This window comes from Patella vulgata, chromosome 9, assembly GCF_932274485.2.
Source record: "Patella vulgata chromosome 9, xgPatVulg1.2, whole genome shotgun sequence".
NCBI lineage: Eukaryota > Metazoa > Mollusca > Gastropoda > Patellidae > Patella > Patella vulgata.
Window position 1 is genome coordinate 3,257,114 of NC_065887.2, and position 60,948 is coordinate 3,318,061.

The 60,948-nt window shown below is 36.1% G+C and overlaps 3 protein-coding genes across 4 annotated transcripts; all 3 read right to left on the minus strand.

The window, feature by feature from the left end:
- Positions 1-14,905: 14,905 nt before the first annotated feature.
- LOC126831602 (ADAM 17-like protease) lies at positions 14,906-35,419 on the minus strand. The gene is made up of 22 exons (XM_050562198.2): positions 35,280-35,419; positions 34,726-34,870; positions 34,308-34,441; positions 33,547-33,635; positions 32,286-32,389; positions 31,372-31,579; positions 30,526-30,618; positions 29,981-30,064; positions 29,346-29,484; positions 28,719-28,829; positions 27,180-27,185; positions 26,464-26,585; positions 25,810-25,879; positions 24,884-25,025; positions 24,019-24,121; positions 23,167-23,228; positions 20,857-20,930; positions 20,041-20,156; positions 19,148-19,226; positions 18,377-18,465; positions 18,073-18,126; positions 14,906-17,348 (listed from the first exon to the last, which is right to left on the minus strand). The coding sequence occupies exons 1-22, from the start codon at positions 35,335-35,337 to the stop codon at positions 17,235-17,237; spliced, it is 2,196 nt and encodes a 731-aa protein (XP_050418155.1). The 5' UTR covers positions 35,338-35,419; the 3' UTR covers positions 14,906-17,234.
- Positions 35,420-43,153: 7,734 nt separating this feature from the next.
- On the minus strand, positions 43,154-50,257 carry LOC126831560 (baculoviral IAP repeat-containing protein 3). Of its 2 annotated transcripts, none has more exons than XM_056103109.1 (6): positions 49,141-50,257; positions 48,128-48,288; positions 47,638-47,668; positions 46,842-46,928; positions 45,573-46,172; positions 43,154-45,064 (listed from the first exon to the last, which is right to left on the minus strand). In XM_056103109.1, exons 1-6 carry the CDS (start codon positions 49,916-49,918, stop codon positions 44,850-44,852), a joined length of 1,872 nt encoding a protein of 623 aa, XP_055959084.1. In that variant the 5' UTR covers positions 49,919-50,257; the 3' UTR covers positions 43,154-44,849. The 2 variants fall into 2 exon arrangements, with proteins under 2 accessions (XP_055959084.1, XP_050418079.2); XM_050562122.2 differs by having other exon boundaries at positions 46,779-46,928.
- Positions 50,258-51,626: 1,369 nt separating this feature from the next.
- Positions 51,627-60,684, minus strand: LOC130010461 (baculoviral IAP repeat-containing protein 3-like). The gene is made up of 7 exons (XM_056103232.1): positions 59,444-60,684; positions 58,418-58,578; positions 57,928-57,958; positions 57,132-57,218; positions 55,776-56,426; positions 55,234-55,274; positions 51,627-51,701 (listed from the first exon to the last, which is right to left on the minus strand). The coding sequence occupies exons 1-7, from the start codon at positions 60,585-60,587 to the stop codon at positions 51,627-51,629; spliced, it is 2,190 nt and encodes a 729-aa protein (XP_055959207.1). The 5' UTR covers positions 60,588-60,684.
- Positions 60,685-60,948: the final 264 nt, after the last annotated feature.

Below are 60,948 nucleotides of genomic sequence, written 5' to 3' on the forward strand. Positions count from 1 at the left end.
CTTTCGATGGCCTCTACTACATGAAGATCTGACCAGTTGTAATGGGAGGTCATACGAGCGGTTTTTGGCCATTTGACGTCAGACATTTGCTTAACCAATCAGCGTTGATGTTTCTGCTAGGATAGCCACAGTTCCGTCCATCACAAGCCAAGAACTCGCCGTAACAGACCGTTTTATTGGCTAATCGCTCACATCATCCAGAACGCGGGTTATATAACAACTCTTCCAGATCCTAGTGTAGTAAAGACAAGTAAAACGAAATTTGGAACTATAAAAAAACGAAATGAAATAGGATCTGCGTTGAGTGGGAAAGGGATTGGGGTTGGGATGGTTTAGTGGTCTAGAGTGTTGCGCATGCGGTCAAGGTATCTATCCCTGGTGTGAGAAAATATGGCAAAGCTAGTTTCATTTTCTTAGTATCGTTTTATATATAGTCTGTAGACGCCTAAATAGCCGAGACTAATCAGCTATAATTAGATTTAGATATAAATTATTTATTAAATAGTGCGAGACTGGATATTTAATAATGGGTTTACTTTATGAATAGAATGTTGACAGATTCTTTCTAAGTTTTATAATAATATTGCTATCTGCCATATATTATGTTTAATTTTATAATTTAATAGAAGCCCATGTCTTGTTATTTAGCATACTATTAGTGAGTTTATATCCCTATTATTTAAAATCTGTTTTGCTTTCAGTTAAACATAAACTATGCAAGAGCTAAATCTGCCTATTGCAGGTCTTTCTTTAAGCCTGAAATGTTTTCTAAATCATTAATTAGACATTAATTAACTTATCCAGGCCATAATCAACTCTCGATGGCATCGGATTTCTCCGATATTAAATAGATTAGAACAATTCAGCCATATTTTGATTTAAGCTAAAAAAAAATGAAGGAGAGAGACTTAGCTTCGAACAACCAGGGCGGTGGTTGAAATTATTGCACACTTCTTGTCAAACCTTCAAAGGCTAATACCTTCGTTCGCAATAGAGTAATTTAAATGAAATCATCAGATTATTCATGTTACATTATCTATTTTCGAACTATTATAGCAAGAATGGCTAGCTCTTTATCCTACATAATGTATCTTTAATGAACAGATGGCACCTTTAATCACTTGTGGTTAATGAATAGTCCCTGGACTATTTAACAGACTAACATAGCTTTAAGCTGTTACACAGGTAAAGTATAGCCCCCAGGTTATTAAACAGATACAGAGAGAGAGAGAGAGAGAGAGAAATCGGGTTTAAAGTCCACTCGACACAAACTAGGTCATTTCGGGACTAACATATGGTTCAATTTTATTTCATTAATTCGCATGCGCGTAGGGGTCTTTAGCAGTGGGAGGAAACCGGAGGACCCGGGGAAAACGTCCTCTTCCACCCATGGTGATACCACAGAGAGAGAGAGAGAGAGAGAGAGAGAGAGAGAGAGAGAGAGAGAGAGAGAGAGATGGGGTTTAAAGTCCACTCTACACAAACTAGGTCATTTCTGGACTAACATATGGTTTAATTTTATTTCAATAATTTGCATGCGCGTAGGGGTCTTCAGCAGTGGGGGGAAACCAGAGGTTGGACATGCGACCCTACTCCTTATCACGTACAGCCGGGTAAAGAAGTTGGCTGGGAAATTTAAGCGCGGCAGAGAAAGCCCTGACAATGACCCACACCCTGGAATGCCATCAACAGCAACCATCCAAGAAAACATTACCCGTGTGCGTGACATATGATGTCTGATCGGCGATTAATCACTCGACATATTACTAGTGTTGTGGGTATCTCCCAGGAGAGGGTTGGGAACATTATCGACAACGAGTTAGGAATGACAGAAATTTCTAAAAGATTGGCGCCAAAACCCTTGACTGTGGATCAGAACTTCAACCGTGTCAGATTCCTTCCTGACGTCCCGTGACAATCTGCACCGTTTTGAAGCAGATCCCGTGTAGCCATTTCTGTTTCTAAAAATAAATAAGGAACTAGCCGGTCGTCATTTTTCCTAGTAATGATGACGTCATGTCAGCTGTGAACGACTTTTTGTTTAGGATGGCTGAAGAAAATGTCGTCTTGACCCGCATCTAGGCCTTCCAACGTCGTTGGCAAAAGTGTGAGTGTGTACACCTCGAAGGGGACTATGTAGAAAAATCGAAGATTTCAGCCAGGCCTCGTACTTTTAAGCTAGTCGACCCTCTCCTCTACTTTAAACGTCATGTAGTCGTCCGATAGATCAATGGCGACAAATGCAGGAGAAATCCCCACACTATCAAACCGCTACACTGGTTTGTGGTCAGAATAGAAAAACAGTGCCACAATAGGGGTGCCTTCCAAACCACGTGGGTTTATTCCGACCATTCCGATTTCATGTCACGGGAAAGATCCCTTATACGCTCAGTATACTAAACTAAGACAGTCTGTCTGCGATATCGGGGGGATGGATGGCCGAATGGTTAGCACGCGCGCGCTGTATCATAAAGCCTGTCATTGAGTCAACTGGTGGGGTTTCGAATCTCCAGTTGTACGTGACAAGGAGTAGGGTCGCCTGTCCAACCTCGTGGATTTTCTCCGGGTACTCCGGTTTCCTCCCACTGCTAAAGACCCCTACACGCTCGCTCTCTCTCTCTCTCGCTGCGGTATCACCATGGGTGGAAGAGGACGTTAAATCCTTCACAACAACGACGGGATAGGAAGGTAACGCGTCTAAACACGAATTTCCAATTTTAAAACAAATAAAGTTAGGGATAAACCACCCCGCATACTTGTTTTTGTAACCATGGAAAAGGGGAAATTACTAATGGCATAGGCCGGAGAAGAACAGTAGGACGTTAAACCCCATTTCATTTCTAATGGCAGCAAAGACGGCTCTGTTCACTGATTGAACCAATTAAATATGTTACATTGAGCTTGAAACCTGCGTGAAATGAAACTTAAAGTCATTATGGCGTTCGAGCTTCCCTTTGAAGCTAATCTACTCAAAAGGAACTAAAACCCTGTCTGTAGAAAAAAAACCTGTTCAATACTAGGATGGAGATTTTATTAACAAAAGGCTAGTAAGTAGCAGACGTAGAGCGATATTGATTAACTTGATAATGGCGGGATAGACAATTAAATTAAACCTAGATTTACGCTTGATTGTATAAAAACTAGAAACTAATAAAGTTGGTGGCATGTCATTCCTGGGGGCTAATAAGCGATGAATAGAAAGACTTACTTCAGTGTTTACTCATGATTAACTAACGCTGAATCTTTCTTTACGGATTGAAGTAATTGGTTGGCAAGGTAAAATACTAGATGCCTGGTTAATCCGTATTAAGGTTTTGTTAACACGGCACGGCTTTGGAAAGCAACTGATTCGAACAATAAGTCTTTATAGTGAGGGGGGGGGGGAGTGGATGGCCGAATGGTTAGCACGTGCGTGCTGTCTCATAAAGCCTGTCTTTGAGTCAACTGGCGTGGTTTTGAATCCCCGCTTGTACGTGACAAGGAGTAGGGTCGCCTGTCCAACCTCGTGGGTTTTCTCCGGGTCCTCCGGTTTCCTCCCATTGCTAAAGACCCCTACGCGCAAGCGAATTGTTGAAATAAAATTAAACCATATGTTAGTCCCGAAATGACATAGTTTGTGTCGAGTGGACGTTAAACCCCATTTCTCTCTCTCTCTCTCTCTTTATAGTGAAAACTTTCTACACCCCCTCTCCCTCTCTCTTTTCTCTCTCTCTCTCTATCATAATGAATGAATAAAATGTGGTTTAAGGTCCCATTTATCGTGTTCGCCAGCGGGTTAATGAAGACGGACAATGTGCTATTAGTGAAACATTCAACAGACAGCAAGTGAACTCAAACTATTAAGGACTCTTTTACGTGCGCGCCATCATGACCATGGGACATTTTATTTTTCTACTGGGCACTATACATTGCCAGGCCCTCCGTCCTGCACAACTGACAAGGGGAAACCACGCCGGGTTAGTGCCTCACTCTGACCCACGAATGACATTAAACATATAAAACAAGACTTGAAAACAGGCAATAAAAGTATATTTAGTGTTTGTGGCTAAAATCGTAGATTGGGATTTTAAATGTCGGCGAATTAGCTTCGTTTCTATTCTCAAATGAAATGAAATGGTCTTTAACGTCCTAGGAATTTGTGTTATCTTAACCTTAACTGATGTTGACAAAGATTGGAACAAACCGTGACAGTCGAAACAGAATAATCAGCTTTTTTTTTTCGAGTTTGCGGTGATTTCAACCGGAGTTTAAAAATACTCGGGACGTGGGCTGATCATTTGGAAAAATAAAATCTAATTAAAATGTGATAATTATTTTAAGAAAAAATGTTCGCCTGAGAGAAAAAAAGTTTTTAATATGTGAGGAAATATTGATGATGGTTATAAAAACAATTCAGTATTTCTTTATTACGTCATTGAAGAAACATGCTGACATATTCAACAGTGAGATTTTATTGCGTGACAGACCTAAATAAAATACAGATCTATATTTCATTTCGTTTTTTGTATACTTTTTTTTATACTTTCGATGTCTCCTTTTGACCCTATGACGTCAAACATTGATTAATCAATCAGCGTTGAAGATTCCAGTGTTTTATACACAGTTCCGTACACCTCACGCCAAGAACTCGCCGTAACAGACCGTTTCATTAGCTAATCCCTCACTTCAACCACAACGCGGTTATATAACAACTCCTAGTGTTGTGAAGACATAGAGAGAGAGAGAGAGAGAGAGGGGGAGAGGGAGAGAGAAAGAAATGGGGTTTAACGTCCACTCGACACAAACTAGGTCATTTCGGGACTTACATACGGTTTAATTTTATTTACATAATTCGCTTGTCTTTAGCAGTGGGAGGAAACCGGAGGACCAGGGGGAAACCCACGAGGTTGGACAGGCGACCCTACTCCTTGTCACGTACAACCGGGGATTTTGTGAAGACATAAACGAAATTTTAAACTACAAAAAACTAAAAAAGATCTGTGTTATAATCAGATTGATTACGTGAACCGGAAGCGTTTAACTCAATGAAATGGGGTTTAACGTCCTGCTGTTCTGCTCCAACTGGGATAATGAAAATGAAATGAAATGAAATGGGGTTTAACGTCCTACTGTTCTGCTCCTATACTGGGCTAATGAAGACGGGCATACGCCATACAGTGTGCTATGAGGGAAATTTTCCACGGGCAGCGGCACTATCGCCTACTCTTATATCGAATTCCAACTGCCAGGGGATCTTTTACGTGCATTCCAATATATACACGGGACCTCGGTTTTTCGTCTCATCCGAAGGACTAGACAGCTGTCCTTGTCAGGCCCTCCGTCCTGCATCACTGACAAGGGGGAACCACGCCGGAAAATCTGGATGAACTTTCTCGGCCAATGCAGGGATCGAACACCCGACCTCCAGGCTAGCGAGCAAGCGTCTTACCCACTTAGCCACGTGATCCCCTGGGATAATGAAGACAGGCATACGCCATACAGTATGCCATGAGGAGAAGCGGTGCTACGGCCTACTCGTATATATCGAATTCCAACTGCCAAGGTTTTTTTACATGCACGCCAATGTGTATTCGTATCTTTCGAACAACTAGCAGACTGTCCTTGTCAAGCCCTCAAACCTGCACCACTGACAAGGGGGAACCACGCCGGAATATCCCGATAAGCTTTCTGATCTCAAACTGAGCTGTAGACAGACCGCGTGGGTTTCACATGGTGTACAACGTCAATCTGTTTCACAGAGATTTTTTAATATCTCTGTTACAGATGACTGTTTCGACACGTGACGTCACATCACGCGGCGTCCATCGTTGGCTCAATAGCGCGTGCATTGTTTTCATAAGACGTCACGGATTCGGGCTAAATGGGGAATTTTACTTATTTTAATACCCATTTACACTAAATAGGAAATGATTTTTACCTACAAACAATTCAAACGACTTTATTTATTTTTCTAATAAATGAAAAAAAATGTTTCAGAATTTAATTTGTTAATATTTTGTAGTCATTAAGTCGCATCGATGTCATCCTTATCAGTGATTGTAGCGGCCAAGCGAATATTCACTGCGGATCAGTGTGGTACAACGTGTGTGTTAACATTTTGTCATTCGGATTACGCCGTCACTTGAAGCACTCTTTCATGTATATAGACACGGACGCATTACGTCGTCTGAACTGGTTAATCAGAAATATGGTTCCATGGGTAGACGTCCACGTGGACCGATAATGTCTACCTGGCAGGTACTTGAAGGGATTAAAATTTCTTACATTATCATGTCGAGCATACCAGAACATATACAAATTATATCAGCTTCGTTGAACCGGATGTGACCCGAATGCTGGGTCAAGGGAATTTCCCTTTATTTGATTACCCAGTCCCTGGCAAAATTAAGTGCAACGGATAGTGTAGTACTCTATTAGGGCGAGATTTGTGCAAAGATGAATATCGGAAAGCATACATCAAAGTCTTAACTACTGGCTCCTAAATGATTATAGTCCTACACACTTCCTCCCAATAGATACACATGTTGCACAAGTTTAGTGGAGGAAACCGTACATGCCATATCTATTAAAAATAATTTCTGCAAATTAATACACGTGATTCACGAATTAATTAAACTTATGGATGTAGGAAAGTTGTACAGGACGGGGGGGGGGGGGGCTGGGGAGGGACAACATATAGTCGTGAAACATTGACGTGGACATACACGAACCCTTGCCAGTTGGAATTCGATATCAAAATTAGCCGTAGTGCTGCTGTCCGGGCAACACCCCCCAATTTCATTTTATCGCTGCAAAGGACCTTTCCTACATTCTTAAATACGGGGGGGGGGGGGTGGATGGCTGAATGGTTAGCACGTGCGCGGTGTAACATAAAGTCTGTCATTGAGTCAACTGGCGTGGTTTCGATTCCCCGATTGTACGTGACAAGGAGTAGGGTCGCATTGTCCAACCTCGTGGGTTTTCTCTGGGTCCTGCGGTTTCCTCTCACTGCTAAAAACCCCTACGCGCAAGCGAATTATGGAAATAAAATTGAACCATATGTTAGTCCCGAAATGACCTAGTTTGTGTCGAGTGGACGTTAAACCCCATTTCTCTCTCTCACACATTCTTAAATACATTACTCGTCCGAGCCGTTCATACTGTTCGACACCCGTATACTATAGTCGAGTAATAAATCATGGCCCATGTCAAACTGCCGAGAAATTATTTACTGATTAGTTTTACACTATAAGGAGACAATTATCCAGATGCAACATAAATCGCTTGTCCGGAGTGACCATTAATCGCTTGTTCTTCCCTAGTTGTGGCTAAATGGCCATCAATCCATTGCCCGTTCCTAGATATAGCGGAGTGGCCATCAATCCCTTGATTGTCCCTAGATGTAGCGGAGTGGCCATCAATCACTTGCCCATTCCTACATGTAGTGGAGTGGCCGTCAATCAATTGCCCTTCCATAGATGTAGTGGAGTGGCCATCAATCCTTTTCCCGTCGCTAGATTTAGCGGAGCGGCCATCAATCGCTTTTCCTTGGCGAGATGTGGCGGAGTAAGCGCCAAACCCTTGCCCGTGACTACATGTGACGGCGTGGCCATCAATCGCTAGTCCTTCCATAGATCGATTGGCCATCAATCGATTGTCCAACTCTAGTTGAGGCGCGATTCCCAGATCTGTGACCATTTCTCTCAGAATAAGGTTGGACAATCCAAGTTGGCGGTCAAAAAGGTCAGAGATTGAGCTTGACAAACATTGTTGACGACACCCTCACACCAACACATATTTAAGCGCCTGAGTGTCACGTAGAGTGTCACGTAGAGTGGTATATTGGCCGTTATAAATTATATTAAATATCATTAATCACGAATCAGTCTATTAAAATATTATCTAAATACGTTTATTTTGTACCCTGACAAGTCTATTAAAATATTATCTAAATACGTTTATTTTGTACCCTGACAAGCTTTCATTAACCAACTGTCTTGTCGTGTCCAAGAACCATTCCCGAAGGATTATCTTAGTTTGCGTTTAATTTGGTAACCGTTTTTTGATAAAAGATAAACCATCATTAAGGCTTTCAATCCCTGGACTGTCATTTTAATCTCATCTGTATCTTTTTATATGTGAGTTATTGTCGAGCTCAGCGATATTTATCACGACATAAATTCACAAATATGATTACACACGAGACAAGAATCAACGAGGGAAGTGTTTGTACTTTTATTACCTGACGTGATGTACGCCTATAGGGAATGGTCGGTTATAATAAATGTACGTCCTACTGTTCTGCTCCGAACTGGGCTAATGAAGATTGGCATGCACCATACAGTGTGCTTTGAGGGAAATTTTGCCTGGGCAGCGACTCTACGGCCTACTTTTATTTCGAATTCCAATTTCCAATGGCTCTTTTACATACATGGCAATGTTTACAATGGACGTCGGTTTTTCATACCATCCGAACGACTATGCCCTCTGTCCTACACCACTGACAAGGGGGAATCACGCTGGAAAATCCAGATGAGCTTTCCCGACCAACACAGGGATCGAACACGGAGTCCTCAGGTTACCGAACCGACGTTCACACACTGTGCTGGGGGGTGGGTGGCTGGATGGCTGAATGGTTAGCACGCGCGCGCTGTATCAAACGGTCTGTCATTGAGTCAACTGGCGTGGTTTCGATTCCCCGGTTGTACGTGACAAGGAGTAGGGTCGCCTGTCCAACCTCGTGGGTTTTCTCCGGGTCCTCCGGTTTCCTCCCACTGCTAAAGACCACTACGCGCAAGCGAATTATTGAAATAAAATTAAACCATATGTTAGTCACGAAATGACCTAGTTTGTGTCGAGTGGACGTTAAACCCCATTTCTCTCTCTCTCTCTCACACACACACTGTGCCACCGTGGCGTATGATGCTATAACACCACAAGTTAATTGTGATTTTCAACAAAAAATAAAATTGCTTACCTTATAGTCTGTTTAACAACTCGGTCGTTATTTCCTATCCTGTACCTTATTCACTAAATGTAAACAATTGGAGCGAGTAACTTCCTCATCCTGATTCATTCCTCATCACACCAAACACTTACTTAAAGCTTTCTAAATGATCATCGATTCTTATATTTGATCAGGTTATCGGTTAATAAAGTCAGACAGAAACTCTATGGAAAATCTATAGTTGTCGACTGGATTCGCGCAGTGGATAGAACAACATCTCGTGACAGCTAGAAGACTTGGAAAGCTCGTGTAACGACAACGGTATACTAGTGTTCGATGTCCAGACGACGTTTGATAATAGTCAAAAATAGAATCGATCTTTTAAATGGTTCATTAATTACTGGAAGTTATTTAGACATTAAAAAAGAGCTGACATAAATCCAATTGTCCTCCCATTATATTAATTAAAGACAAATTAATAGCTATAAAACCCGACATCACACAACGGATGTTTGATGAAATTCTATTTAAAAGCGAGAATTGGCGGTCGATTCTATTTTAAAGTTTTGTCCATATATGGATCATGGAGGATAATCTATTTTAAAACTTTGACCAAATATGGATCATAGCAGAGAATCTATTTTAAAGCTTTAACCATATATGGATTATATGGGAGAATCTATTTTAAAACTTTGTCAGTCTATGGATCAGATAGGGAGAATATGATTTAAGGCATTGTCAGTCCCGTAGCGAGCCCAAAAATGTTGGGAGCAAGGGCTTCTGGGGCGCCGATGGGGCTTTTAGAGGCGCCGATGTGCCTACACTTAACGCTCCACGGCGAACGACACTTTGGACGTGCATCTCTTCGGAGAAGGTTCTAGGGTGCTCTCCCCCCAGAATATTTTGGAAAATAGGATTTGCACCGGAGGAGAGGAACTGTGAAAATGACGGGAAAAAAGGATTTAAGAGACCCCAAAATCAATTTAGTAGTACGTTTGTTGTTTATGAATTACAATGTCTGTGTGTTTATGGTGTATCATCTCCGTGGGTTTGTTTTATCAACTCCGTGGGTTTGTATTATGCATGTTTGTTTATGTGTGGTGCCGTCCTGATTACCTGCTTCCCCCTAGAAGACAGATTAAGATTATCTTAAGATTTACGTTCTGAAATCGTTGAAAAAGAGCCTTAAAATCGAGCAAAAAAAGCCAGTTGAACATGCGACTCGAACATTGTCAAGGCGAGCGAGGCATTATGATGGGAAAAAAGACGAATCTATTCCCTAGCCACTTCACTATTTAAGCCTTGTACTGTGTACTGTCCACACATGAAACAATGCTACATCAAGATCTACTCATGCGCGTCGGTGATGGGCATGAGTGTATACGCCGCCGATTCCACAAGATGCTATCAGTGTTGTCTGTCTATAGTCACTCTATAGGATTAAGGCACCGTCAGCTAAATAACAAGAATTCGTTTGAAATTAGACCAGACTGGTGTGTTTGAGTCGATGGTTTGAGTCATTTGGGATCCCTGCAACGGGTTGAGAACGGACATATTTGGGTCTGAGAAAAGGCACTTTCAGCAGTAAAGAAGGGCACTGTCGAAATTTAGGGAGTGGGGCACCCCCCCCCCCTGCTTGGATCCGCCTCTGCAACACCAATCTCCAATTAGATCCCTCCACCATTATAGGACACTGCATGACGTATGTCCGTCATCATTAGTCCAGTTGTTCCGGAAGAAGGACGTTAAACCCAGTTTCATCTGTTTATCTACAGATTTGAACAACGAAATCATCGGTTCTAGTTTGTATCTAAACAAACAAGAAATTGCTCTAAATGTCATCTACGGCGATGTTATTTTCAAAATTTTCCGGACTTGGGACCTTGAATCGTCTCACCGGCGTTTGCGGATCCTTTAAACGACGAACAGTATCTGGTCAGTTCTATTTATCTCGACGACCAAGGTCTGAAATACTGCCAGGCTGCATTTCCGGCAGTCTATTTTTCAAATTTTGGGGGGCTTCGTTGAGGTTCGCTAGTCTGTTCGTTTGAAACTCTCTTCTCCGGTCGTATAAACCAGTGATCAGGCAGGCGATGGGCGGTATCTGGTCAGCTCTATTTATCTCGACATTCTGGCAGTCTATTTTTAAGAATTTTCTTGTGGACGTACCCCATACCCTCCGTAAGAACTCCTTACTTTGGCGCTCGTGAGTGGGCTTCGCCGAGGTTCGTTCGTTTGACACTTTATCTCAACGATCAGTGTCTGAAATACTGCCAAACTGCACTTCCGGCAGCCTGTTTTTCAAAAATTTCTGGGGAGACCCCCCCCCCTAGTTGAAGCTCGTGCCTTTGCCCCCTTAACATTGGACTTTGCCCCTCCAACCATCGGCGGTTGGCGCCGCCACAGCGGCTGAGGTGGAGATGCGGCTCAGAATTCCCGACGGACAAATTTTCGAGATAATTTTACTTATTGAGCCACTTCAGACAAACATAAAGACAAGTCTACGTCTAAAAATAACCCTGGGTTTAACTTGAAGATGATATATCTCCGTCTTGCCTGATAACATGTTTGGATTAAGAAGGGGGGGATTAAGACAGGATTACCGGTAGATCAATAGAGAGTAAATGGGAGGCGTGGGAATGATCAGGATGATTAGATTATTGACGTAATGTCAGTCAGTTTTACGATGAATGATAATAAAAAAATGAACCAGATTAACATGGGATCAACCTCGGCTCAATACGTCATTTTCCTTGGTGACGTTTATTACTTGATCACGAGAGAGAGAGAGAGAGAGAGAGAGAGAGAGAGAGAGAGAGAGAGAGAGCGTTTGACGTCAACGCGACACACAATAGGTCATTTCTGGATTAACATATTATACAGTTCAATTTTATTTCAATCATTCACTTGCGTGTACGGGTCTTTAGTAGAGGGAAGCAAACCACGAGGTTGAACAAGCGTCCCTACTCCTTGTCATATACAAACTGGGAATTGAAACCACGTCAGGTGACCCAATGACAGAACATATGAATGACCTAACGCACACTCGTTACGCCATCCGGTCATCCACCCACCGTTTTTAGAGTGGACATTGCCCCTTCATTATAGTGTTAAAAAACATGATGACATTCAGCTTAATATAACAAAACAATTACCACCGTACTAAAACTCGAACAAGAAACCAAATATGACGTTATCGCAGCCATCTTGAAATCGTGAAGTAGCTCCAGCACAAATGACGTCATATGTGGATTGTGGGTTAGGGTAAGGTTTAGGTCTAGTTCTATGGTTAGGGCTAGCCCTAGCCCTCTTTATATCACGAGACCTTGACGAAATCTGCAGTCTTAACCAGGCCCGTAGCCATCTTGCTGGCTGCGGAGGGGCAGTGAAGTTTTTAGGGGGGGGGGGGGTGTCACAGCCGGCACAGTCTACAGTAGGTATTTTAGAGCTATGGTCGGCAAATTTTTGTTCGGGGGGGGGGGGGAGAGGAAAAACATTTTTTCAGGGGGCATTGCCCCCCCTTGCCCCCCGCTGGCTACGGAACGGGTCTTAACCCTTACCCTAAACCTAACTCCACATGACGTCATATGTGCTAGACCGTCTCCGATCTAGCGTTCTTGCGATCGATAAGGAATTGTCCAAAGAACAAACATGCGTCGTTCCATTTCGTATCCTATTTGGTGGAGCTTAGAGAGCTGTCGGCGATGGCAATAGTAAGTGAAGAGTGTCGCCCTCAGAACAAGAGGATATTACCCAGTCACGTCTGCAATCATGCAGGCGGCCTATTCACGAAAATTTAAAATAATTTTTTTAAGAATGCAGCCTTTTCATTGGCTAATAGCTAAAAATTTGTACCGGGGCCCTTATTCACGAAAACTTAAACTAAGATACAATCAAAATTTTTAGAAATACTGCAATTAGATTGGCTGACCAGTAAAATCAATTTGCATATATCCAATGAAGTTGCAGTATTTCTTAAAATTTCGGTTGTAACTTAGTTTAAGTTTTCGTGAATAAGGGCCCCGAATTTTAACCATCATCCAATCAATACATTTGGTGTTTTACGAATAATAGGCCCCAGGTCCTGATTTTAAACAAATTACGTTAAAAAGCCTCAAACTATTATCGATTCGAAATAAAATAAATGAGAACCTTGTTATTAAAACATTTCAAACATGCAATATTTATTCTACTTTAATAAGCAGAGATTGTTTATTGTTTTAAAAAAATCTAGATTAATTTTAAAACGCCACATGTTACCGGAGTTTTATTAGAGTCTAAAAACTGAAGGAGATTAAAACTGATATTAGATTCCATTCCAGGCTGTCATACTCGCCTCAAAAAAACTTAAATGATTAAAATTGATATCAGAATCCATTCCAGTATTCCATACCGTCCCTCAAAAAAATAATTTATGAAACGAGCTGCTTTATATTGTTCAGATTAAGTGAGTACAATTAAGTGAGTGAAATTAACAAAATTATTGTCAGATTTGTTTCTCAGAATGTTTTTGATGAAATATGGAGCGCAATCTGGTGCTCGATTTTATTCAATAATTTTTTTTAGTTTTCATCATTCTTGCTGAAGTTGTCAAATGGAGAGAGATCGATCGTGAGAGAGAGAGATGGGGATTAGGGTTTAAATGAAATGAAATGGGGTTTAACGTCCTATACTGGGCTAATGAAGACAGGCATACGCCATACAGTGTGCTATGAGGGAAATATTGCCCGGACAACGGCACTATCGCCTACTCTTATATCGAATTCCAACTGCCAAGGGATCTTTTACGTGCATTCTAATGTTACGCGGGGCCTCGTGTTTTCGTCTCATCCGAAGGACTAGACAGCTGTCCTTGTCAGGCCCTCCGTCCTGCATCACTGACAAGGGGGAACCACGCCGGAAAATCTGGATGAACTTTCTCGGCCAATGCAGGGATCGAACACCCGACCTCCAGGCTAGCGAGCCACGTGATCCCCCATTAGGGTTTAACGTCCACTCGAAACAGACATAGTCTTTTCGAGTCCAACACATTGGTACAAGTTTATTTCAATAATTCGCTTGCGCGTAAGGGTCTTTAACTGTGGGAGGAAACCGGTCGATCCGGAGAAAAGCCAGGAGGTAGGACATACCCCTCCTTATTTGTCACATTGGGATCGAAACAAGTTGCATTTGAATTAATAACAGATCTTATATGATCTAAAGTGCATGCGTTATATATATATGTATCGGCCACCACCCCCTATAGCTGGTCAAATAAATGAACATTGGCTAAAATTTCATACGCAAACAAATACCCATTTCTCAAAACAAATACCCATTTAATAAATCAAATACCCATTTCACAAATCAATTATCAAATCGACGATCGGTAATCGAGAAACCGAGACTATGTATTAAGTTGATCATGATACAGCGCGCACGTGCTAACCATTAGGCCATTCCCCCACCCCCACCCCATGGTATGGGTGGTAATCGCGACCCACCAAAAGCACAACAGATAGCCTACTAGTCGGGTTACAACCCCCATTTCTCGAGGAACAAGGTTTGACGACGGTTTCTGATAAAAGGGGCCCTAGTAAAGATATCTATAGTTTGCTACTTCTGAAAACTACTGGCTAACTCCCTGAAAGCCGAAAATCCAAGATGGCGGCCAAAAATGGTCTGAAATTGACTTTGATAAATATTGTTGGCGAAATGACACGAGTAATATATCATTTTATAGGTTTTGTTGGTCACAGACAATTGATTCAAATGGCCGCCAAAATCCAAAATGGCTACAAATGCCATGGCCTCGAAAAGTATTCCTGGGGATTGTGACCCGACTGTAGAGATAAGCGACAAGACAAGGTCTTCCAAAATGGTCCCAAACAGAATTAACTGGTTCCCTACATATAACCGTGACGGCTCCATTTGCCTTTCACTGCCGTCATTGCTATAATTGGTGCAAAGACAACTACACAGAATTAAATAACATTATAATTCAATTTTAACACCATTTTATTTTACTAATGCTAGGTTCCCAGCATCACGATTCGCGCTGCGATTGAAATCGTGGTTTTAATCGTGGAGTAACCGTGGTGATCCTATCAGGTCTCATCACATATTGAGATCAGTTGTAGCAATCGTGTTGATCGTATTGAAACGCGTCCGATTAACGTATCGGCACGTATACCAGATCGTGGACTCAATATAGGAATAATCCTATCGTAACACATCGCACGACAGTGGGAACCTAGCGTTAACACATACATCTATATAAAACAAAAATAAATCTAAAAGATATATCTCTATAAATATACATATAATATCACAGTCAATTTAAACTTTTATATAAATCAGTAATACAATGTTGAGCCGGGTGATATGTAAAGTCAACTATCTCCTATTCTCAATCTAATTAAAATATAGATCTATATTTCGTTTCGTTTTTTATACTTTTGATGGCCTACCAAGTGTAGTAAAGACAAATAAAATCGAAATTTTGAACTATAAAAACGAAACGAAATTGGATCTGTGTTTTAATTAGATTGTCCTATTCTGGGACTAACATGTGGTAGATGTTTTATTTCATTAATCTGCTTTCAATCAGAGCTTGAGTCTAACAAAGATTTCATTAACAACTCGAGTACAGTGGACGATTGGGCGTGGCCGACCAATGGTGACCCTGGACCTACTCTAAAGCGGGTTAATTCCCAAAAGTACTCACTCAGAAGGATTCACATTGCCCTAGGGGGTCCCAAGGAACAGTTTGAATGCCCATTTTGTGCATGTACTGCGTTTTGCATTTAATATAGATTGGGCGTGGCCAACCAATTGTGACCTTTGACCTACTCAGAAGTGGGTTAATCCCATAAATAGACTACTCATAAGCGGATTTATTGGTGATTCTAAGAAACATTTTGACACAGGTTTCGTGGATGTAGGCCTACTTGACGCCTCAAACCTCTCGCCTCAAATCTCTCGTACTCCAGATGTTAATGAAAGTTTTTCTATCACCTGGAATAAACGAATTATGCAGGTGCATGGCCTACTTCTTGTTACAGGTGGGTATAACTTTCAAGTCACTTGCATCATTGGGACATCCCCACCCTACTCTATTAAACACTGATATAAAACAAACTTTGCCCTAGACAAAAATACAAACAATGATACTTATTCTATTCAGTTCAGAAAAAACTGCTTTAAAAACACTATTCACAAAAACAGTTTTAAAATCACTATTTACAAAACTGTGTCAAAAACACTGTTCACAAAAAACTGTTTTAAAAACACTATTTATAAAACTTGCTTTAAAAACACTATTTACAAAATAAAGACAGTTATAAAAAAAACAATTACAATGATTGAGTATCAAAAATGTAGGAATAAATAATTTAACAGCAGTCTATCAATTACCCTTTGTAACTGTAACCATTATTATGGATAACATTACGTTTAAAACTGTATTTATATAAGTAACGTTTATAACGGTATTTATATAAGTAACGTTTATAACTATTTGTATAAATAACATTTATAACTATATTTATATAAGTAACATTTCATCATATTGTACCTGAAGCCTGTTTAAACTTTGTCAGACACAACATATAGATTATGCTGGTGGTATATTCCAGGGCTATCGTTACAGTCATTTATTAGGGCTACCATAAGAGTCATACTTCAGGGCTACCATAACATTCATTTTTCAGGGCTATCGATACAGTCATCTTTCAGGGCTACCATTACAGTCATATTTCAGGGTTTTCATAATAGTCATATTTCAGAGTTATTTAACAAAGCAGAAATTCTGTGTCCCCCCACCCCATTATGCCCCAAGCATGTGCTTAGTTTGTGTAATGGTTACTGCAGCCATGGGCACACCATTAAAGGTCAGATGCTAGGTCAATATTGTATCACAATTTTCCAGACTTAATCATACATTATGCAAAAGCTAAATCTGCCTATTACAAGTCTTTCTTTAAACTATTAATTAGACATTAATTAACATGACATTAATAAACATAACAAGACCATAATCAACTCTTGATGCCATCTGATGGGTACGACTTTAAACAGATCTGCAATTCAATGGCTATTTATGATTAACCATCAAAATATATAATCTGGACAATGACAATCGAGGTTACAGTGTTTTTCAAATGCAGTTTTCTCGGCTCAGTAATTTGACTGAAATTCTCTCTTGATGTTATCTATCTTTTAACTATAATAGCGAAAACTGTCATGTCCCTTTAATATAGTTTTGGCTACTAATTGACTGTTTTATATTTTGGCTGTGTTATTGTGTACAAAAATTGATTGTTTGCCATTAATATTTTTTATGTGATCGAGCTATGAAAATTTCTTTTGGTGTTCTCGGCCTTACATGTTGATCGGGAACTTTCACACGTCTTTTATCTTCATCATAAACAAACATACGATCCTTGAAAACAGAAAATATTATATATATAACAGGAGAGATGAACTCAAATGAAATGAAATGGGGCTTAAAATTTCATTGTTCTTCCCCAACTGGCTAATGAAGACGGGCATCCAGTGTGCTATGAGATAAATTTTGCCCGGACAGCGACTAGGGCCTACAGAGAGAGAGAGAAGAGAGAGAGAGAGAGAGAAATGGGGTTTAACATCCACTCGACACAAACTAGGTCATTTTGGGACTAACATATGGTTTAATCTTATTTCAATAATTCGCTTGCGCGTACGGGTCTTTAGTAGTGGGGGAAACCTGAGGACCCGGAGAAAACAAACGATGTTGGACAGACGACCCTACTCCTTGTCACGCATATTTGACTTACTCTTATATTGAATTCCGACTTCCATAGGATCTTTTACGCGCACACAGTACCTTGGGTTTTCATCCATCCAAATGATTAGAAAGCTGTCCTTGTCAGGCCATCCGTCCTGCACCAATGACACAGGGAAAAAATCTGAACTCAAATCTTTTTGACAAGGGAAACCAAGTATCTTTTTGTATTTACCCCCCCCTCCCCACACCCCAACTCTCCCTAAAACTGGAAGTAAATTGTTAAAATTCAAGCTGATGTGACCTAAATAAATCTTGTTTTTATGCGCATTATCAGTGTGTACATGCAGCCACTGCAGCATAACTACAGGAAGATGGGGTGAAATAAAAACCAATAGCATACCGTTCTAGGTTCAATATCCATTATATTGTTAAACCTTCTTTCTCGTTTTCTATCCTGAAGACATAAAATATATAATATAAAATATTCAAGGTTTTATTCAAGGGAGCTTATATCATATAAATAATGTTGTATACAAAGGAGGTTATATTCAATCTTGTATACAGGGAGGTTACATCCAATACATATCGATTTATACAGGGAGATTATATTAAATAAACAATGTTTTTAAAGGGAGAAATCCAGGATTTTAAGTCAAAACTTAATTGCTAGTGAATCAATTTCATGGACGTATTTTCAAACTTACCCAATATGATATTCCACATGAAATAGGAATCCACAGAATCAGGGTAAAAATCATCACACAACCCACAATATTATCTCTAAAAAATATCACTGAAATACAAAATAATAAAATCCTCACACAACCCACAATATTATCTCTAAAAAAATATCACTGAAATACAAAATAATAAAATCCTCACACAACCCACAATATTATCTCTAAAAAATATCACTGAAATACAAAATAATAAAATCCTCACACAACCCACAATATTATCTCTAAAAAATATCACTGAAATACAAAATAATAAAATCTTCACACAACCCACAATATTATCTCTAAAAAATATCACTGAAATACAAAATAATAAAATCCTCACACAACCCACAATATTATCTCTAAAAAATATCACTGAAATACAAAATAATAAAATCCTCACACAACCCACAATATTATCTTAAAAAATATCACTGAAATACAAAATATTACTGAAACACGATTTACAATTCATAAAGAGAGAGAGAAATGGGGTTTAACGTCCACTCGACACAAACTAGGTCATTTCGGGACCAACATATGGTTTAATTTTATTTACATAATTCGCTTGCGCGTAGGGGTCTTTAGCAGTGGGAGGAAACCGGAGGACCCGGAGAAAACCCACGAGGTTGGACAGGCGACCCTACTCCTTGTCACGTACGACCGGGGATTCGAAACCACGCCAGTCGACTCAATGACAGACTTTATGATACAGCAGTTATGTCTGAAGTGACAATGTTTATAAAATATACTTACAAATAGCATCTAAAGAGATATTGTCTATTAAATTAAATAATCTCTCTACCAAACTCTGGGCAGCTTTCTTACAACTTCCCTGTAAAATTTAACAAATTATATCTTCATATCAGTAAACATGAAAATAATGAAATTATCAGGTAATTAACGTCTTTGATGTCATTTGATGTCATATTTTGTGGAAGTTGAATCTCTAAAAGGAATATCCCCCAGTTGTACATGACAAGGAGTAGGGTCGCCTGTCCAACCTTGTGAGTTTTCTCTGGGTCCTCCTTGTATGTGACAAGGAGTAGGGTCACCTGTCCAACCTCGTGGGTTTTCTCCGGGTCCACCGATTTCCTTCCACTACTAAAGACTCCTACACGCAAACGAATTACTGCAATAAAATTGAACCATAAGTTATTCCCAAAATGACCTAGTTTGTGTTGAGTGGATGTTAAACACCATTTCTCTCTCTCTCTCTCTAAAAGGTATATCAGTTCAAAAATGGTTGAAAATTTGTGAACATTTTGCAACCATATGAGAGGATATATGATTTATACAACACCCACTATAATTTTCCTGAAATTTATGATGGGCCTTTTCTTGCACCACTGACAAGGGGACATGACTCTGTCTTCCACCACTGACAAGGGACACGACTTTGTCTTCCACCACTAATAAGGGGACATCACTCTGTCTGGCACCACAGACAAGGGGACATCACTCTGTCTGGCACCACAGACAAGGTGAAACAAGTTATAACCGAATAAATCTGTTGTTGCACTTTTCATAGTCTTCAATCATCAATCTATATTAAACATTGGGAGCGTCTATGTATATCATTTTCGTTAACTTTCAACACATTTTTTTATTCTAGATCTGGAGGAACAATTTGTGATAATTTAACTTACAGCCACACAGTAGCCTTGAGCACAGGGTCTTCCATGAGGTAGCGATGTTTGTGGTTTCAAGTGATTACATACTCCATGGGTTGAATTCCGACAACAACGTAAACAAGATGTTGACACTGTAAAAAAAAAAAAAAAAAAAAAAATACCCATCATAGTCTTAGAATGTCATTTGAGGGATTGGTAATTATAAATAGTTCAATATTGGTTTAACGATAGTTTTTATACACATAAGCACAGGAGCCAGGGGGGCTGCAAGCCACCCCTCCCTCAGATTCGGTGAACCATCCATTTTCGGGCAATGCATTTCCATTTTTCCGGCACAAACATCATTAAACTAGACCAAATAGCATAGAAATATAATTGTAAAATGGAAAATTTGTTTTAGTTAATGACCGATTCATTCTGACAATTTGGTTGACAAAGTAGCCTCAGCACCCCCCTATCTGAAATTGGCCCCCTACGCCTATGTTTTTACAACAGAGAGAGAGAGAGAGTTTAACGTCCACTCAGGCAGACTAGGTCATTTTGGGACTAACACATTGTTCAATTTTATTTAAATAATTCACTTGTGCATAGGAGTCTTTAGTAGTGGCAGGAAACCGGAGGACCGGAAGACAACCCATGAGGTTGGATAGATGACCCTACTCCTTGTCACATACAAGCAGGACCCAGAGAAAACCCACAAGGTTGGACAGGAGACCCTACCTGGATGGGGGGGGGAGGAGGCATAAACAAATCCTTACATATTGCCAGTATAAATAACCAATTAAGGGGAAGTGCTGATAATTCAGTTGAATATTCTATAAATAAATCTACCTTCTTCACAAACACAGGGTTGAAGACCTTGACCTTCACAGATTCCTAGACACGCCCCTCCTCGACATACACCACTGAAAGTAAATCAAGTGGGATTTAGTGTTTTACTTTTCTACACCAACCAGGATAAACATGCTGAATCTGGCTAATGATGACTAGCATATATATACACTGGTAAGCTGATACCGTTGACTTATGGAGCTAGGCCTTTTAGTAATGACAATTATTGTCATTAAATCATAGAAGTGGTCAGTATTCTAAACCAATGTTTAGTATGTATAGAAAGTGGTTAGAAATTATACAGTTGTTATTAATTAGCAAGTGTGTAACTAGCTGTAAAAGATGTGACTATTTATAACACCCATCATTAATTAGCAGGTGTATATCATTCAATAGTCACGGTTTTAGGGTAACACCTTAGTGACATAACACACACTTAATTAACTACTGCATGTATATAAACTGACGACTGATCTATTAATGTCGTATAGATTCATTTATAAACGTTATTTATTGCTAAGTCAACGATATCAACTTTACTGTAATACACCATGCATTGTGCTATGGGGTTTATTTTTGCCTGGACAGCGTCGTTTTCACCTACTCTTTAAAGAATTCTGACTGCCAAGGTATCTTTACGGTCTGTCTTTCTGTCATTCTAGGAGTGTACTAAGGTATTCGATAGGTAAAGGACATTGAAATAGGCAGGGTTAAAATTCGAAGAGTAAGCCCAAGCCCCAAGTTCACAAAGCATTCTCAGACTTAAGTTAAGAATTTACTCAACTTTCAATCACTGTTTATGAGAAATATCTTGGTTCCAGAAACACGAAACTTTGCACATAGTTTCTTCTTGATGTATTTGATACTTCAAAACAACAAAAGTTTTATAAAGGGCTATATTGTAATTAAAATAAGGCGAACAATTTTGAGTAAATTCTTAACTTAAGTCAGAGAATGCTTTGTGAACTCGAGCCCAGGAGAATCGAAAGATTTTTATGTCCTGTTCCCACTTGTTACACGGGACCACAGTCTTTCATCCTATTTGTACGATTAGATCTTGTTCCTTGCCAAACTCTGTCTACTACACCACTAACAAGGTCGAACCATGCTGGACAATCCTGATGAACTTTCTCGGCCATCTCTGGGATCTAACAGGGATCTCCAGGTTAGCGGGCAAATATCTTATTCACGAAGTCACCACTGCTCCCCCCCCCCACACGATAATAACAGAATATATAAGAACTGGAAGTATAAATTCTACCTCCCCCATGTTATATACACAGTCATATATTAAAGATACATTATGCAAGATTTAGATAAAGAGCTATAGCCATTCTTGCTTTAATAGTTCGAAAATAGATAATGTAAAATGAATAATTTGAAAATTTCATTCAAATTACTCTATTGCAAGCGAAGATATTAGCCTTTGAAGGTTTGACAAGATGTGTGCAATAATTTCAACCACCGTACTGGTTGTTCGAAGCTAAGTCTCGCTCCTCCATTTTTAGCTTAAATCAAAATATGACTGAACTGTTCTAATCTATTTAATATCAGAGATATCCGATGCCATCAAAAGCTGATTATGGTCTGGATAAGTTAATTAATGTCTAATTAATAATTTAGATAACATTTGAGGCCTAAAGAAAGACCTGCGATATGCAGATTTAGCTCTTGCATAATGTTTAAAAAGTAAACTAAACATTAATTTATAATAATCACTTATGTTATTTAATGACAAGACAATCTGATTAAAATACACATCTATATTTCATTTTGTTTTTTTATACTTTCCATGGCCTACACTACATGAAGATCTGACCAGTTGTAGTAGAAGGTCACGTCAGGGGTCGTACCAAGCGGTTTTTGAGCCTATGACGTCTGACATTGATTAATCAATCAGCGTTGAAGGTTCTAGTGATTTACCAACAGTATTGTGCATCGCACCACAAGAAATCGCCATAACAGACCGTTTCATTGGCTGATCCCTCACTTCAACCAGAATGCAGGTTATACAACAACTCTTCCAGATCCTAGTGTAGTAAAGACAATTTCTAGTGGTTTACCCACAGTTCCGTACATCGCACGCCAAGAACTCGCGGTAACAGACCGCTCGATCCATTAGCTGATTCCTCACTTCCAGATCATAGTGTAGTAAAGACAGGTACACCAAAATTTGGAACTATACAAAACGAAACTAAAAGGCCAGTGTTATTAAATAGCATCAAATCGTACTTTGATCAGATGAATGATTCATAGGTTTGGATTCATAGTTCATGAAATATATGATTAGTCTTGATCACTTTGTCTTACCTGTCTATACAAGATGTGTCGTCATCAGCATTTAAAGAGGCTGGACAATCTAAGCTATTTCCTGTGATAACGTTAAGGCATGAATAACTTACTGATAGTTCTAGTGTTCTTGCATGTGTAATGTGTATCTTCAACAAATAAAACAGGCATTTAAAATCATGACAGAGCGCGTATATAATTCAATACAGCCAAGACGTCCGACAATTGGTCAACATATCACATGAAAAAGTTCACAAATAATATTATATAATAATAATGAATGTCCATTTGTAATGAGCTAGATCCAGAAAGCGTCGGACTCATCCTCACATACAAACATTCTTACACCACAGATTATCCAGGTATGTCTTTAGATGAGATTTGAATTGACTTAACGACAAAATGAGTCAAAGTTCATCTAGTAGAGAATTCCTTTTTACAGATGCAGCTTTATGAAAAGATCTGGCACCAAAAGATTTCAATTGACAATTTGGTCAATTGTGTTTATTTTGATTATATATATGATTGATCGTAAGTTTCCTGGGTCTTTACGATTGAATTATACTGGATCATACACTAACCAGCTTGATAGAGTGGAATCCCACTCTATTCACAGGTTCGAATCCCACTCTATTCACCAGCTTAATAGACTGGAATCCCACTCTATTCACCAGCTCCACAGAGTCAGACAAATAGATTATGAAAAACTATGCTGTGAAAAGTGTAAGTCCCACTATCAATGTACACATTTTTGCAGTGTTTTTGCCGGTCAAAAGGTTGTAAATGTAATGGGATCATTTCCATGTAACCAACAGAAACGTGGATATGGAAAACGAGCCTAAATATTCGCCGTGGATATTATTATAAAGGATATGGACAATAGCTGATTGTTTTACACGAACTAAACGTGTCGTTTCTACAGACGGTACCAACAGGTGCTCTTTGACAGTTTAAACAACATTCATGGTTGACAGGACTGAAACAAAATAAAACAACATTCATTTAAAGAGATAGAGAGAAATGGGGTTTAATGTCTACTTGACACAAACTAGGTCATTTCGGGACTAACATATGGTTAAATCTGATTTCAATATTTCGCTTGCATGCAGGGGGAGGAAACTGGAGGACAGACAATCCTACACAGCAGGGAATCGAAACTATGCCACTTGACTCAATGACAGATCTTGTGATCTAAAGCAAACATATTAAACCATTCGGACACCCCGCCCCCAAACTCATTTAAAAATACGAGCGATGATAAATGGTATCAGGTGTTCTAGATAGAGTAAGCATACCCTGTCTTATGTACAACATCTATCAATACTATATATCTAGACTAGGTGGTATCAGGTGTTCTAGATAGAGTAAGTATACCCTGTATCATGTACAACATCTATCAATACAATATATCTTGACCAAGTGGTATCAGGTGTTCTAGATAAAGTAAGCATACCCTGTATCATGTACAATATCTATCAATACTATATATCTACACTGGGTGGTATCAGGTGTTCTAGAAAGCACAGGGTACCTCATGCATTTACCTGCATCAGACCATTCATGGCTTCTTCAATTCTTCGTATTTTCAGAAAACAATAAAAATGGGCTAAATGTAAGCAGATCACTTGCTATATGTATATTTTAATCTGGATAAACATGCATGGGGAACTGCATAGTGTACAAGGAACAGAGAACGTTTATTATATATAGCAGCCATAAAAGAAGAAATACAACTGACCTACATTCAGACGTAGCGGTAAGTTTACAAAATGAGTTACAACATTTATCCTGCCCGTATTTTCCCAGAAATCCGGCATCACATTCCTCATCAGTACCAGCATCGATTTTACCATTACCACATAACGTCACTGGAGTAGGCTCTACAATTAAACAAGTAAAAATAACAACTAAGGGAGATAATTTAGTCCGTCGTGGGAAAAAAAACAAGGCATCAGTTTGAGTGCAATTTATTAGTGAAGGCTTCAAGACATATGGGGCCTCTGGCAGAGCCTCGTTTAACATGATGACTAGGCGGCACTGCCGCCGCGCATTGGCCAAACTGTGCCGCCTACTGAGCCCAAAAGTTGAAGACTGGGCGGCAACATACATACGTTTTGAAAATCGCTGAGAAGGTTTTTCCCATGTGCCAATACTATACCATGGTGCGTAGGTTTACAAAACCGTCTTTCTGATTGTTTTCTGGGTAAATTTCTGTCTGCGGGAACGCCGCATCAGTGTTTTGATCTCGATTTTACAGGGTATTAATAAATCCATGGTTTAACAAGATGCCAAAACTAATCGTGTATCAAATCTCCGAAACTATTTTTCAAGTGCTCAGAAATCGAGTCTAAGGGAGTCAATTTTCAAAATTTTCTTGGGGGGGGGCCCCCCAGACCCCCCGCCTGGACTCTCACCTGCGGTGTTCGCGTGGGGCTTCGTCCGACATTGCCGCGCACGATCAAATCCTTAGACGAGGCTCAGGCCTCTGGTTAATGTGAATAATATTTTTGACACTGTTATAAGTCATTCTTACAAGCACCATAGTCTTAAACATTCATCATCATCTTCGGCCTTGCCCAATTATTTAGTCACAGTTTAAAATTGAAATTGATTTTCCATCTTACAGACACAATTCATCAATGTTAGAATATATATTCCACTCACCTTTAAAACAAGAATCAAGTTTTGCCGCCAAAACTTTCTGTACAGAAACTTTACTACAATCAGAAAATTTCTGAAAAAGAAAAATGACAACAAACATACACATAAAATCAAATGGGGTTTAACATCCTACTTTTCAACAGCGACTGGGCTAATGAAGATGTACAAACGTCATATAGTGTGCCCAAACAGCTGTGCTACTGTCTACTCTTATATCAAATTTCCAACTGTCAGGTGCCGTTACAGTCTACGCTTATATCAAATTCCAACTGTCAGTTGTTCTATTAAGTGCACGCCAATGTATGCACAGGACCTCAGTCATTCATCCCATCTAAACATCTAAATACTGTCTTTGTCAGTCCCTGCATCCTGCAACACAGACTCCGAGCAAACACTGGGGGACATGCTCTGCAAACACCAGTATAGAGAACCTGAAACCTCCTGGTTAGCATCTTACTCTATGATCCAAACAAACAAGGTCAAACTGAATTTTGAATCTAATAATTAACAATTATCATAAAACAACAGAACTAGATATTATATTGTCTAATATCCGTGAAAATCACATAAAACTTGTTTATCCCTTATGAGGCTAAGAAGGTTAAAGTTCTGAGCTGATTTCATTTTAATAAAGTTATGGTAGAACAACAAACTTACGAAATTATTTGAATCATATCCTGTAACTGAGAATGGGTACATGAGATATTTACCATCACCGAATATACTGGAAGGGGCACAGTTTCCTGTATCACTGTCATGTTCACTACCCCAATTATGACCTGTAAATAATTATAATAATATCAATAATAATTTATTTATTTATAAATAATGCACCCAAAATCAAGCTAAAAGACTAAAAACACTTGAAATACAGATGTGACGTCACCCTTTGATGTTGGCGTACCATTATTTCAAATAATCGTACAGGCAATTTGCCAATCGTACATCATTTATACTAGTGAAATATTGGACTCGCGTGACCTATTTCACTGTAAAAGCACATGCGCAGTGTCTGTATTTTAAGTCGTTTAATGGTCTCTAGCTCAAGACATTGCCTACAGACCTCTTGTTGTTACAATACATTACTTAATGTCTCGCTCTCAACCATTTAAAAATACATAAAATGATGGATAAAAATGAATCAATGATATTAAAAATTCAAATCATAATTACACTGAAAAATGAGTAGAATCTATCATATTAAAAAGATCTTAATAAAAAGTTCAATTTTAGTTTACAATAAATAAATATTAGTGTTTAATTCTCAGTTATTTTGTGACTAAAATATTGTTAGCTTATTACTTATAAATCCTTTATTGTCTCTCTGATGGGGCATCTCATCATGTGGGAAATATAAAACAAAAGTAACTTACCAATTTCTGTTGGTAGGAAATGAAACAAAAAGAGTAAAATAAAATTAATTTACAAATATTAAGTCTACCATAAACTGTTTCATAGGTGTGAATTGACAAGCAGGCATTTTTATTTTAAGGGAAATGCGTTCAAACAACCAACCCACAAAACTGGAGTGAATGACACTGTGGATAGAAAATGTTAAATTTAACACACATCAAAATCCAGCGGTGGACTCTGTGAATTTTGAGCTCGGGTGTCAGAGTCTCCACCACAAGCCAGTGATTAATTGCCCGATCAGATAATGAGTCAATGGAGTTTTAGTTCCGCGGTAAAAAGTTAATTTATGGTTAAAATTTGTTGATTTTGGAAATCAAGATCTATATATCTGTGGGTTATTTATTTAAAATTTAACGAAGTTCCCTAATATTTCAAATATTTCATAAACCGTTTGTAATATTTTATAGTTTATTTATAGCCACTGACTGTAATTTGAGGAATCCCTTACCAACTATAATATGAGGGCTGACTGAAAAGTTCTCAGCATGAGATCAATTGGATTGAACCAAACTTTTGCACTATTTTGTGAATCTATCCATTGAAATAACCAGAAATGGACAAAACTGGCTATAGGGCAGTCATCAAAAATATCAAGTACCTGCAACGGAGAGGACTAACCCTAACACAGATACATGCTGACAATGTCTCCACTTTTGAGTATGATGCCCCTTACTTTTCCAAAGTAAACAAGTGGGCTGTGGAATTTAAACGTGGCAAAGAGAGCCTTGACGATGACACACAAACGATCAAGAAAACATTACCTCGGCGCTAGTTCCTTTAGGAACTGTCTCTGAGCGAACATAGTTCGCTAACAGTTCCTACCACTTGCTATATAGCTACAATATGAAAATACGGTAAAATACCGCTCTTCCCCACCTCTGTTCTCAGGCTATTTTGGAACCCTTACCTTCTAGTTTTCACCGTGAATGTTTATTCTTCGCAAAAGGAATCATTTCTCGTCATATTTGACACAAATATATAATAATTCAACACTCTTTTCAAGTAGAATTTAGCGATTAAATAAACATGGGGTCTGCGCATGTTCGAGTCTCGTAATGTCTGATCAGTTCAAACGTATTTTGTGTATGTTTTTTATCGCAAAATTCTGCTTGAAAATAGTGTTGAATTATTATAAATGTGTGTCAGCTGTGGCAAGAAATGATTCCTTTAGCAAGCAAAGAAGAATCAGAGTGAAAAATAGTCGGTAAGGATTCCAAAATAGCCTTAGACCAGAGGTGGGGATGGGCGGTATTTTCATATTGCAGCTATATAGCAAGCGGTAGGAACTATCAGCGGACATCGTCCGATCCGAGACAGTTCCTAACGGAACTACCTCGGTGCATGACATGGTGATGGCTGATCATGTGAGGGTTAAGCATATTATCGCCAACAAGTTAGGAATGGTAAAAGTTTCTGCAAGATGGGTGTCAAAGCTCTTGACTGTGGATCAGAAATGTGTCAGTGTTCTGTGATCTGTACCATGTTATATCTGTACCTACCATGAGCTGTAACTAAATCAGCTTGTTGAGTTAAAACGGTATCACCACCGGTATTTTTCGTTGTAGTCCAACCAGTGTTATAACTCCTCACTATACCACCGGACGTCTGACCTACAAAAAATATAAACATACAATTAATCCATCACTCTTTTCATTTTGAGTGAGACCTTGGACTGTACTGCACAGTAGAATCTTACAGCTTTCCCTTAATACATTCAATTGATTTGATATATACATGATAGTGTTTGGCCATTGAAATGCAACTTTCTGGTGAAGTCCACATACTACTGTAGTGAAATCCCGCTGAACGAGAGAGAAATGGGTTTAACATCCACTCAACACAAAGCAGGCCACATTGGGAATATAATATGGTACGTATCTATTTCAATAATTTGCTTGTCCGTAGGGGTCTTCAGCAGCGGGAGGAACCTGGAGGATCCAGAGAAAACCTGTGAGGTTTGACCCAACCCCTTGTCACATACAAATCTGGGGTACGAACCATGTCACTTGACTCAACGACAGACATAATGATCTAAAGCACACAGTTTAGACCACTCAACCATTTAACGCCCCTTTTACTAGATAAATTTTAAGGTTTTTCCAGAAAATAAGACATGTGTAACTTACTTGGGGAGCATATACCACCGAGACCAGATGTTCTAGCAGGTGAAATATACGCCAGACCTAAAACATTGTTGGTAAAACTCTGATGTGTAAACAAGTGTCCCACACAATAATTCTGTAACGTTTCATCTCGTCCAAACGCCTACAAATAAATCAAATCATTTAATTATTCAACAGTATTCTTCATAATAAATCATTTTATTTAACAGTATTCTTTATAAAAAATAAACATACACCTATATCTGTCTGATTCCAAAAATAAAGTGTCATCACGTCCGAACGCCTAAAAATAAACTACTTTCTTCATAATAAATAAACATATATATATATATAGCTAAAATAAGCTAAGGGAGCTAAATGGGTTTAGAGAAAGAGAGAAATGGGTTACAATTTTATATCAATTAAGTGCTTGCTCATGGGTATTTTCTTGTAGTGCAAAGAAACTGGAGGACCCATAGGAAACCTCGTGGGTTTTCTCCGGGTCCTCCGGTTTCCTCACACTGCTAAAGACCCCTATGTGCAAGCGAATTGTGTAAATAAAATTTTTAAAAAAAAGAAGTTAGTCCCGAAATGACCTAGTTTGTGTTGAGTCGACGTTAAACCTCATTTCTCTCTCTCCGACACAAAATAATACTCACATCAAGAAAATCTCCAGTTGCCCAGTCGTTTTTAGCCTGATTATAATGATATGTACTAATTGTTGGAGCGTCGTGTATACGAATCTATAAACATCAAATAAATAATATAACTTATTTTAATCAACATGCAGACAATAAGCTTCATTTTAATCTCATTTATTCAAGTTATTGATAACAGATCTAGAGTACTTGTAGCTCATATAACATTAACTCATTGATAACAGATCTAGAGTACTTGTAGCTCATATAACATTAACTCATTGATAACAGATCTAGAGTACTTGTAGCTCATATAACATTAACTCATTGATAACAGATCTAGAGTACTTGTAGCTCATATAACATTAACTCATTTATAACAGATTAACTCATTGATAACAGATCTGGCATTACTGTAGTTATTATAACATTAACTCACTGATAACAGATCTGGCGATACTGTAGTTATTATAACATTAACTCATTGATAACAGACCTGGCGTTATTGTAATTATTAAAACATTAACTAACAGATTTAATTTGAGTAGAATATAATAACAACATACCAGTCCTAATTCTAGACCAAGTCCAGTAAGTTGTTGAGTTCCACCCCAGTTAGTCTGACGATAAATAGCGTCTGTTCTCTCGATCACACCAACCTGCATAATTAAACATATTCATTGATTAAAGTTTTGATATTTTTTGATATCAAAAAAGACTAGTAGAAGATTCTCTATCTATCCATATTCATTCTTTTATTAGGTAGATAGGCTGTATTTTAAATAAAACATTGTCTTACAAAAATATAAGCGGTTACAATATTTCCTGCAAAATTGAGAACAATTTCAGGAACAGATCAATGAACAGAACGAGGACATTTCAGGTGAACATTGTATTATTGTATTTGTTGATGGCAACAATAAAGACAGTCTGTTATGGTTGTTCAGTTAGTGAATATGTTTTTAGCAATCTGATTATAATACAGATCTATATTTCGTTTCGTTTTTTTTATACTTTCGATGGCCTACACTACATAAAGATCTGACAACTTGTAGCGATAGGTCCTGTCAGAAGTCATACAAGCAGCTTTTGACCCTATGACGTTAGACATTTGATTAACCAATCAGCATTGATGTTTCTAATGGATTACCCACAGTTCCGTGCAAAACACGCCTAAAGCTCACCGTAACAGACCGCTTCATTGGCTAATTTCTCACACCATTCAGAACACGTCAATGATAAGAACTCTTCCAGACCCTAGTGTAGTAAAGACAAGTAAAACGAAATTTTGAACTATAAAAAACGAAACGAAATAGGATCTGTGTTTTAATCAGATTGTGTTTTTAGTGTGAGTGTGATACAACAATGATTGTCTATATTCGATGATGATGATGTATATAAAATAAACTCACGAGATAACTGGCCGTTCTGTAAATATCACTTCTACCCATCGCTACGTAGAATTTATAATCAGCTACAGCAAACAGTGTACAGGTGTTTTTAGTCGGTGTGGCTCGTTTCTTCCGTTTCTGTGTGTCCGAGTTCGGTTTTGATTCTGTAGTTGACGTATCTGACATCTCATCGTTACTGTCAACTCGAGCTGATTGACAATAACTATGTCTGTAATTAAACAAATACACAGACTTTATTACAACAGATAGGCTGGCGTGAAGCTCTTATTTTAACTGACAGGTAAGAGAAATTACCTGTCAGTCAATTTAACCTTAAAAAACATGAAATGAAATGAAATGTGGTTTAACATCCTACTGTTCTGTTACGACTGGGCTAACGAAGACGGGCATACACCATACAGTGTGCTATGATGGAAATTTTGCCTGGGCAGCGGCACTATGACCTACTCTTATATCAAATTCCAACTGCCAAGGGATCTTTTGCATGCATGCTAATGTATACACGGACCTCAGATTTTCATTCCATTCAAATGACTAGACAGCTAGCCTTGTCAGGCCCTCTGTCCTGCACCACTGACAAGGGGAAACCATGTTGGAAAATCCTGACAAACTTTCTCGGCCAATGCAGGGATCGAACAAGCGACCTCCAGACTAGCGAGCCAACGTCTTACCCACTTAGCCACCGTGTGGCTCCCTAAAACACATGAAGTTCGATTTAATGTGTAAACACACCTAAAAATATATTTTAAAAAATTAGGATAATGGTACAAATTATCATATTGTTTAAAACAAAATAGCCCCTACATCAAACACAGAGTATAAAATCAAATACTGTCATCATAAATTTTTTTTAAAAATCAGTAAGCCAAATACATATTAAAACCAATATTGGTTTAAAATAAAATTATTCGAACCGATCTTGTCCTTTGTCTGGCCATTGCATGTCTGAACCACGATAGGCCACCATTTTACCACTTCCTATCCCATGATTCTTATCATCTATATGTCTCCATGCCGACTGAAATGAAAAGTCATCCATATATACACAGCACAACAGGTTCAACTCATCGTGTCATTCTCAATTGTATAAAATATGTTATTCTCGTTTTATGTATAAATCATGTCATTCTCAACTGTATAAATCAAGACATTCTCAACTGTATAAATCAAATTATTCTCAACTGTATACATCAAGTCATTCTCAACTGTATAAATCGTGTCATTCTCAACTGTATACATCAAGTTATTCTCAACTGTATAAATCGTGTCATTCTCAATTGTATGAATCATGTCATTCTGAATTGGGTTTCCTCCCATTGCTAGTTAGTACTGAAATGACCTAGTTTGTGTCCAGTGGATGTTAAACCTCTCTCTCTCTCTCTATCTTTCTCTCTCTCTCTCTCTCTCTCTCTCTCTCTCTCTCTCTCTCTCTTTTATCAGTTCTGTTTTGCATGTAGAGCTGTTCTCTAGCTCTTACAATCTTAGAACAATAACAAAAAGTCGATATCCTGTCAGATACAATATGATCAACTTTATTGTATAGAAACACCCACTTAATGAAGTCTACAAATACATAATTTTGTCTTGTATGCTGTTTGAAAGATGACATATTTCCAAAATCAAAGGTTTAAAAATGTCAAGAAGAAATATGCTTGAGTGTCAGAATTCCAATGTTTCATATTCCTAGAGAGAATATTAAAACAGAATAAACCTACCTCAATAATATACAACTCTCCTTCCAGTAAAACAGAATAAACCTACCTCAATAATATACAACTCTCCTTCCAGTAAAACAGAATAAACCTACCTCAATAATATACAACTCTCCTTCCAGTAAAACAGAATAAACCTACCTCAATAATATACAACTCTCCTTCCAGTAAAATGGAATAAACCTACCTCAATAATATACAACTCTCCTTCCAGTAAAACAGAATAAACCTACCTCAATAATATACAACTCTCCTTCCAGTAAAATGGAATAAACCTACCTCAATAATATACAACTCTCCTTCCAGTAAAACAGAATAAACCTACCTCAATAATATACAACTCTCCTTCCAGTAAAACAGAATAAACCTACCTCAATAATATACAACTCTCCTTCCAGTAAAATGGAATAAACGTACCTCAATAATATACAACACCCCTTCCAGTAAAACAGAATAAACATACCTCAATAATATACAACTCTCCGTCCAATAAAATAGTTCCTGTAAAACTTCCATCTTCAAAATAACCATGTACTTCAGAATCCTCTTCATCTGCCATGTAAATATAAAATGTACAGTATGGAATTATAATGTTGCCAAAAGTTTGAGGATGGACAAAGTTTCAAAATACATTTTTTTTTTTCAGTGTTTCATACTACTAAAGTCACGGTGTAAAAATACAAAGTATACTTTTCGAAATACAAATTTCATTTATGAAGCTCTTACATTCTAATATTATACATACATTCTGAAGAATGAAACAACTTTGAATTAGCTACTTTACAGAGAGAGACAAAGTGAGGAAAATGGGGTTTAATTTCCAATCGGCAAAAACTAGGTCATTTTGGGACTAACATATGGTACATATTTTATTTCAATAATTTACTTGCATGCCGGGATCTTTAGCAGTGGGAAGAAACTGGAGGATTTGGTAGAAAGCCCATAAATTTAGGCAGACAACCCTACTCCTTGCGATCAAAACCATGGCACTTGACTCAATGACAAACCTTATAAACTGAAGCACATCCATCCCCCCTCCCCTCAAGCATCCCCCCTCCCCTCAAGCACACGCATTACCCCTCCCCTCAAGGGCACGCATTACCCCTTTTCCCCCAAAGGGAATGGAAGCATATCAACATTATTGTCAGAAGCTTGCAACGATATCTGTTAACTGACTTTGGTCGATGGATTTAAAATGGATTAAGATCTCTGGTCTACACACACCTTGTACTTTACCCTCATAGAAATTTCCTTCTTGTAAAGCTGCAATTGTTTCACTGCCATCAGAATGAACGACGCTGATTTTAAAATTTGGTGAAAATATTTCTGTTCTTGGTTTCAATATTAAATGAAATGACCTGAAAGTATACAAAACAGGGTTTTATTATTATTTAGATTTAGATTTAGAGAGAGAGACAGAGAGAGAGAGAGAAAGAGAGAGAGAGAGAGAGGGATTTACGTCCAATTGACACAAACTAGATCATTTCGGGACTAACATATGGTTCAATTTTATTTCAATACTTCACTTCCATGTAGGGGTCTTTAGCTGTGGGATGAAACCGGAGGACCCTGAGAAAACCCAAGTATAAGCGGGCAATTCCACTTGACTTAATGACAGACTTTCACCCCCACCCCCCATTACCTGTTAAAAGCTGTGAGTGTTATTTCTTTAATGAGCTGTTCGTTATCGTCATGTTGCTCATCTGTATAAATACTACGTCGATATCGACCAATCGTTTCTGGAGTTGTTATTATTTCATAATACGATAACTTGTCTCCGATATCAGCTAAAAATAAACAACACAAAAACATCTAGTGATGAATTATTAACAACATTAATATGATGACCACCCAAAATGACAGCACCCTAAAACGGCTCAAAGCTTATTTCTAGACATGAATGGAGTTAGAGTTTGTGACTGAATGAGGTGAGTACAATGTCAATAGATTATCGACAATAGGGCCTAATAGTCTAATACAATTACCGGTAATTTGCATTGCCCATTTAAGAATCCTGATTATATTACACTATGAAACTATCACTGTTTATATTGGCTTAAACATATAAAAAGTTCTGATTCAACCCACTAGATCTAGATGTACCGGTATGGATCATATGAGCTAATAAATTATAAAAAAAAAAATAACATCGTTTCATAGATGAACCCATTTCATTTCTCTTCTATTTTTACTAACCTGAAACTGTCAGAAACAAAAGAGAAAAGCTAAATAATATTAGAAATAAACCCTCCATTACTAAATCTAGATCTTCCAAAAATCTCAAAATTCCATTTAAAAAATATTCACATTCCTCTTATTTGTTTATAAAATAAATCGTTGCCGAGAACGCTTTACAAAGCGCCATCTCGAAGATAACTCTTTTCAATCGGTCTGGACATACATGTACGAGACTACGGTAGTTCTCCGTGAGATGTGGGTCAGTGTGTCAGTGAATTCCAATCATTTGTGAGGGCGCAACAGTTTTAAACAAATGCACTGAACAGAGTGTTTTTGAAACAGCTTTTAATTGTTCTGATAGAAAAAAAAAAAATTGTGGCCCCCGACCCCGTACGCGGCCTGCAGGTGGAATGAAATGAAATGGGGTTTAACTTCCTAGCTACGCAAATAGTACTATGTACGAAACTGTGCCAGGCAGCGGCACTATGGCCTACTCTTATATTGAATTCCAACTGCCAAGGGATCCTTTACGTGCACGCCAATGTATACACGGGACATCAGTTTCCGTCCCATCCAAATGGCTAGACAGCTGTTTTTGTTAGGCCCTCTTTCCTGCACAACTGACAAGGGGAAACCACATCGGAAAATCCTGACACGCGGCCTCCAGGCTAGTGAGACAGCGTCTTACCCACTTAGCCACCGTGACTCCAGGCATGCAGGTAAAAGAGCCCTTGACAGATAGAATCCAATGGCTATCTGGGCAACTTTTATTCCATAGCGCACTGTATGGCGTATGCCCGTCGTTAAACCCCTTTTCAATCATTCATTCTCTGATTCATTCAAACTTGATACTCAATAAAGAATTGATTTTCAGTTTTATATCAAACTGGATATTCAATAATAAAAAAACTATTTCTTTTCAATTTACTGTCTTATTGGCTACATATCTTAAATTGGTGTTTTGTGGGATTCAGGTACTTATTCCTAAAGTATGACTCGCCCCCCTCCCCCCGACTTAAAATCAATGTTTTCCAGATTATTTTCGTAATAGATAAAGTTTCTAGAATTAGTTTAGTTTAAACTTTGAGCGTATTTGATTGAAATTTATTACAGTTTTGAATAACAGAGTTACGACTCACATCAGTGAAAATACAGTTTTACAGAATTTACAGTATTACTGAAAAAGAAAATTCTTACAACTTTTTTGCACCAGTAAGAATTATTGGGAAACAAGCGGTTTTCATGCAAGATACGCCAACATTTTGCAAGGAATGGACAGGAAACAAGCTCAAAAAAAGAAGTGATTTTTCGTCCAATCAAGGGCCATAATTCAGGAAGTTACGATCCGATATGCATGAATATTGGAAGGAACCAAGATCTTTGGGTTATAAACAGGTATTTCAAGTTTCATCAAAATTGTGTCCTCTCTCTAGAGGGTCCAAAACCTTGATATACCATATATTTACAATATTTGCGTACGAGGGGCAGCCATTTTGTCCTGCAGTTTTGGTCCGATTTGTACGGAATTCGGACTCAACCATCATAAGGGTGTAACAGTGATATATTCAAACGTTTTTTTTTAAATTGGTTAATAATTGTGACCTCTAGAGGGACCACAAGCTAAAAACACGATTTTTCGTACAATCAGGGGCCATAATTCAGGAAGTTACGGCCCGATATGCGCGAATATCGAAAGCAGAGAGAGAGAGAGAGAGAGAAATAGGGTTTAACATCCACTCGACACAAACTAGGTCATTTCGGGACTAACATGGTTCAATTATATTTTCATAATTCGCTTGCGCTTAGGGGTCTTTAGCAGTGGGAGGAAACCGGAGGACCCGGAGAAAACCCACGAGGTTGGACCGGCGACCCTACTCCTTGTCACATACAACTGGGGAATCGAAACCACGCCAATTGACTCAATGACAGACTTTATGATACAGCGCGCACTTGCATATCGAAAGCAACCAAGATCCGATAAGTGCAGATATCGAAAAGAACTGAGATCTTTGGGTTATAAACTTACATTTCAAGTTTCAACAAAATCGGATAAAAATTGTGCCCTCTATAGGGTCCAAAACCTTGATATACCATATTTTTATGCTATTTGAGAACGACGGGCGGCCATTTTGTCAGTCAGTTTTGGTCCGATTATCACGAAATTCGAACTCAGCCATCCTTAGGATGTAACGGTGATATACTAAAACGTTTTTTTAAATCGGATAAAAATTATGACCTTTATAGGGTCCACAAGCTAAAAACGCGATTTTTCGTACAATCAGGGGCCATAATTCAGTAAGTTATGGTCCGATAAGCGCGAATATCGAAAGGAACTGAGATCTTTGGGTTATAAACATATATTTCAAGTTTAAACCAAATCGGATAAAAAAAATTGTGACCTCTACAGTGTTCACAAGCTAAAAACGTGATTTTTCGTACAATCAAGGGCCATAATCCATGAAGTTACAGTCCGATACATGCCAATATCGAAAGGAACCGAGATCTTAGGGTGATAAACCTATATTTCAAGTTTCATTTAAATCGGATAAAAATTGTGACCTCTAGAGTGTTCACAAACAATTGTGGATGGACAGACGGACGGACAGGGGCGACGACAATATACGTCCACATGAAAATGTGGGTGTATAAAAACAGATTGCAATATTATTCACAAAATTTAACAAGAACGTCTTCATATTATACTGAGGTTTTCATTCAGCGTTTTAAAAATACAAGAAACACATTTCTCTTTTACTGGACATTTTATTGTAACCAATCTCATTCTGAATACAGGTACATAAAATATGGTGACATATAAACTCGTGTAATTATGTATGATCAATATCTGTATGTGGTATAATGGTATAATTCGAATTAAAAATTTACAAACATGTATGGCCTGTCAATCTCATTCTCAATACAGGTACATAAAATATGGTGAGATAAAAACTCATCTAACTGGACATGATATTGTAACCCATCTCATTCTGAATACAGGTACATAAAATATGGTGAGATAAAAAATCATTTAACTATGATGAATGTCTGTGTAGTACATTATATTGATATAATTCGAATATGATATACTAGTGTTAATATCTTACAAACATGTAAGGCCTGTCTGCAAATACAACTTAAAGTTGAGTTAGAATTAAAACACAGCCCTGACATGTTGAAAGGTAAGAAATGAAAGTAGGATATAGTGAATGTAGATGTTTATATATAATAAATATATAACAAATATGTAATAGATAAATATAAACCAGCTTTAGAAATATAATAGGATATAAAGAACAGCATCCTTGGTTCCCCCAGTGGTCTCTTTCCGTTCCGATATACCCTGGTCTCCATGGGGAAGACATATTCAAATTATCTATTCTGATGATTGTGCTATTTTTATTTACCAATCTTTAGTTTAAACAATAGTTTATTCATTTGAAAAGGATTGAACAACAGGCAAAGCCTATATAAGTTCTTTCCCAGAACTTTGGATACATAACGACTTGCATGTTGCTGTTTGACTTGTTAAATATTAAATTTCTTGAAAACTTTCTCATAATCGAGTGAATAAGCCGCCATACTTTTGTGAACGTAAACAATGAGGCTAAGACTGGCTTATAAACTGTTTTTTGATTGGTTTGTAGAATCAAGCTACAATCAAGGGCAGATAATTTGAATATGTGAATACCCCATGAACGAACCCAGGGTATAGTGGAGTAGATCGGAATGAGACCACTGAGTTTTATATTTATTTGTTTATAGCACTAGTAGTTTTATATTCATTTGTTTATAGCACCAGGAGTTTATATTCATTTGTTTATAGCACCAGGAGTTTATATTCATTTGTTTATAGCACTAGTAGTTTATATTCATTTATATTTATTTGTCCATAGCACTCAGAGTTTTATATTTATTTGTCCACAGCACTAGCAGTTTTATATTCATTTGTTTATAGCACCAGGAGTTTATATTCATTTATATTTAATTGTCCATAGCACTAGGAGTTTTATATTTATTTTTACATAGCACTAGGAGTTTTATATTTATTTGTCCATAGCACTAGGAGTTTATATTCATTTATATTTATTTGTTCATAGCACTAGGAGTTTTATATTCATTTGTCCATAGCACTAGGAGTTTATATTCATTCATATTTATTTGTCCATAGCACTCAGAGTTTTATATTTATTTGTCCATAGCACTAGGAGTTTATATTCATTTTCTATAGCACCAGGGGTTTATATTCATTTATATTTATTTGTCCATAGCACTAGGAGTTTTATATTCAATTGTCCATAGCACTAAGAGTTTATATTCATTTGTCCATAGCACTAGGAGTTTTATATTTATTTGTTTATAGCACTAGGAGTTTTATATTCATTTGTCCATAGCACCAGGAGTTTACGTTTATTTGTCCAAAGCACTAGGAGTTTATATTGATTTTCTATAGCACTAGGAGTTTATATTCATTTATATTTATTTGTCCATAGCACTAGGAGTTTTATATTCATTTGTCCATAACACGAGGAGTTTATATTTATTTGTCCATAGCACTAGGACTTTATATTTATTTGTTTATAGCACTAGGAGTTTTATATTCATTTGTACATAGCACTAGGAGTTTACGTTTATTTATCCAAAGCACTAGGAGGTTATATTTATTTGTTTATAGCACCTGGAGTTTTATATTTATTTGTCCATAGCACTATGAGTTTTATATTCATTTATTTATAGCACTAGGAGTTTATATTCATTTATATTTATTTGTCCATAGCACTCGGAGTTTTATATTTATTTGTCCACATCACTAGGAGTTTATATTCATTTTCTATAGCACTAGGAGTTTTATATTTATTTGTCCATAGCACTAGGAGTTTTATATTCATTTGTTTATAGCACTAGGAGTTTATATTTATTTTCTATAGCACTAGGAGTTTATATTCATTTATATTTATTTGTCCATAGCACTAGGAGTTTATATTCATTTATATTTATTTGTCCATAGCACTAGGAGTTTATATTCATTTTCTATAGCACTAGGGAGTTTTATATTCATTTATATTTATTTGTCCATAGTACTAGGAGTTTTATATTCATTTATATTTATTTGTACATAGCACTGGGAGTTTTATATTCATTTGTCCATAGCACTAGGAGTTTATATTCATTTGTCCATAGCACTAGGAGTTTTATATTCATTTGTCCATAGCACTAAAAGTTTTATATTCATTTGTCCATAGCACTAGGAGTTTTATATTCATTTGTTTATAGCACTAGGAGTTTTATATTTATTTGTCCATAGCACTAGGAGTTTATATTCATTTATATTTATTTTATATTTATTTGTCCATAGCACCAGGAGTTTATGTTTATTTGTCCATAGCACTATAGGAGTTTTATATTCATTTGTTTATAGCACTAGGAGTTTATATTCATTTATATTTATTTGTCCATAGCACCAGGAGTTTTATATTTATTTGTCCATAGCACTATAGGAGTTTTATATTCATTTGTTTATAGCACTAGGAGTTTATATTCATTTATATTTATTTGTCCATAGCACTCGGAGTTTTATATTTTTTTGTCCATAGCACTAGGAGTTTATACTCATTTTCTATAGCACTAGGAGTTTATATTCATTTATAATTATTTGTCCATAGCACTAGGAGTTTTATATTCATTTGTCCATAGGACTAGGAGTTTTATATTCATTTGTCCATAGCACTAGGAGTTTATATTCATTTGTCCGTAGCACTAGGAGTTTTATATTCATTTGTCCATAGCACTAGGAGTTTACGTTTATTTGTTTATATCACTAGGAGTTTATATTCATTCATATTTATTTGTCCATAGCACTAGGAGTTTTATATTTATTTGTCCATAGCATTAGGCGTTTATATTCATTTATATTTATTTGTCCATAGCACTAGGAGTTTTATATTCATTTGTCCATAGCACTAGGGAGTTTTATATTCATTTATATATATTTGTCCATAGTACTAGGAGTTTTATATTCATTTATATTCATTTGTCCATAGCACTAGTTTTATATTCATTTGTCCATAGCACTAGGAGTTTATATTCATTTGTCCATAGCACTAGGAGTTTTATATTCATTTATATTTATTTGTCCATATCACTAGGAGTTTTATATTCATTTGTTTATAGCACTAGGAGTTTATATTCATTTATATTTATTTGTCCATAGCACTCGGAGTTTTATATTTTTTTGTCCATAGCACTAGGAGTTTTATATTTATTTATATTTGTTTATAGAACTAGGAGTTTTATATACATCATCTAGAACTAAATGATTTGAACAATTAAATATATACAAACAAAAAGATATAATTATGTATCTTTCTATAACAAGAGTCAAAGATGAATACAAATCAAAAGATATATCATAGATTAAGAATTGATGAATGAAGACGATGAGAATGATGAACATAATATATATACAATTTTTTTTTTTAAGACTTTTTTTTTAATTTTTGAAAACAAAACTATGTACATGTATTAATATACTGCTGCCTATAAAAAAACACATCAAATTAAATTGTCTACTAATTAATTCCAAATCTTATATATGTAAACAATGTCAATGTCTACAAATTTTATTACATAGTTATTCGATTTATTTTATACAATATATACATGGGTATGGTAATATTTACCATATTTACCAAACTAGGAGTTTTATATTTATTTGTTTATAGCACTAGGAGTTTTATATTCATTTGTCCATAGCACTAGGAGTTTACGTTTATTTGTCCAAAGCACTAGGAGGTTATATTTATTTGTTTATAGCACCTGGAGTTTTATATTTATTTGTCCATAGCACTATGAGTTTTATATTCATTTATTTATAGCACTAGGAGTTTATATTCATTTATATTTATTTGTCCATAGCACTCGGAGTTTTATATTTATTTGTCCACAGCACTAGGAGTTTATATTCATTTTCTATAGCACTAGGAGTTTTAAATTTATTTGTTTATAGCACTAGGAGTTTTATATTCATTTGTTTATAGCACTAGGAGTTTTATATTTATTTGTCCATAGCACTAGGAGTTTATATTCATTTATATTTATTTGTCCATAGCACTAGGAGTTTATATTCATTTATATTTATTTGTCCATAGCACTAGGAGTTTATATTCATTTATATTTATTTGTCCATAGCACTAGGAGTTTATATTCATTTTCTATAGCACTAGGGAGTTTTATATTCATTTATATTTATTTGTCCATAGTACTAGGAGTTTTATATTCATTTATATTTATTTGTACATAGCACTGGGAGTTTTATATTCATTTGTCCATAGCACTAGGAGTTTTATATTCATTTGTCCATAGCACTAAAAGTTTTATATTCATTTGTCCATAGCACTTTGAGTTTTATATTCATTTGTTTATAGCACTAGGAGTTTTATATTTATTTGTCCATAGCACTAGGAGTTTATATTCATTTATATTTATTTGTCCATAGCACTAGGAGTTTATATTCATTGATATTTATTTGCCCATAGCACTAGGAGTTTTATATTCATTTGTCCTTAGCACTAGGAGTTTACGTTTATTTGTCCATAGCACTAGGAGTTTATATTTATTTGTTTATAGCACTAGGAGTTTTATATTTATTTGTCCATAGCACTGGGAGTTTTATATTTATTAATATTTGTTTATAGAACTAGGAGTTTTATATACATCATCTAGAACTAAATGATTTGAACAATTAAATATATACAAACAAAAAGATATAATTATGTATCTTTCTATAACAAGAGTCAAAGATGAATACAAATCAAAAGATATATCATAGATTAAGAATTGATGAATGAAGACAATAAGATATATAATAGATTAAGAATTGATGAATGAAGACGATGAGAAGGATGTACATAATATATATACAAATATATACAATTTTTTTTTTTAAGACTTTTTTTTAATTTTTGAAAACAAAACTATGTACATGTATTAATATACTGCTGCCTATAAATAAACACATAAAATTAATCTGTCTACTAATTAATTCCAAATCTTATACATGTAAACAGGGCTGCCGACAACCAGTATCGCAGCGCAAATTGCGATACATATTTTGTCCGCTGCTAATCAAAAATTAAAATCTAACGTTTTTGATTCGCAGTAACTGCGAATCATTAATATGCCTGCCATTTTGGATATTGACAGAAAGATTATCCCCGGTTTGAAGACTAGGAGGCTTTCTCAACACTTTCAACGTGTATAAAATGTCAAATAAAATTTTATAAACAAAACTGAATTATCCGTGTGACATTTTCTTCTCGGACTACCCAGACTCAATTCATAATACAATATCAATGAATATAATACAGGGACATAACTCTCTATGAATAGGGACTATTAAACCGGAAATAGGGAATCAAGTAGTACCACTCACGTTGCGAGACATGTCAATTTCAAGTAATTATATCAGTATGCATTTTGAAAGCAGTAAACCCAGTGTATCCACCACGTATTGTAAATAAAGTATAAAAAAAATAAATATGTGTTAACGTATTGTAAAATGATAAATCAAAGTAAGAATTCCCGTAAAATATTATTGCGCGTTTGTCTAGTTAATCGATGTGCGCCCGATTGAACAAAAATAGTAATACACGATAAAAAGCAGACGAAATTGTTTTCTAACGAAGATTTCTAAAGTTATGAAGAAATAACAATTAAAATGAGTGGGGCATCGGAAGACCAAGAATTGGCTTCAGACATAAGACCTAACCAAAAGTTTACATCACATTCACAAACTGTCACAACTACATGTGGCAGTGCTAAAAAAACTGGAAGGATGAAATCTAATCATAATTAAAGTAATATCTAGTTATTTGGGTTGTTTTATGTTGAAACTGAAAAACTGCTAACCAATTTTTAGCTTTGCTAATCAAATTTGGCAAAATTGGACTTTTTGATTAGCAGTGCTGCTAATCAACTGTGAAAAATTACCGACAGCCCTGCATGTAAACAATGTCAATGTCTACAAATTTTATTACCTAGTTATACGATTTATTTTATACAATATATACATGGGTATGGTAATATCTAGCTATCACCCTACTCCAATTAACTTTTTATTTGCCCTTTTGGTTTTGAAATAAGAAAGCTAATAACTTAAAGAAATAATATCATAATAATAATTTTACACTGTACATGAACACCACAATAACTTTATGAATAAAATCATGGTTTAATGGAACTCCTGGATCCAGTTTAACAAAGCATTCTCAGATTGAAATTTCGATCACTGTTTATAAGAATTTTTTTTTTTTTTTTAAACAATATTTTTATTCAGGTTGTCTGAATGGGATTGGGGAACAGGCTTAACCTATGTAAAACCCCTCTCCCTGTTTAAAGAAAATATCTTTGATCCAGAAACATAAAACTTTGCACATAGTTTCTTATTGATGTATTTGATACATTATAACAACAAAAGTTTTATAAAGGACTATATTTTAGTTGCAATAAGGCAGACAATTTTGAGTAAATTGTTATCTGAAGTCTGAGAATGTTTTGTGAAATTGGGGCCAGGACTGTGATAAATAAAGATAATTAAGAAAGAAAAACGATTTCCCAATCCTGAACATGAGTCCGACAGACGGGACACGGTGAATCCATGAAACGAGGAGCACAATTTGTACAACAACAGACATGTTTACACGGTCGAAATAAAACAACACGAGTTTCAGATAAACAAATCACACATCTATCAGGGTTTATAGCTACAGGGTCAGGTTGATTTTCTTGTTGATTTTCTCTGTTATTAACTGAAATATAAAACATATTATATAATTTCTTGTTATAATAAAAGTTATCTCTATAATTGATGATATTACAGTCTGTTGCTGTCTATATTAAAGTACATAATGGTCAAGGGGGAGGGGTGGGGGGGTCCAGTGGTTAAATGCGTGCACTTGAGATCATAAGATAAGGTAAGGTCTGTCATTGAGTCAAGTGGCATGGTTTCGAGTCTCTCTTGTCGGTGGTGCAGGACAGAGGGCCTGTGTACACATTGTCGTGTACGTAAAAGATTCCTTAACAGGTGGAACACGAAATAAGAGTAGGCCATAGTCCAGCTGTCCAGGTAAAATTTCCCTCATAGCATACTGTATGGCATATGCCCGTTGGAGCAGAACAGAAGGACGGTAACCCCTATTTTATTTCGTTTCATTTCACATGTAACTTAAACATAACATTAATTATATTAGATAATAGGAAATGGAATTATAACTTAATAAAAAACAAACAACCTAAATATTTAAACCAATCATTTACCTGTAGATCTCAATCTGGTGAATTCTATAACTAAGGTAGATAACTCTTCCTCATATTTCTCTATATCAGCCTGTAATTGAGTTCTCTGTGTTTCTAATTCAGTCTGATGTAAATATATTTGTTGTTGTAAGTTATCTTCCCTTGTTTTATGTCTGTCAACAGCCATCTGTAATCTGTTTGACAAGTTGTCAATATGCTCATCCTTTTCTCTGATGTGTTGTCTTAGTTGACGTTTGGTGCAGCGATAATGGTTCAATTGTTGACTCTGTTGGTTCAGTTGTTGATCTTTATGGTTCAGTTGTTGATCTTTATGGTTCAGTTGTTCACTGGCTTGGTTCAGTTGTTCACTGGCTTGGTTCAGTTGTTGAGTGTACTCCTGTTCTTTACAATCAATGATAATATTATGATGCTGATTAAGAGAAGCTACAGTAGCCTTGTAATACTGGTCTTTAACAGTCATCACCTGATCTAAGTTATCTAACTGTCTGTAATAAGTCTGTATAACTTCATCTTTTAGATCTAACATGTCAACATGTTTCTTTAATTCACCATCAGCTAAAACAGCAGCTTTTAACATCTCAACACTTGGATATCTTCCACCTGTAATATACAACAACATATTCATTACAAATATTTTAACCAAATTCCTCCACATATCAAGGTCATAACAAGGGGTGACCATTAACTGAATGCTGATGTTGGTATTTGTGGTGTTTAACGTGCGCTCCGCTTCCATGGGTGTTAGATTCTAAGTCAGGAAGTTTAGAAAACATTATTTTCTGGATGGCGGATGGTAATATACAACCACATTTCCATCTGGGCATATAAAAACTTATTTTTTTCTTTCAAATTAAACTTGGCTGTTAGATTCTAGTCAGAGATTTATAAAACATTCTTTTTTCTTTAAAATGAACTAATAACTAGTGTAGAGTATAAAGTGAGTGTAAGGTCGATCAATAGTAACAAGTCTCCAGGTACATGTATAATGTAATTAGTGAGTATATATTACTCACAGGTAAATAGTAAACCTATCTCTAGGTATAACATAATAAAGTGAGTGTATATCACAGGTGAATAGTAACCTGTCTCCAGGTATAATGTAATAAATTGAGTGTAGGTAAATAGTAACCAGGTATAATGTCATAAAGTGAGTGTATATAATAGTAACCAGGTATAATGTAATAAAGGTGAGTGTATATTACTCACATGTATGTATAAAGAATTGTTGTATAAGATGAAGTAATTGTGTAGTAGAGATGTTGTACCCACATGTACTATAAGCTGCTAGTAGAGTTGTATTCAATGTTGGAGGGTACGGATCAGGTATATTTAATTCTCCTATTGATGTTACTGGTTCTGTAAAACATAAAACAAACAATATGTAAATATAATTCATCAGCAATCCAAAGCATAATCCTAAATGTAATCATTACGTGTATCTACATAATCGGTGAGTAGTACATTTGATTGACTATAGACTCCCAGAGAAATTTGTTAGAGGGCACACCCCTCCCCTGCATTCAGTCTTCAAAGTAGTAATAATATCTATAAATATTGAAAACACATTTTGGGATATTTCTCTTAATAGTGAGTGAGAGATGGGGTTTAACGTCCACTCATTCAAGACTAACATATGGTTCAATTTATATCAAAAATTCGCCTGATAGGGCTCTTTAGCAGTGGGAGGAAACCATAGGACCTGGTGAAAAAAACGGGGTTGGCCAGACGATGCTACTCCTTGTCACGTACAAGTTGGAATTGAAACCATGTCAATCGACACAATGACAGACCTTCTGATGTAACGTCTACACATTAATCCACTAGACCAACCGTGCAAATAAAAGAATCCTCAATTTGAAAATCATAGAAATAAGCAGAAAATCACCTCCAACTGGCCAATTACAGTATTTTGTTGATGAAGTGCTGAACACCCATTCCATTCGATATATATAGTTACTTCCCTTTATTTACATGTATGTGATTATAAATATTTTAAAACATGATTTGTTTCTGGCAACAAATTTGTATTTTATATGTGAGAGAAAGAGAAAATAAAGTTACAAACCTGTCACTAATGGATCAACTTCAACCAGTTGCTGAAAAATAGTTTAAACAATATATTATACAAGTTTAATATTAAATTGATTTATATAAACATTAAAACTTGTATCAAATGTTAGTTCCCCCCCCCCCCCCTCCCCCGGATCCATTCACTTGATTTGATATTTGTTGTTTATTTCTTGCAATGCCTGTGTAGCTGGTCTTGTCCGTAGGTTTGTCTTGTCCATTTTGTTTTGTGTGTAGTGCAGTCCTCCTGCACTTACTATACAAATGTATTCAATGCGAGGCTAAATCAAAGGGAGGCAACTACATTTTTTGTTGCCAATAAATGAGTAGTACTTAACAATCCTCTATGAATATGCTCTGTGGTTGTCAATTTATTGAACTAATGGTGTGGAGCTGGTGTCATTAAATCAAACCTTCTCTTTGTTCACATGTTTTGTTTGTTCTAAGGTAAATTGTTTAATAATTATATAAAAGAGGTCAATAATTACCTGTATTGCTGCCATTTGTTGAATAAATTCTTCACCTTTTATAAGTTTTATAAATGAACATGTTGGTGATATTAAAGCATGTTGCTGCCATGGTTCAGCTGTTGGTTCCCAATCTCTAACAGATATACCACAACAAAAACATACAACTTTTGTTACTACACCTGAAAATATAGTATTAATCTATTGATATATACAGTAGTTAACCTAAAAAAATAGTATTAATATATTGATATGTACAGTACTATCTCTTGTTGTATAGGTATATATATATATATATATATATATATATATATATATATATATATATATACAGCTATAGGTGTAGTCCTACAAGTAAATTAACTATGATTTTTTTCATTTTTTTCCAGAAAATAGACAATGTATTTTGTTGTATCTGTACGTTAAATAAAATATGATTTGATAAAAAACAATTGAACATCTCCTGTTAATGTCTCAAGTAAGAAACAGGCATGAAATGTATCCTGATAGGTGTTTTCAACCTGACTCAAACCTCACTATTATCAAATCCCTTTAAGATGAATGAAGAGTTACTGTTACCTATAATTAATATCTTTTATCAAATAATTCACTAATACATAAAGTAAGTACTTATATGTATTACAAAATCAGCTGTCATATTAAAAGGAAATGAAATGGGGTTTAATATCATATGCCATACATTATGCCACGAGGGAAATTTTACCCAGACAGTGGCGCTACAGCCTACCATTATCAAATTCAAACTGCCAAGGGATCTTTTACATGAACGCTAATGTGTATATAAGACCTCGGTTTTTCGTCCCTTAACAGTCCCTCATTCCTGCACCGCTGACAAGGTGTAACCCTGTCGAGAAATCCCAGAGTTGTTCAATTTTTGATCAAATCATGTTTTTCTTGAAAATCTCAAATTTGATACGTATACATTTAGTCTACATGTACATTAAATATGTTTCTGTATTATATAGGCTAATACAATATAAACAATACCTGTATTATATAGGCTAATACAATACCTGTATAGAAGAATCCTGCCTCTGTTAACTGTATTTTGGTTGGTTTATATTGTTTTGGCCAATGCCTAAAAGATGCTAATCTTTCTTCTGTTTTACTAAACTGTGGATGTAGAACAGGGAAATTATTTTTTATATTTCTAGGTCTGTTGTTTTTATCAATCAACTTCTTTCTCACTAACTCTTCTAATTTTCTTGACACGTTTCCGACATCGATTCCACTGACCATTGGACAATAATAACGACCTTTTGGTGAGATTTTTTCATGGGAATCTCTGATGTTTAATTGTTCTTGATATGATGTCACTCCTGCACAATAAACACATTGAACATTGTCGTTGCCAATGTAAACAAAACCATCGACAGCCCATTCTGCAGCTCTTTCATCTTGGGGATTAGGAAATGTAAGAATACGAAATGATTCATAAGCGTTGAAAACCTTGTCACCGATTCTAGGATGTATAACTCGTCCTGTATATTCTTCAACATGATCAGACCATTGGGACCTAGATCTGATTTTATAATTTGCTGGGTTATTTATTACGTTGGTTGAATTCTCATCAACGTCTACATTAGATTGGTTCCTGGCAGGACTTGTAGAGAATAAATTTCTGCAAACGCTATTCATTGAATGCAAGGTTGTATTCTCATTAGTGCCATGATTTGGAGGTGTTTCATCTGGTCGAATGGGATTTGGAACATCACCTCTAATGTCACCGGCTTCCTGTAACTGTGTAGGACTATCTGGCTGTTGACTATTTGTACAACAATGATTTGACATGAGACCATCAGTTGTTGGTGACTGTATGGCGGTGGAATTACTTTCCCTTGAACAAAAAGATGATTCCGATTGTAGAAATGGACAGTATGGATTCAATATTCGGTGGACTGCAACTGGAGATTCCTTATTCCAATTTTTATATCTTGCTTTCGATTTACAAACAAAACACTGAATACCTTCAACAGGTCCGGCATAGTAAAATCCAGCTCGTGCTAACTTTATAAACGATGTTCTGTCACTTACAGAAACAGTTTGTTTTTTATTATTTCCAACGTGTGTTTGTTGACAGTCGCTGTCACTCGCTTGATTATCATTTAACAGTCGTTGAAACGATGCTAAACGCACAAAATATTGTGACAACACACCAACGGTGTCCCCCATTGTGGAAACAATAACGCAATTAGCACAAATAGTACGAATACACAACAAAAATTTAAAAAAAACAAACAATATTCCAAAATTCAATAACAGTGCAAGTTAAGCCGCCATTTTGTAAAGGTAAAAATAGCAACAGGCACCTGCTTCCGGTTATTTGACATATTGACCTACTTCCAGAACCAAACTAAAAGTAGATAAATGTATTGGTGAACCGGTAAAGAGACCACGTGTTGACTACAAATTTAATAACCATTTTTTTTACTTTTGCTTTCAATTTTTTATTTGCATACCAAACATACACAAATGTAAATATACATGCATCCAAAAATAGATTTTACATGGAATATTGATACAATGAAAATATAATGAGATAAATTAACATTGAGATGATAAAATGAAAATAATATAGTGAGATGTATGATGGTAGATTTACACATAAAATGATCAAATATGAAGTAAGGTTATGCAGCTATTATAGCCTACACATGCAGCATGAAAATAGATCAGACAATAGGGGAATTACACCTGGGGCGTGGTGACTCATGATTTTGCACGAGGAACAAGATCCCGCCCGGGCCCCAAAAAACAATATATTGTGTGTGCGGGGAGGGGGGCTGTTGGCAGTTCCTTCAAGTTGCCACCGGGTAATATTAGGCTGTGTGGAATATGCTAGAGTAGATTTGTAGTATATCTGACCCAATATATTATATGGTATAGCCTATGTTTGACACTGTATAAGGATAATGATTATGATTATAATGTTAAAAATAGCAATGAAACCGCATGATTGTTTGCCATTTGCGAGGGAGTACAAAAACACTATATTAAAGCTCGTCCTTTTGTCCCTCTCACTTAGCCTCTGATTACACCCAACAAGCGACGGATGAACGCTTTATTAAAGGATATGGTATGTACACATTGCTACCACTTTAGAAAGGAAGTTCAAAGAAGTAAAAAGAAGTTCAAAATCGAGAAGATGGTATTAAAATAGGGTATATTTATTTCAAGCGTAGGTTATTTTTTTATCTGGGACATTGGAACAGAAAATGGAATTCATCTTGAACGGTAGAAAAAAGAACATTGGGAGTATAACCTTTGCTCAGGTGGAATATTCTTATAGCGTCCTTTCTTTTGGTGCGCAATCTTTTAAATACACTGCTGCAATATACTGAAACAGTCTTCCTATCCACCTCAAAAAATGCCCATCATCCTTATCGACATTCAAAACCTTATTGAAGACATATTTATTTTTATTTAAACGTTATGTTTAGTGGTACCTTGGTATTGAACTTTTATTGTACAGAACTCAATCACAAGCGCTATGAGCATACTATGTGTGCACCTGCGCTATATAAATAACATCATCATCATCATCATCATCATCTCTATTTGCTGTTTGTGTGAGCTGAGTTAAAAGGATGATTTAAAGTTTTTATTTTTAACTTGTAGAAGGTAGTATTGTCTATGGAAGCCTATGTAATAAACTAATATGGCTTATGAGGTGTACAGACTTTCAACAAGTCCATATTTTGTTTCTGGACACCCTTACGGATCACAATTTTTATCCGATTTTGACGAAATTTAAAATCTAGATGTGTATCCCCAAGATCTCGGTGGACGCGTATTATGTCGTCGCCCTAGTTCGCCAGTCCTTTCACATGTAGTTTGTGGACACTCTATGTTACAATTTTTTTTTTATCGGATTTAACGAAATTACAAAACATCTGTTTATATCCCAAGGATCTCGGTTCTTTTTGATATTGACGCATATCGGAATGTAACCCTCGCCTGATGGTGCAGAGAAAGTTTTTATCTCCTACATTCATTGAAATAACGTGGGGAAAAAAACCCTGTTAAAGTGAGAAATAAATATTACCACCATTTTGGCTCCCTCCACTGTAATCCTATACATGTATGCACCTGATTGAGCAGAAATATTTCCCAAATCTTCTGATTATCAAATTCGCGGGTAGTTGTTTCCATGTTGAAGACGGTCCTGCTGGGATCAGGCTGCTCTAGTCTATTCTCTGTTCAACTATTAAATGTCACTAGATTTGCAAGTCAGTTAAAGGATTTCATTGTTCCAATGTATGAGGGACATGATAATTGTAACAGTCACTTCAGCAAGTTGTTATCCTTAAATGTCATTGAAAAATTTGTTCAAAACCGGTCACTAGATTTGCAAGTCAGTTAAAGGATTTCATTGTTTCAATGTTTGAGGGACACTTCATCAAGTTGTTATCCTTGCACTAGAGTGGGATATTGGGATGTCTGGACAACCAAGACATCTGACAGATAAAAACCTGGAACTCAAGATGCTGGATTAGTTTCATTCAGATTAAAAAGTTGTCCATCAAAAGATTTTATCCAACACAAACATGTGAGTCATGTGTCCCTAGCTTGTTTATATTATCAGTGGAGGATACTGAATGATGTGAAATTTACAATTTATCATATCTTTATAAATATTAAAAAGGCTAATATTTCTTTTAGATATTCAAATATTGTAGTTTGTGGTAGCCATGGTGGTTCAGTGGGTAAAGATGTTGACTCGCTAACGTGGAGGTCCCGTGTTCCATCCCTGCATTGATCGAGAAAGTTAATCAGGATGGTTCCTCATTGTCGGTGGTACAGGACTGGGGGGGAGGGGGCTGGCAAGGGACAATGTAGAGTCGTTTGTATGGGACGAAAAACCAAGGTTCCGTGTACACATTGATGTACACACAAAAGATCCCTTGGCAGTTGGAATTTGATATAAGAGTAGGCCATAGTGCCACTGTCTAGGCAAAATTTCCCTCCTAGCAGAAAAGTAGTAAGTTAAACCCCATTTCATTTTCATTTCTGTTAGATTCTGGACAATAAGTTTAAGTTTTCTAGAATTAGTTTAGTTTAAAATATTCAAACTGGAATGTAAAAACAAGAATCATGGATATTGTCCCATTTGGTCTTTCATAGTAGAGTGTCCACAAACAGATTGTGGATGGACGGACAGGGGCGATGACAATATATGTCCACATTAAAATGTGGGTGTATAAAAATACAAGAAACATGTTTCTCTTTTACTGGACATTTTATTGTAACCAATAACATGGTAAGGTAATAGCCACTTAATGGCAAATTGTAAAGGTAATGACCACTTAATGGCACATTATAAAAAATACAGCCACTTAATGGCAAATTGTAAAGGTAATGACCACTTAATGGCACATTATAAAAGATACAGCCACTTCATGGCAAATTTTAAAAGTAATGACCACTAAATGGCACATTATAAAAGATACAGCCACTTAATGGCAAATTGTAAAGGTAATAACCACTAAATGGCACATCGTAATAGAGATAAATGTATTGGATAAAAATATTGTGAAAAAATAGCCCTTTATTAGATAAATGTATGATTTTACTGGATGTGTTTATTAAATCTTGAGACTAACAAGATGGGGAATACGACGATATAAATTCTGAAACTTGATCTGATGTAGATTGAAGTGATAATTGATTATTGACAATATATAGCTGCTGTAGTTTTTATGTAAAATAGACAGTTTGTGAATATTAGACAGTGATTCATTACAAAATATATTACCATATATCTAGTATAGGCTGATAAACACACAAATAGTTAAATGATAAAAGGAGATAGTTATTTACAATCCTTACATAATAAATACAATATTAAACTTTAACCTCAAATTCATTTGTCTATAGAACTAGGAGTTTCATATTCATTTGTACATAGCACTAGAAGTTTTATATTTATTTGGTTATAGCACTAGGAGTTTTATATTCATTTGTCCATAGCACTAGGAGTTTTATATTTGTTTATAGAACTAGGAGTTTTATATACATCATCTAGAACTAAATGATTTGAACAATTAAATATATACAAACAAAAAGATATAATTATGTATCTTTCTATAACGAGAGTTAAAGACGAATACAAATCAAAAGATATATCATAGATTAAGAATTGATGAATGAAGACAATAACATTTTATCATAGATTAAGAATTGATGAATGAAGACAATGAGAAGGATGTACATAATATATATACAAATATATACAATTTATTTTTTAAGCCTTTTTTAAATTTTGAAAACAAAACTATGTACATGTATTAATATACTGCTGCCTATAAAAAACACATAAAATTAATTTGTCTACTAATTAATTCCAAATCTTATACATGTAAACAATGTCAATGTCTACAAATTTTATTACCTAGTTATACGATTTATTTTATACAATATATACATGGGTATGGTACTATCTACCGTACCATCCTACTCCAATTAATGTTTTATTTTCCCTTTTGGTTTTGAAATAAGAAAGCTAATAACTTAAAGAAATAATATCATAATAATAATTTTACACCGTACATGAAGACCACAATAACTTTATGAATAAAATCATGGTTTAATGGAACTCCTGGATCCAGTTTAACAAAGCATTCTCAGACTGAAATTTCAATCACTGTTTATAAGAATTTTTTTTTTTTTTTTAAACAATATTTTTATTCAGGTAGTCTGAATGGGATTGGGGAACAGGCTTAACCTATGTAAAACCCCTCTCCCTGTTTAAAGAAAATATCTTTGATCCAGAAACATAAAACTTTGCACATAGTTTCTTATTGATGTATTTGATACATTATAACAACAAAAGTTTTATAAAGGACTATATTTTAGTTGCAATAAGGCAGACAATTTTGAGTAAATTGTTATCTGAAGTCTGAGAATGTTTTGTGAAATTGGGATAAAGATAATTAAGAAAGAAAAACGATTTCCCAATCCTGTACATGAGTCCGACAGACGGGACACGGTGAATCCATGAAACGAGGAGCACAATTTGTACAACAACAGACATGTTTACACGGTCGAAATAAAACAACACGAGTTTCAGATAAACAAATCACACATCTATCAGGGTTTAAAGCTACAGGGTCAGGTTGATTTTCTTGTTGATTTTCTCTGTTATTAACTGAAATATAAAACATATTATATAATTTCTTGTTATAATAAAAGTTATCTCTATAATTGATGATATTACAGTCTGTTGCTGTCTATATTAAAGTACATAATGGTCAAGGGGGAGGGGTGGGGGGATCCAGTGGTTAAATGCGTGCACTTGAGATCATAAGATAAGGTAAGGTCTGTCATTGAGTCAAGTGGCATGGTTTCGAATCTCCCTTGTCAGTGGTGCAGGACAGAGGGCCTGTGTACACATTGTTGTGTACGTAAAAGATTCCTTGACAGGTGGAACTCGCAATAAGCGTAGGCCGTAGTGCAGCTGTCCAGGTAAAATTTCACTCATAGCATACTGTATGGCGTATGCCAGTCGGAGCAGAAGGACGGTAACCCCTATTTTATTTCGTTTCATTTCACATGTAACTGAAACATAACATTAATTATATTAGATAATAGGAAATGGAATTATAACTTTATAAAACAAACAACCTAAATATTTAAACCAATCATTTACCTGTAGATCTCAATCTGGTGAATTCTATAACTAAGGTAGATAACTCTTCCTCATATTTCTCTATATCAGCCTGTAATTGAGTTCTCTGTGTTTCTAATTCAGTCTGATGTAAATATATTTGTTGTTGTAAGTTATCTTCCCTTGTTTTATGTCTGTCAACAGCCATCTGTAATCTGTTTGACAAGTTGTCAATATGCTCATCCTTTTCTCTGATGTGTTGTCTTAGTTGACGTTTGGTGCAGCGATAATGGTTCAATTGTTGACTCTGTTGGTTCAGTTGTTGATCTTTATGGTTCAGTTGTTGATCTTTATGGTTCAGTTGTTGATCTTTATGGTTCAGTTGTTCACTGGCTTGGTTCAGTTGTTCACTGGCTTGGTTCAGTTGTTGACTCTGTTGGTTCAGTTGTTGACTCTGTTGGTTCAGTTCCTGTTCTTTACAATCAATGATAATATTATGATGCTGATTAAGAGAAGCTACAGTAGCCTTGTAATACTGGTCTTTAACAGTCATCACCTGATCTAAGTTATCTAACTGTTTATCTTTAGTCTGTATAACTCCATCTTTTAGATCTAACATGTCAACATGTTTCTTTAATTCACCATCAGCTAAAACAGCAGCTTTTAACATCTCAACACTTGGATATCTTCCACCTGTAATATACAACAACATATTCATTACAAATATTTTAACCAAATTCCTCCACATATCAAGGTCATAACAAGGGGTGACCATTAACTGAATGCTGATGTTGGTATTTGTGGTGTTTAACGTGCGCTCCGCTTCCATGGGTGTTAGATTCTAAGTCAGGAAGTTTAGAAAACATTATTTTCTGGATGGCGGATGGTAATATACAACCACATTTCCATCTGGGCATATAAAAACTTATTTTTTTCTTTCAAATTAAACTTGGCTGTTAGATTCTAGTCAGAGATTTATAAAACATTCTTTTTTCTTTAAAATGAACTAATAACTAGTGTAGAGTATAAAGTGAGTGTAAGGTTGATCAATAGTAACAAGTCTCCAGGTACATGTATAATGTAATTAGTGAGTATATATTACTCACAGGTAAATAGTAAACCTATCTCTAGGTATAACATAATAAAGTGAGTGTATATCACAGGTGAATAGTAACCTGTCTCCAGGTATAATGTAATAAATTGAGTGTAGGTAAATAGTAACCAGGTATAATGTCTCTAGGTATAATGTAATAAAGTGAGTGTAGTCCAGGTATAATGTAATAAAGTGAGTGTAGTCCAGGTATAATGTAATAAAGGTGAGTGTATATTACTCACATGTATGTATAAAGAATTGTTGTATAAGATGAAGTAATTGTGTAGTAGAGATGTTGTACCCACATGTACTATAAGCTGCTAGTAGAGTTGTATTCAATGTTGGAGGGTACGGATCAGGTATATTTAATTCTCCTATTGATGTTACTGGTTCTGTAAAACATAAAACAAACAATATGTAAATATAATTCATCACCAATCCAAAGCATAATCCTAAATGTAATCATTACGTGTATCTACATAATCGGTGAGTAGTACATTTGATTGACTATAGACTCCCAGAGAAATTTGTTAGAGGGCACACCCCTCCCCTGCATTCAGTCTTCAAAGTAGTAATAATATCTATAAATATTGAAAACACATTTTGGGATATTTCTCTTAATAGTGAGTGAGAGATGGGGTTTAACGTCCACTCATTCAAGACTAACATATGGTTCAATTTATATCAAAAATTCGCCTGATAGGGCTCTTTAGCAGTGGGAGGAAACCATAGGACCTGGTGAAAAAAACGGGGTTGGCCAGACGATGCTGCTCCTTGTCACGTACAAGTTGGAATTGAAACCATGTCAATCGACACAATGACAGACCTTCTGATGTAACGTCTACACATTAATCCACTAGACCAACCGTGCAAATAAAAGAATCCTCAATTTGAAAATCATAGAAATAAGCAGAAAATCACCTCCAACTGGCCAATTACAGTATTTTGTTGATGAAGTGCTGAACACCCATTCCATTCGATATATATAGTTACTTCCCTTTATTTACATGTATGTGATTATAAATATTTTAAAACATGATTTGTTTCTGGCAACAAATTTGTATTTTATATGTGAGAGAAAGAGAAAATAAAGTTACAAACCTGTCACTAATGGATCAACTTCAACCAGTTGCTGAAAAATAGTTTAAACAATATATTATACAAGTTTAATATTAAATTGATTTATATAAACATTAAAACTTGTATCAAATGTTAGTTCCCCCCCCCCCCCCCCCGATCCATTCACTTGATTTGATATTTGTTGTTTATTTCTTGCAATGCCTGTGTAGCTGGTCTTGTCCGTAGGTTTGTCTTGTCCATTTTGTTTTGTGTGTAGTGCAGTCCTCCTGCACTTACTATACAAATGTAATGTATTCAATGCGAGGCTAAATCAAAGGGAGGCAACTACATTTTTTGTTGCCAATAAATGAGTAGTACTTAACAATCCTCTATGAATATGCTCTGTGGTTGTCAATTTATTGAACTAATGGTGTGGAGCTGGTGTCATTAAATCAAACCTTCTCTTTGTTCACATGTTTGTTTGTTCTAAGGTAAATTGTTTAATAATTATATAAAAGAGGTCAATAATTACCTGTATTGCTGCCATTTGTTGAATAAATTCTTCACCTTTTATAAGTTTTATAAATGAACATGTTGGTGATATTAAAGCATGTTGCTGCCATGGTTCAGCTGTTGGTTCCCAATCTCTAACAGATATACCACAACAAAAACATACAACTTTTGTTACTACACCTGAAAATATAGTATTAATCTATTGATATATACAGTAGTTAACTTGAAAAAATAGTATTAATATATTGATATGTACAGTACTATCTCTTGTTGTATAGGTATATATATATATATATATATATATACACAGCTATAGGTGTAGTCCTACAAGTAAATTAACTATGATTTTTTTCAGTTTTTTCCAGAAAATAGACAATGTATTTTGTTGTATCTGTACGTTAAATAAAATATGATTTGATAAAAAAAAATTGAACATCTCCTGTTAATGTCTCAAGTAAGAAACAGGCATGAAATGTATCCTGATAGGTGTTTTCAACCTGACTCAAACCTCACTATTATCAAATCCCTTTAAGATGAATGAAGAGTTACTGTTACCTATAATTAATATCTTTTATCAAATAATTCACTAATACATAAAGTAAGTACTTATATGTATTACAAAATCAGCTGTCATATTAAAAGGAAATGAAATTGGGTTTAATATCATATGCCATACATTATGCCACAAGGGAAATTTTACCCAGACAGTGGCACTACAGCCTACTTTTATCAAATTCAAACTGCCAAGGGATCTTTTACATGAACGCTAATGTGTATATAAGACCTCGGTTTTTCGTCCCTTAACAGTCCCTCATTCCTGCACCGCTGACAAGGTGTAACCCTGTCGAGAAATCCCAGAGTTGTTCAATTTTTGATCAAATCATGTTTTTCTTGAAAATCTCAAATTTGATACGTATACATTTAGTCTACATGTACATTAAATATGTTTCTGTATTATATAGGCTAATACAATATAAACAATACCTGTATTATATGGGCTAATACAATATAAACAATACCTGTATTATATAGGCTAATACAATACCTGTATAGAAGAATCCTGCCTCTGTTAACTGTATTTTGGTTGGTTTATATTGTTTTGGCCAATGCCTAAAAGATGCTAATCTTTCTTCTGTTTTACTAAACTGTGGATGTAGAACAGGGAAATTATTTTTTATATTTCTAGGTCTGTTGTTTTTATCAATCAACTTCTTTCTCACTAACTCTTCTAATTTTCTTGACACATTTCCGACATCGATTCCACTGATCATTGGACAATAATAACGACCTTTTGGTGAGATTTTTTCATGGATATCTCTGATGTTTAATTGTTCTTGATATGATGTCACTCCTGCACAATAAACACATTGAACATTGTCGTTGCCAATGTAAACAAAACCATCGACAGCCCATTCTGCAGCTTTTTCATCTTGGGGATTAGGAAATGTAAGAATACGAAATGATTCGTAAGCATTGAAAACCTTGTCACCGATTCTAGGATGTATAATTCGTCCTGTATATTCTTCAACATGATCTGACCATTGGGACCTAGATCGGATATTATAATTTGCTGGGTTATGTATTATGTTGGTTGAATTCTCATCAACGTTACTGGCAGGACTTGTAGAGAATAAATTTCTGCGAACACTATTCATTGAATGCAATGTTGTATTCTCATTAGTGCCACTATTTGGAGGTGTTTCATCTGGTTGAATGGGATTTGGAACATCACCTCTAATGTCACCGGCTTCCTGCAACTGTGTAGGACTATCTGGCTGTTGACTATTTGTACAACAATGATTTGATACAAGACCATCAGTTGTTGGTGACTGTATGGCGGTAGAATTACTTTCCCTTGAACAAAACGATGATTCCGATTGAAGAAATGGACAGTATGGATTCAATATTCGGTGGACAGCAACTGGAGATTCCTTATGCCAATTTCTATATCTTGCTTTCGATTTGCAAACAAAACACTGAATACCTTCAACAGGTCCGGCATAATAAAATCCGGCTCTTGCTAACTTTATAAACGATGTTCTGTCACTTACAAAAACCGTTTGTTTTTTATTATTTCCAACATGTGTTTGTTGACAGTCGCTGTCACTCGCTTGATTATCATTTAACAGTCCTTGAAACGATGCTAAACGCACAAAATATTGTGACAACACACCAACGGTGTCCCCCATTGTGGAAACAATAACGCAATTAGCACAAATAGTACGAATACACAACAAAAATCGAATAAAAACAAACAATAATATTCCAAAATTCAATAACAGTAAGCCGCCATTTTGTAAACTCTTTAATTGACCCGCTAAAGGTAAAAATAGCAACCGGGCACCTGCTTCCGGTTATTTGACATATTGACCTACTTCCACAACCAAACTAAAAGTAGATAAATGTATTGGTGGAGCGCATTTCAGACCCACGGTATATATTTGACACTGGTTAAGCATTATGATTATAATTTTAATGTTGAAAACCGAATGATTTTGTGCCATTTTGTGAGTTGAGTCAAAGCGATGAAAATGATTTTATTTTGAACCT

Excerpts from the sequence above, each read along its gene's own strand:
- LOC126831602 (XM_050562198.2), bottom strand. The coding sequence starts at position 35,337 with ATGGAGGGTTTATTTCTAATATTATTTAGCTTTTCTCTTTTGTTTCTG. Across the intron at positions 32,390-33,546 it reads GAGAGTTGTATATTATTGAG|TCGGCATGGAGACATATAGA; the intron begins GTATGTTTATTC and ends TTTTCATTTCAG. Across the intron at positions 17,349-18,072 it reads TGGATATTGAACCTAGAACG|GATCGTATGTTTGTTTATGA; the intron begins GTATGCTATTGG and ends TCTGTTTTCAAG.
- LOC130010461 (XM_056103232.1), bottom strand. The coding sequence starts at position 60,587 with ATGGGGGACACCGTTGGTGTGTTGTCACAATATTTTGTGCGTTTAGCA. Across the intron at positions 57,219-57,927 it reads AGTTGATCCATTAGTGACAG|AACCAGTAACATCAATAGGA; the intron begins GTTTGTAACTTT and ends TATGTTTTACAG. Across the intron at positions 56,427-57,131 it reads ACTAGCAGCTTATAGTACAT|GTGGAAGATATCCAAGTGTT; the intron begins GTGGGTACAACA and ends TGTATATTACAG.
- LOC126831560 (XM_050562122.2), bottom strand. The coding sequence starts at position 49,918 with ATGTCAAATCATTGTTGTACAAATAGTCAACAGCCAGATAGTCCTACA. Across the intron at positions 47,669-48,127 it reads AACAAATGGCAGCAATACAG|CAACTGGTTGAAGTTGATCC; the intron begins GTAATTATTGAC and ends ACTATTTTTCAG. Across the intron at positions 46,929-47,637 it reads AGTTGATCCATTAGTGACAG|AACCAGTAACATCAATAGGA; the intron begins GTTTGTAACTTT and ends TATGTTTTACAG.